Here is a 72,089-nt window from a genome sequence, read left to right as displayed (position 1 = left end):
TATAGATTAAAAAATCTATTTATAAATTTAAAATATATAATGAATATCAGTTATAATTTTTAAAAAGAAAAATTTATACGATAAGTGTATTAGTAAACTCAATTAAAGAAAGTCAATCTAATGGAAATGATAATTGAACAAATCAATCTACTACATTTTGTATTCTATTTATTAAATGTAATTGAACAATTAAGGTGAATTTTAGATACAAATGAACAATTGAATATCGATTAGTGTATAACTTTAATTCAAATTTAAAAAAGAATGAATTATCCAATTTAATCTAAAATTAACATATAATATGTAATTGAATCTAAACACTATTGAATTATTCTATTTTGAAATAAGATTCAATTAAATTGAGTAGTAGTATTAATAAAAATTCTGGAGTGTATCAAATTAATTCATTTACCTTTTATATTTTATTTTTAACTGTGGTTGGACAATTAAGGTAAATTTTATATTCAAATGAATAATTCAAGTGAATCTAAACACTATATATTCAATTGTTCAATTGAATTCTCTAATTACATATAATTAAGTGAATCTAAATATTATTGAATTGCTCAGTTGATTCTATGTTCAGTTAACTCTAAGTTCGACTGAATTGTTTAGTTACATTTTATAATCAAGTGAATCTAAGTACTGTTGAATTGCTCATTGATTCTATGTTCAATTAACTATTTAATTGAATTATATACTTACATCTTATAATCAAGTGATTCGAATCACTATTAAATTGTTCAATTGATACTTGATAGTACTATATTCAATCAACTCAAGTGTAGTTGGATTATTTAGTTAAATCTTATAATCGAGTGAATCTAAACACCATTCAATTGTTTAATTGTTTCTAAGTTCAATTAAACTTTGTTTAGTCGAATATAGCTTCAGTTATATATCAAACTAATGTATATTCGATTGAGTAATTTGATTCCTTAATTTTTTAAATTCATGTATTTGTTTGATTATACAATGATCTTTATTGTTATTTTTTAAATAAAATCTTAATTATTATCGTCATTGCATTATCCACACTTAAGTAAATAGTACCGTCGAGAATATCATTGTCGTTGTGACTTTTTTCCTACTCAAAAGCAGTGTCAAAATACGTGGCTTGAGAATTACAACTTGTCTCAAACAACATGTTTCAATTTGAAATTTTAAGGTAAAATTATAAATTCCATGAATAAAAAGTCTTATATAATCAATGCTTAGCTAAAAGTAATCATATAATTAATCAGTTTATTCTGAAATTATTAAAAGATAAACTGTTGATGTTTTAAGGTCTATTAACATTATTTTTAACTTATGCCATCACTCATGTTTATTTATGTTTAATAAAATAATTGTAAACTATTACAGTATTATACTTTATAGTATTATGTTATTTATAAATGTACATTTTTACATTTACTTATTATTGTAAGCTCTTTAAATTGAAATAATTAAAACAATTTTTTTCAGTAGTTGGGAAGAGAGAATAGTAAGTATGGGCCCAACTCCCAATACATCTTCTTCCTGCTTCTAGTTTCCAATGCTTTACGCCATATATCTTCTCCTCAAATTATGACAAGGGTATACAAGTAAAATCAACAATTACTAAACCATAAATTTTAAGTAAATCTGTTCTTTTTGCTATTAAACCAGTTTATGGCTGGCCATAATGTGGCCACATCGCTTTTCAAAAGAATTTATTGAAACCAACCCCTTGCACACATACACATACACATACACATACACATACACATACACATACACATACACCCGTTTCTACTTTGTGTTGGAAAATGAGTGCTTCCAAATTATGATATGGATTTGGACACGAATGATTTATTGAATATATTCATCTAAGAACCTCGAGACTCTGAGTATATGGATTTGTAGCACTCCTTAGATTAAGAATCACTCCAAGAGTAGGAAAACCTATACCTATTGACTATATGATCGTCAAGAATTTCAGTATATGATTGAATGCCATAAGACATTGCTCAAAGTATCTTAATAAATTACAAACAAGTGAAATATTCAACCAAGACAATTCAACTCATAATGACAAAGTCGATTTTCATTTATGATCAAATGTATCTTAAAGTAACATGATTACAAGTTTCTTTATAGGCTAAAATGGGCTCTTGAGAGTCTCACATCATTAACACGACTTGAGACTCATTGAAAGACTCATACTACCTCAGTCACTGAAAAATAGAAACTTTTGAAATGCCACGGGTTTTAATACACAATTGATAAATTAAGAGAGAATAACTGATAAAGTAAGAGAGGGAAGAAAATGAGTAAAGTATGAAAGAGAAAAGTTGTGGAAATAAAGTTAGTGGATTGTGAGTTTTACTTCCTAAAATAGAAAGTTTCAAAAGTTTTTATTTTTAAGAGACGGAGGTAGTAATAACTTGAAAATAACTTGTGAACCACTAATATCACTCTAGTGCCCCTAAAATCACTTATTTGGCACAAAATGTAATTCAAGATAACTCTTCATGTTTACTACTCATATTTGTTGCTTTGAGTCAAACCTACACGAATTTATTTTTAGGTCACTCCCTAAAAATCATGTGGCTTAGGGCTCGCTCTTATACCACTTCTTAGGATCGTTGATTACATATTAGTTTGATATTGTCCGCATTAGGTCAAACCCACACGTATTTGGTTTTGGGTAATCCTAAAAGGTCTCAAACTAATTGGAGTTGAACAACACTTATATATTACTTTGAACTTCCCTCATTCTCAAATGTGTGATGGATTTGCAATCCCACAAAATCCCCTCAAACTGAAACCACATCAGGAACGCAGCACACACATCGAGTCATTCCAAACAAGACTCTAACCTAAGTCATCCTGCTTAGGACTACCCTAAAGCCCCAAAGTCAGAGAGATTTTAATACCACTTGTTAGAATCATCGACTACACATTAGTTTAATATTATTCACTTTGGGTTAAAGCCACACACCAATTTATTTTTAGGCCATTTCCATAATGTCTCAAACTCTTTGGAGCTACACAATGCTTATATATTGTTTCTAATTTCTCTTATTTACAATGCGGAATGCGTTTGCAACCCTGCAAATGTATGTACTCTTTTTTGTCTTATGAGATTTTCGTAACAAGCGATATAGATGAATAAAATTATGCTCTTTTTTATCAAAACGATTTTTTTAATCCAAACAACGAGTATTGAAAAAATAGCTTATTAAGTTGACTTTGTTTGGAAGTCTCCACCTCCTTTTAGTAATATACTTATATATACTCCCTGCGTCCTATTAAAATATGAAACATTTGGTTTTTGGCACGAAATTTTATGTAGTGTTGTTTTGTGAATTAATGAGAAGAGGGGAAAGTAAGAGAGCGAAAAAAGTAGAGAGAGTGATGTGTTAAATGGTGTAATCGGCATATTGGAGAAGGGAGAAGACAATTGGTTTGTATTGAATGGGATGATTTTCAATTGTATAGAGAACCCCTTTAAATAGGGTGTAGTAGCCAATGTACATGGTAAGATTATTAATACACAATATTCTCTCAATCATCTCAATATTCTCTCAATCACCTAATTGTGCTATTGATTCTAATTGCAATCTGTTGCAATCTTTCCTTTCTAACACTCCCCCTCAAATTGAGTGGTGGGGTCTCCAATACTCAATTTGCGAAGGGCATCTTCAAAGGCTCTCGTATTGACCGCCTTTGTCAACATGTCCGCCAGCTGATCTTCTGAGCGAACAAATGGTAGCTCGACAACTCCCCTTTCAATGTTCTCTTTGATAAAATGTCTGTCCACTTCGACATGTTTGGTTCGATCATGTTGAACCGGATTTTCTGAAATACTTATGGCGGCCTTGTTATCACAGTATAGTCGGCACTCCTTTCTTGGAGAGAGACCAAGTTCTTTCATCAACCTTCTTAGCCACATTATCTCAGTTAGTCCACTTTTGATACCACGAAATTCGGCCTCGGCACTAGAAAGCGCCACCACTTTCTGTTTTTTACTCCTCCAAGTTACTAAGTTACCCCCAACAAAGGTAAAATACCCTGCGGTTGACCTCCTATCATTCGGATTCCCGGCCCAATCAGCATCCGTGTATCCATGAATTTCAAGGTTCCCATTTTTTGAAAATAACACTCCATGTCCTGTTGTCCCCTTCAGATATCGACAAATTCTAAGAGCTGCCTCCATATGGTCTATCTGTGGTTTATGCATGAACTGACTCACAACCCCTACGGCGTAGGCGATGTCTGGCCTAGTATGCGATAGGTAGATGAGCTTCCCAACCAGTCGCTGATATCGACCTCGATCGGTCAACTCTGCTTTATCATTAATCTGCAATCCGTGATTAACTACTATGGGCGTATCTGCCGGTTTACACTCTAGAAGTCCTGTTTCTGCAAGAATGTCCAGAATATATTTTCTCTGTCTCAAAAAGATCCCCCTCTGTGATCTCAACACCTCGATCCCAAGGAAGAACTTAAGATCCCCTAAATCCTTCATCTCGAACTCCTGAAACAGGTTCCTTTTCAAGTTCTCAATCTCTTCCAAGTCGTCACCTGTGATAATCATGTCATCGACATATATGATTAAGCAAGTGATTTTATCTCCTCTCTTTTTTAGAAACAGAGTATGATCAGAGTTACTCTGTTTGTATCCATAACTAATCATTGCCCCGGTGAACTTCCCAAACCATACTCTCGGGGACTGTTTCAACCCATATAAAGTCTTCTTCAGCCTACATCCTTCTCCTATCCCGAAGTCTGCTGCGAATCCTGGAGGGGCCTCCATATACACTTCTTCTTCCTTTTTTAGCTCACCATGAAGAAATGCATTCGTCACATCAAATTGATGCAGTGGCCAATCTTTATTTGCTGCCACAGACAATAAGACTCTAATTGTATTCATCTTGGCAACTGGAGAGAAAGTCTCCGAATAATCTACCCCATATGTCTGGGTATAGCCCTTTGTGACTAGCCGTGCTTTGTACCTCTCAATTGAGCCATCTGGTCTCCTCTTGATAGTGAAGACCCATCGACATCCTACCGGCCGCTTCCCCTTGGGTAAGATGCACGTTTCCCAAGTATTGTTTCGGATCAGTGCATCTATCTCCTTTTGCATTGCCTCCCTCCAGTGCTTATGTCGCATAACCTCTTCCCATGACTGTGGAATCTCTTCCTCCTCATACAGTGCCTTCTCAAATGCTTGAGCCATTTCTGACAGATGACTCGTAACTAGGCAAGCCACAGAGTAGCGGGCCTTCCTGTTAATCCTCTCCGGGGTGTATCTCTTTGGCGGAACTCCCCTGTTGGCTCGGTGGGGAAGAATGTACCCTCCTGTGTCGGGATCAATTCCTTCGACTTCTTCTGCCCCGCTGATTTCCTCATTCGTGTTCACCACCAGTGGGCCTGTTTCTTCCTCTATACTTCCATTATTAGTAGTAATGGAAATCTGAGGAGCAGGGTTATCGAAACTTACATTGGATAGCCTTAACGGGGAAGTAGGTGGTTGTGTGACACCTTCAGTAATGGAATGTCCTACTTCAGAGACTTGCTCAGCGGTACCGCTTACTGCCGCTTCGGTTAGGCCCGCTTCAGGATTACTCGGCGTTGGCATTGGCGCTGATATCCAACTTAGCGGGTCCTTACTACTATTCTCCCCCTGACTGCTAAGGTGGGTATAAAAGTACTCGGTTTCAAGGAAATTGCAGTTCATTGTGATAAACATTCGGTTGGTTTTAGGATCGAAGCACCTATACCCCTTTTGGTTTACCCCGTATCCCACAAATACACACTTAATTGCACAAGGAGAAAGTTTGGTTCGTTCATGTTTTGGGGTATGGACAAACACGGAGCACCCAAAAACTCGTGGTTCAAGAGTTAATGGTGGAGGGATTTTAGTGAAGGAGGATAGGGCTTGGAGTGGTGTTTGGTATTTGAGGATACTTGTGGGTAGTCTGTTTAAAAGGTAGGCCGAGGTGGCAATAGCTTCTGGCCAGAACTGGTTTGGGGCTTTTGATTCGATGAGCATAGAGCGAGTCATTTCAAGGAGGGAACGGTTTTTTCTTTCGGCTACACCATTTTGTTCGGGGGTATAGGCACAACTGGTTTGATGAATCAACTCATTTTCTTGGAAAAATTGTTTCATGGCCGAATTAACGAATTCCCTTCCGTTATCTGACCTTAGAATTTTTATAGAGTGTTGGTACTGGGTTTTAATGAGGGTGAAAAAATGTGCAAAATGAGTATAGACCTCAGATTTTTGTTTCATGAAATATACCCAAGTCATCCGAGTGCAGTCATCTACAAAAATTAAATAGTATCTAAGATCCTGCCCTCCAATAAAAGGTGCGGGCCCCCAAACATCAGAGTGGATTAAGGAAAAAGGGAAATCAACACGAGTATTATTCAAAGGATAAGAGGTTCGGTGGCTTTTGGCCAAAAAACAGGTTTCACAATACTCATCATACTTAGAAACAAAATTAGGAAACAATAGTTTTAAGTAACCGATAGAGGGATGTCCTAAGCGTCGATGCCAAAGCCAAGCTTTCCTATCAGTAGACCCGTGAGTTAGCATGGCGGTCCCTTTTTGAGCTATCTCGTCCACATAGTACAATCCATCGCGTTCAGTGCCACGTCCAATTATTTCCCCGGTTCGGATATCCTGCAAGAGACAGAAATGAGGTTGCATCAATAAGGTACAATTTAATTCCTTCGTGACATGGCTAATAGACAACAATTTATGAGACATTGAAGGAATGTAAAGGCAGTTGGATAATTGAAGGGTAGGTGATATTTTCACAGTTCCCGCCCCCTCAACTTTTGTAAATTCCCCATTAGCTGTCTGAATATGAGATTTCTGGGATTTTTGAATCCCTGTAAGATCTGATGCATCATAAGTTATCGTATCAGTTGCCCCACAATCAAATATCCATCTATCATTTTTCTCATATCCACTAGACACTTGACACGCAATTCCGTAATTCCTGAGGGGCTGAAATTGGTTTTTGCTTAAGATTGGGGTATTTATGGAATTTTCGGAAGAGTGGGGTAATTTCTGAAATTTATTAGTGGCATGGGGTAGCTTTCGGAATTTAACAGGAATATGGGGTAAGTTTTGTAATTTAACAACAGTGGGGGTCTCTCTTATCAAAGAGACCCCTTTACCTGAAGCCCTAGCTCGTTCCGCCTCCAGATCGTCTTCTCCACATAGCTCCTCACTCCATTCATGGATCACACTCCCGCTCCTTCCGGCGACCAAATTCGCCGTCCCGATCCTATTCGTCGGTTGGGTAACGGCGGGGTCGGCTGAAATTGTTGGCTGGATGGCTCCTCCGATGTCGCGGCCTCCGTCTCCCCCGAGTGCTGCGGCGGCATGCCCACCGCGGTTCCAGGGTGCCCGCGACGGCGGTGGCGGTTTACCATGCTTCTCCTCCCACCAATCGGGATATCCGATGAGTTCGAAGCACGAATCTTTCGTATGCTTCTTCCGTTTGCAATACGAACAAACTAGCTTCGATTTGTCCTCCTCATCACCTCGGTTTGTTTGCTTTCTGCCATTACCGCTGCGATTACCACCCCGCGAGCCGCCGGTGTGGTTTTGCCACCCTCGCACGGCGAGGCCTGCCCCGATTCCATCGGTTGCTGCTCCACCACTGTTCGCCGCCTGCAATACCCGGAGACGCGTCTCCTCCTGCTGGACCAGGTTATATGCGAAGTCTACTGAGGGAAGTGGATTTAATTTCAGTATTTCTCTCTTGGTTGATTCATACTTGCTATCAATGGCGTAGACAAATTGGCATAATCTCTGATCTTGTATGAATTTGTTGTGGATTTCAATGTCCTCTGGGTATTTCATTGGATTGCTCTGCCTTTGATCAATGGAGATCCATATTTCTTGCAACTTGCTCCATATTTCGTCTAATGAGCTGCTCCCCTGTCTTAGTGTACTCGCTTTGAACTGGAGATCATACACCTGAATTCGGTCTCCTCCGCTCCCATATGTGACGGCCAACGCATCCCAGATGTGCTTGGCCGTCGGATGTTGTGAAATTCGACCGACTAGTCGAGATTCGATGTTTTGGGTCAGCCATGTAAACACACAGTGGTCTGCCTGCTGCCACTGCGTGAAGGCTGGATCGGTTCGTGGTGGGGGGGTTGGAACTCCGGTCACGTGAGATATCATCCCCCGACCACTTATTGCCGCCTTCATGAGTACGGACCAGAGAGCGTAATTCTCTCCGTTGAGTTTGTCCCCGCCGATGTGGAGGGGCTGTGTGTCTATTCTGTAAGACACAACAGGAGTTTCTGGGGGGTTGTTTTGGTTTGGGTTCATCGCAAAACTATTGCGCATGAAATTGGTGAATTGTCGGGCAAATTCGTCCGTCATGGACTTATTGGTAGTTTCTGTTAGTTTCTGATCTTCTTCGTCTGACATATTTGCTGGTACAGGTACAGGTACGGGAAAAGTAAAAAGTAACACGGGAAAGGGCCGAGAAGGGTATCAAGGACGATGATGATACCTTTTCTGAGTCCAGACCCGCTCTGATACCATGTTAAATGGTGTAATCGGCATATTGGAGAAGGGAGAAGACAATTGGTTTGTATTGAATGGGATGATTTTCAATTGTATAGAGAACCCCTTTAAATAGGGTGTAGTAGCCAATGTACATGGTAAGATTATTAATACACAATATTCTCTCAATCATCTCAATATTCTCTCAATCACCTAATTGTGCTATTGATTCTAATTGCAATCTGTTGCAATCTTTCCTTTCTAACATGATGTTTTCATTTTTAGAAATGTGTTATTTTTAATGGGACAACCCAAAAAAGAAAATATTTTATTTTTAATAGGACATATGTATTATTGATCGGTTAGATCCTCTGCTGAGCAAATTTGTACAACAAATACTGTTCCTAATACAGTAATAAAAAACATAATTTCTTCCTAGCCCATTTTTTATACATTTAGAAGTATAGTACTAATTTGGTCCTAAACATATGACCGATTTACGATTTTGGTCAAGAACATTAACTTTTTGAAATTCAAGTCCGAAACATACGAAAATGCTATCTATTACATCCTTTTTTACGGTTTCCGTCATTTTTTACGGTCAACCATGATTTAGCCCAATTTTGACCTGATTAGACTTAATCTGAGATTATTAGTTGGTTATGTTAATTATTTTGCTAAATAATTCAATTTTTTTAAATATTTTGAATATGAAACATCAAACCCCAATTTTCACTAAGTGTGGGTTTTGGAACATCAAACGTCAATCTCTCTCTTTTCAATCTTCTCTCTCGTCATTCTCTCTTTTCTATCTTCTCTCTCGTCACTCTCTAAGAAGAAGAACCCTGGTTCCGATTCTGACCAAGAAGCCCGATTCCGGCCGATTCCGACAGATTATTGTTGGTTGCCATGAGTTGGAAGTCGCCGTACCCAAACGACCATTCTATCGAAGGTCTCGTCGACGTGAAACAAGCATATGCGAGGAAGAGGAAGGTCTCGACTACTGGTAGTTCTGAGACGAGCGATTCACATCCGCCTGACACCGAACAAGGACCGCCGTCGGCTGCATCGGGATTTGTGGGTTATAACCATATGATAAGGCTAATTTAATGCATAGGTCTAGGGGTTGAATTAATACAATTATAGGGTCTAACACATGTTTTAAGCCAGGTGTGCAGAAGAATTCGCCAGGTCGAGGAACAAAGAAGATGAATTACAAGGACCATGCAAATACGGCGAATAAGTGAGCAAATTCGGAGGAAAATGACTAGACGGAGACTAGACGGAGGGATCGTGAAACTGAAGGGCAGAATGGAGATTTCTGCGAAAGTTTCTAGAAGATCCTAGCGCATCTATATAAGGAAGAGAGCATGCAATGCTCAGTAGGACTTTTGGCACTTAGGCCTCTGGTTCTTAGCTCACACACTTCTGCATACTTAGGGAATTTTCAGAGTTTCGAAGGGGGTTGAGTTTGCCGTCACTGTTGCTTTCAAATTCTCGACATTTGTGGTGTAATACCGTCCTTGCAGAGGGCGAAGAAACAATTTCCCGTTTTTATTTTAGTGATTGCTGAAGATTTCACCGAGCTTCGCCGTTCGAAGCTCGGCTCTGTTTTCGGTTAAATTTCCGTGGTTTATGCAATTTCTATTTTCCATATTTGAGCTGCTGTTGAGTTTTGGTTATGGATGTTCATTATTTTGAGTTTGTTGTGATTACTGAGTTGGATGTTTGAGTTTCGTGTTGGTTGCTGAGTTTGGGTGGAATCGTTGGATTTATGCCTAGCTTTCGTGTTTTCATTTCATTTCGCCTAGTATACGTAGATCTATTTTATTTCCGGTTGCTTGCAAGTTTCCGACGTCCGAATTTTTTTACATTTTATTCGAATCCCGGTATGTGCTCTGTTTTCTTCATCTTCGTGTTTAATCAGCTAAAGTTAAGCATGTCATTGTTAGTTAGGTTTTTAGTTTGTTAGTTGCAGCTTTTCTTCCGTACTTGATATTTCTGGAAGTTGGTCCCCACTTCTATTTGCATTCTGTTTAGCTATAGTTGGTAATTGTTTGCTTGGTCTAGGAAGTAAGTTTAAAATTATATAGATCTAAGGATGTTCGATATCTGCATGCTGTTTACAGTTTACTAGGTCTAGTGTTTAATTTCGTGCTTAGGTCTAGAAGTAGTTATATCTCAACCCAAGTTTGCATGGCAGCAGCCGTTTTCTAACAAAAAATTCTCTAGATGCTTTCTTACGTGTCCATCTTCGTGGGATCGACCCCTTGCTTCTCTATACTAGTCTATAGTATAACGGGTTGAGGGATCTTTGAAACGCGAAAGTTTGTGTGTCCATCGACAGAGTCTCCCGCGTCGCCTTGAGTTCCTAGACCTAGTGTTTAGTGGATTCATTGGACTTGGCAGCTCGATCTAGAAGTTTATTATACACACACTCACACTAACGACAAGTGTGCTTCAAATGGCGCCGTTACCGGGGATGGAAAGCGTAATTTGTGATTGTGTTTAAAGAATTTTGGTGTACATAGTTCTTAATTTTTCTTTCTTTTCCTTTATTTTCAGTTTATGAGCAAAGACTCGTGGTTTGGACACTGTGGTGACTCATCTGAGTGGAGGAACGAGCAGTTTATTTGGCAAGTCAAGAACACAGCATCTACGGTCACCACCAGATCGGGTTTATCAACAGGAGATCCATTTCTGTTTGGTTCAGAAAGCGACGAGAGTTGGAGTTCGTCAGGAAGGGAGGATCCCAAATCATCTTCAGAGACAGATACAGAAGATGCAGAAATAAGAGACATGGCACACGTGGTCGATCCAGATCCGGAGATTGGTTCGCTCATGGCCCATCTAGATGGTGAGCCAGCCCAAGCTATAGTGTTGAATCTGCGCCAGAGGGCCATTGAGATCAAGACGAATGTGCTCGGCTTTCTGCCAACATTCTCTGGGCGTAGGAATGAGTGCCCGTACGAGTTCTTAAATGAATTCAACAAATTGTGTAGCATTCAGAAGAGGCCAAATGATGCAACGGAGGAGGACTATCGCCTGCGCGGTTCCTTTTACCTTGAAGGGTGAAGCCAACACGTGGTTATTGAGGTTACCCCCAGATTCTATTCGCACATGGAGGGACTTTAAATTGGAGTTCCTAGATTATTTCTTTCCCTCCAACAAGACAAATGCTCTGAAGAAGGAGATAGTGGAGTGCAAGCAGGATTACGATGAGTCGTTGAGCCAATATTGGTCGCGATTCAAGGGTTTGCTGGACGCCTGCCCCGAATCACAGAATGATCGAGGCAGAGATTTATTATTTTTCTATGAAGGAGCAAACCCCGAGTCGAAGGATTTGATGAACTCCTCGAGCGGGGGAAATTTTACGAAGAAGAGGGGTAGCGAGGCAAGAGAGAATCTGGGAAAGTTGATAGAGGCTAAAAAGGCATACGACAGCCCGAGGAATGTTATGAGGAGAGGATCAGCCAATGCCCTGAGGGAGCAGGATGACGAGAGAGTCGAGGCAAGAATAGATAGGCTCGAGAAAGCATTGTTGAATGCAATAGAGAAAACCACTCCGCCAGCTGCACAAGTGAAGGATAAATCTCCATGTCCAGGAGAAATTCCAACACAACAGTATTATGATCCTCACGTAGGAGATTACCAGGCCCAAGCTAATGCGATGGGAAGTTGGAACCTAGATGGGAGTTGGAACCCCGGAAGAGAGAGGGATGCACCGTGGAGAAACCATCCCAATTTTAGATGGTCTGACAACGATCCGAACCAGCCACCTCCACAACAGAACACTTAGTTGATGCATCAACCTCATTCTAATTGGGGGAACAAGAATCAGAATCAGGGAAACTCTTAAGTGCCGCCACATCAAAGGAATTACACTGGGAATTATCAAAATCCCCAACCTACCTACCCGGGGAATCAAGGGCCGGGAAATCAGTATAACAACAATTCAGGAGGTCAAGGAAACTTCCGCCAGAATCAAGGAAGTGGTCCACATCTGGGTCCAGGACCAAGTGCAGGACAGTCTAATCCTAAACCACCAAGGAATCTAGATGATATGGTACATGATTTAGTCAGTTCTCAACAGAATATGCAGAACAACTTCCAGTCCAACAATGACGTGGTGCATAAGCTCCAGGATGCTCAATTAGAACAGAAGGCAGCAATGGATATGTGGGCAAAGCAAATGTCCCAGATCGCTACAACCTTGAGCGAGATGTGAGGAAATGAAGGGAAGATCCCTGCCTCAGTAAGGCCGCCAGACAGAGCTAACATCAGTCAGATCACTTTACGATCTGGGCGAAGATATGAAGGTCCAGCGATGAGGAAGGAAGAAGAAACGCCTTCCGTGAAGGACAATGTAAGGAAGGATCTAACTCCTGAGTCCAAGAATTTGGAAGCAAGGGGTTTTAGGAATATAGATGACCTTCAGGAAGGTGATTTGGATAAACCTTTACCAAGTATGGCTGAGCCATTTTTCCTAGACCCAGAGCCGGAAGTAGAGAATGAGGTGGCGAGAAAAGGAACGGATGAGTTTTCAGCTGGAGGTTCTACGGGTGCAGAGAAACAAATGAAACTGTTCCCACATCGAGGGGAAGCTAGGAAAAAGAAGGAAGAACCGGTAGACTTCATGGACATTTTTGGGAAGTTGGAGATTAATTTGCCGTTCGTACAAGCCTTGAAGTTACCAGTATTTAGCAAGTTCATTAAGGAATTTATAGCTGGGAAGACAAGACCTAGTGGGAAGATCCTGATAGGCGAGAACGTATCCGCAGTGATTCAAAAACGAAGGATGCCTTCAAAATGTACTGACCTAGGTATGTTCACCTTACCCATTTCCATTGGTGATGTACAAATTGAGCATGCAATGTGTGATTTAGGGGCATCAATAAATGTGTTACCGCTTTCCATTTGCAAGAAACTGGTAGGAGTAAGTATGGTAGATACGAAAGTGGTAATCCAGCTAGCGGATAGGTCGTGTATTTGCCCTGAAGGAGTGCTTGAGAATGTGATAGTTAGAGTGCAAGATTTCTTGTACCCAGCTGATTTTCATGTGATAAAGATGAGTGACAATGAGTCTGCTGAGTCTAGTGGTGTACTTCTAGGGAGGCCTTTTCTCCATATAGCCAAGACCATAATTGATGTTTTTGATGGAACTATATGCCTCGACTACAATGGGGGAAAATATACCTTTAGCATCGATGAAGCAATGAAAAAACCTCTTGATGTAAAAAATTTGCATGCTATCGATGTTATTAACCCCCTGGTCCAGGAATATCTTGAGACAGAATTGATACAGGAACAGATTGAAAATTCGGAGATGAGTTACTCTATCGACAGAGAAGTGGCTGGATGGTGTGAAGCAATGAACACAAGTGAATAATCAGATGAAGAGCTGGCTAAAGTAATCTTGGAATTCTGTAAAAATCCAGGAGTAGCTAAGTCAAGGAAGACACCCCATGTGGCGAGCATGGAGACTTCTTCTAGGTCAGGGAAAGAAATGATATCCGATGGAACAGAGAAAAATCCCTTGCCCCAGGAGGCAAGTACCCTGAAGAAAGAACTGAAAGTGCTCCCACCAGGCCTCAAGTATGCTTATCTAGAAGAGAATGAGACTTTTCCCGTTATCATCAACAACAACTTGACCAAAGAACAGGAGGTGGAATTGCTGAATGTGATCAGAAGAAACAAGAAGGCTATAGGATGGACTCTCTCCGACCTAGTGGGAATCAGTCCTGATCTTTGTATGCACCACATTAGGCTTGAGGAAGGTACGAAGGCATGTAGAGATCCACAACGCAAGCTAAATCCGAATATGAGAGAGGAAGTTTTGAAGGAAGTTTTGAAGCTGCTTTTGCTGGGAATCATTTACTCCATACCCGACAGCGAATGGGTTAGTCCAGTCCATATGGTACCTAAAAAGTCAGGAATACAGGTTGTCAAGAATGACAAGAACGAGCTGGTGCCCATTCGACTAGTTACTGGGTGGAGGATGTGCATCGATTATAGAAAGTTGAATGAAGCGACAAGGAAAGATCATTTTCCCTTACCTTTTATTGATCAGATGCTGGAGAAATTGCCAGGCAAGCAATATTTCTGTTTCCTTGACGGGTACAATGGATACTTTCAAATCTCCATGGATCCCGAGGACCAAGAGAAGACTACATTTACGTGTCCCTTCGGAACGTATGCTTATAGAAGGATGCCGTTAGGGTTGTGTAATGCACCGGACACTTTTCAACGGTGCATGATGAGTATCTTCTCGGATTTATTGGAGGATTGCATCGAGATTTTCATGGATGATTTCACCGTGTATGGGAATTCTTTTGACTCCTGTCTAGCAAGTTTGGATATAGTGTTGAGGAGGTGCCAGGAAAAGCATTTGGTTCTAAATTTTAAAAAATGCCACTTTATGGTCCCTGAAGGAATTGTCCTAGGGCATGTAGTTTCAGAGAGGGGTATACAGGTAGACCAAGTGAAGGTTGATGTGATCTCAAAATTACCTTACCCGACGAATCAAAAAGAAGTTAGAGGATTCCTAGGTCATGCGGGTTTCTACAGAAGATTCATTAAGGATTTTGCTAGGATTGCCCAACCACTCACCCATTTGTTACATAATGAAGTTGACTTCGTTTTCGACGAGGGGTGCAAGGAAGCTTTTCAGCTACTAAAGGATAAACTAGTCTCTGCCCCTATTATCAGGGCGCCTGACTGGAGTTTACCATTTAAAATAATGTGTGACGCGAGCGATTACGCAGTGGGGGCAGTGCTAGGTCAAAGGATTGATGGGAAAAGCTATGTGATTTTTTATGCATAAAAAACACTCAATCAGGCCCAGAAGAATTATGACACCACAGAGAAAGAAATGCTGGCGGTAGTATACTCGTTTGAGAAGTTTCGCCCGTACTTGCTGGGGTCGAGGGTGATAGTCTTCACTGACCATGCAGCTATCAAGTACTTGCTGACGAAGAAAGAATCCAAGCCAAGATTAATCCGTTGGGTGTTGCTATTGCGGGAATTTGATTGGGAAGTCAGAGACAAAAATGGGACAGAAAACAAAGTAGCTGATCACTTGAGCAAGATTTTCCAAGGAGAGACAGATGAAGCTATACCTGATGCATTCCAGGAGGAGCATTTGTACTGTATAGGAACATTTCCTGGACCCATCTGTTGGGAAATGGTGATGGCAACAACAGGTCCAGGAGATTCTGAGAAAGGAAAATGACATCTAAACGCTGAACCTTGGTTCGCAGACCTAGCAAACTACTTGGTCACTGAGAGGTACCAAGCTCTCAATCAATCACCCGGGCACAGAAGATGAAACTGAAAAGCGAAGCCAAGTATTATTTTTGGGACGACCCATATCTATGGAGAATGGGAGTCGACCAAGTAATTAGGAGGTGTATTCCAGAATGGGAGCAGAAAGATGTGCTTAATCATTGCCATGCCCTAGCGTGTGGAGGTTACTTTGGACTGAGGAAAACAGCAAGGAAGGTGTTAGATAGTGGATTTTATTGGCCTACGTTACACAATGATGCCTTCGAATTCTGTCAAAACTGTGAAAGATGCCAACATACGAGAGGAATTTCGAAGAGAGATGAAAAGCCGCAATTCCCAGTAATTGTTTGCGAGATTTTCTACGTTTGGGGAATGGATTTTATGGGTCCATTTCCATCTTCATATGGGAATACTTATATACTTGTGGCTGTAGATTATGTCTCGAAGTGGATAGAAGCAAAGGCCACCACGTCTTGTGAGGCCAAAGAAGTGGCCAAGTTCCTTAGAGCCAACATCTTCAATAGATACGGAGTGTCACGTGCAATTATTTCTGACCAAGGGACGCACTTCTGTAACAGGACAATAGAGGCTCTGATGAGGAAATACGGGGTCCACCATAGGCTTTCTACCCCGTATCATCCTTAGTCTAATGGACAGGCCGAGATCTCCAACAGGGAGATAAAGGCGATATTGGAGAAGACGGTGAATCCGTCAAGGAAGGACTGGAGTAAGAGGCTAGGAGATGCATTGTGGGCCTACCAGACAGCATACAAAACGCCTATCGGAATGTCACCCTACAGATTGGTTTTTGTCAATATGTGCCATCTGCCCGTAGGAGTGGAGCATAGAGCATACTGGGCGGTCAAGGAAATTAACATGAACCCTCAAGCTTGTAAGGAAGAGAGGAAACTGCAGCTTCAGGAGCTGGAGGAACTAAGGCTTGAGTCTTATGAATCTGCGATGTGGTATAAGGAGAAAACTAAGCTTTGGCATGACAAAAATCTCCAGGTCAAGGAACTACAAGTGAGGCAGAAAGTTCTCCTGTTTCAATCCAGGCTCAAGCTGATGCCAGGGAAACTGAAGTCCAAATGGGTTGGGCCTTACACTATCGTGAGTCTTCGAGCAAACGGAGCTGTGGAGATCCAGGGAAGTGCCTTAAACTCTACTCTTTTTCTTGTTAATGGTCATCGGGTGAAGATTTTTAGGGATAATTCTGAGTTGTGTGTAGTGGAGGAAGTGCCACTACGCGCACTCCCTATTATCGCTTAATTGGTCTGGGGGGAATACTCTCGATGAATTCCTGGGTCAGGTAAATTGGAATGTTTCTTTTCTTATCTTTTCACTGAACCAAGGAATCTAGAGAGTGCTCAATCGAAAGTGTAAATATTCAGCTGTTTTTGTAAAAGAAAAAAATACCAAACAAAGAGAAAAAAAAATTAATCTTCAAAAAATATTTTCGAATCACCAGACTCCTTAGGGAAATTGTTTTGTCACGTTTTGAATCCTCCACCTGGGAGTCTGGCGTTTCATTTTCGTTTGTTTTTGCCTAAGTGTGGTATCGCGGAGAGTAGCATTTACATGGGGCAGAGAAACTTAGGTTGGGAGGGAAGTGGTACAGTTTTTGAAATTCAAGTATTACTTTATGGGAAGGCGAACGGTTGCTTACATCACGCCTGCAACCGTCTGCAAAACCGTACGCGCCCTTACCCATTTTTACTTTTTTTCGTCCCATACGGTTATTTCTTCTTAAAGCAAATTCTCTCTCTCACAAAATAAAAAATCCCTAATTCTTCTCTCTCGCGATACCTAACATTCACTAACCCTAACCCGTAAATTCTTTCAAAGTTTTTGAGGAATTTTCAGATTCAGGCAATGGAGAACACATCAAATGCAGGAAGCACCGCCGGATCTGCCGATCCCAACGCAGCGACTTTCATGGCAGAACTGATGCAGAAATTTGGCGGTCCGGAGGAGGCAATGAAAGCTTTCGCCCTGCTCACGAAAATGATGGGGAAGGCCACGCCCGCCGCATCGACATCCACCACGACCACCGCACCACAACCGCCGCAAGTTCCAGAGGATACGATTTCTCGACCATCTACCATACATGCAGAAGTCAACCCGTTTACTGGCGAACCGGAAAAAGAAGTCATGGTGGGCGAAGAGCAGGAACAAGGGGCAGATCTAGTTGCGGAGATGGAACAGATGACGGTTGTTGAGGGGGAAACCCTTGTTGTTTCTGCTGTTGGTGATCTTGAGGGGGAAACCCCTGTTGTTTCTGCTGTAGGTGATCTTGAGGGGGAAACCCCTGTTGTTTCTGCTGTTGGTGATCTTGAGGGGGAGACCCCTATTATTTCTGGTGAAGTTTTGGAGGGGGAAACCCCGACTGATAAGGTTGAGGGGGAGACCCCTGTTTTTTTGTGGTGAAGTTTTTGAGGGGGCCCTGTTGGTGAGTTGGAGGGGGCGACCCCTGGTATTTGTGAAGAATTTGTTGGGGGGAGAACCCCGGAAAGGATGGCGGGCAGCGATGCCCTAATTTCTGAGAAGGAAGTTGCTGAGGGGGAACCCCTATTTATATTGAGGGGGCAACCCCTGGGTTATCTGGGGAGGCAGATGCCCCCATTACTGAAGAAGTACAAGAACCCGTTGAGGACGAGGTTAATCTCATTGTGGATCTGACAGATATCCCGGAGGGGACGGATTCGCCGTTGGACAGACGGGAATCCAGGAGACAAGCTCGCTGGAGCTTGTTGGACGAAATTGATAACTCCGACCAGCAAACTGCAAGGGAAGTGCTGGGTCCAGCAACCACAGCAGCTGAGAAGGGACTCCTAGACCTGGCGAAGAGGAGAGTGCCGAGGAGGAACGCCGTCTGGCGGCCGAGCGGAATAGGAAGGGAAAGCAAGCCGTTGCTTCCAGGGTCAAGAAGGTTAAGCCTACCACAAGAAGCAAGTCTGAGGCAGCTTCGCTCCCAGCCCCAACTAGAGTTCCCTTCACCAAGGAACCTACCGGCCCTCCTCCGTCTAGTGAATCTGAAGAGGAGCAGGAGGAAGAACTAAATTTCGACACTGCGGGGGTATGGATTACGAAGGGCTTTCTTGACGCGATGCGGAAGTTTGATGACCCCAAACAGGCGGTGACCTACAAAGAACGGAGTGGCCCGGGTAAGCTCGCTAAGTCTGGTAAACGATATGATCCTGAGGAGTTAAAAGAGATAGGTTCTGATGAAGAATTCCGGCAGTTCATTGATGTCATCGGTTTCGATTGGTTGTTGAAGCACAGTTCTGTGGAGGACCCGATGACGCTGGCACGTGAGTTCTATTCTACATTCCGTTTGAAATCAACCACTGACTTGGACGCCGATTCCATCACCTTCCGTCTATTCACCGAAGAGCATGAAATGAGTATCTGCGAATGGTCCCTCCGAATGGGACTGTTTACGCGTACGGAGGATGATGAGGGGCTATGGAATGATCGGGTGGTTGGAGCGCTGAAATTTACGCCTGGGTTCAAACCGCAATCAGCTTAGGAGTTCATCACCCACCCGAAGGTGGGACAGTTTAAGACAAGTATTTCAAAGGGGTTTCATATAGAGAATCACATACTTTGGTTTGCTCAGACCTTTATCAGCTACAATCTCATGGGGACTGCCAACTCGGCCTTGACAACGACGGATTTATACTTCACTTGGTGTATGTCTAAGGGAGTACGGGTGTATTTAGGCTACTGGTTATCCCAGGCTTGCCATCAAATGACCGCCAACCCTTCCTGACACATGTACACGTGTCACCTTTTAGGGGCTTATCTTCAGCGAAACACGATAATGAAGATCGCCAAATCGGCCCCTGAGGTGGTTATGTGTGAGCCTCCCGAAATCTTCAACGTTGACTATTTTTTTAACAAGGGGTTGTTGTACATGCTCGGGAAGGAGGTGTGTTTCTACGAAGTCAGCCGAGTGGAACCCCAGGTCAAGCGAGAACCGGAAGTTGTGGAGTCTACAGCCAAGATTGAAGTTGAGGAGATGAGAAAGGAAGTGGGATGGATGAGGTCAGAAATCAGGATGGTCATAGAAGAGATGGTGGCCCTACGGGGTCGTATGACTGAATTGGTGGGGAAGTCGTCGGCTCACAGCGGTCAGATGAAGGAGGCTGTCGAGTTAATGCTGATGATGTCAAAATGGATGAAGGAGAACTTCTCCGAGCCCCAGGCGAAATTGCCTACTGGACCCAGCACGGTGTCCACCCAGCCAGGGCAAGGAAGTGCACCTCCCCAGCATCCTTCGCCCGCGTCTAAACCCCTGCTAGCCCCGTCGGCATCAAAGACCCTGATTGTGAAGAGGACATTTACCAAACAACCGAGTGAGGACGTGACAGAGAAGCCGAATTCGCCGACAAGGAAGAAAGCAAATGTGACCTGACCCTACGTACCGCCCAAGTCTGGCTCTCGCGGGGGCCAGACTCCGAATTGAATCCCCCATGAACAAGTAACTTTTACTTTTCTATTTTTCCTTTCTTCTTTCTTTTCGTTTATATATGTTCTTTTTCTCAGCATGCCATATTTTGTATATATTTGCCTGTGATTATGTCTTCTTCCACTTAGCCCAATTTTTGGTCTAAGTGTGAGAAGTTTGTGTTTCTTTTCTGGCATGTTTTGGTTGTTTTTCTGTTGTACTTTCTCCCACTTAGCCCGGTGCTCAGTCTAAGTGTGAGAAGTGTGTTTGTTTTCACGTTTGTTGTACCTGATGTTTTTTTTATGTTTTGTTGTGTTTTGTTTGTTCTTCCCTGTTTTCCCCCTTCACTGGAATTGCTTGGGGACAAGCTTGAGTGAAGTGGGAGGGGGAGGGAGTCGTATAGTTGTGTTCTTATGTGATTAGGTGTCTTTAGTTCAGGTTTAGTTTCTTTATGTGTGACGCATGAGCCAGTGAATATAATAAGGCAAGATCCCCTTAGTGAGAGCAATTGAAGATATGATGCATATCAACTTTGAGGCCTTTTTCCTTAATAAGCTGAATTCGGTTTGAATGAAGTAAGGACGATAGATGATGCCTTAGATGACCTAGTTGTGAAGCCCCACCATAAATATGAGTTATAAGCCTATACATTGTGAGCTAACTTGTATAAAAGTGGCCACCACTTGATGGTTAGGGAGAAGAGTCGTAAGGAGAAAAAAAAATAAAAATTGGGTTCTGGAGGTATAAGCTGGACGAAGTCCAGAAAATGAGGTATAAACTGGACGAAGTCCAGGAAAAGGAGGTATAAGCTGGACGAAGTCCAGAGTAAAAATTAAATAAACAGAATTCAGAGGTATAAGCTGGACGAAGTCCAGGGGAAAATATAAAAGGGGGGAATTAAGGGCAGGAATCAATAGTAATCTGACCCAGGAATTTAAAGAGAAAGGGGAATTATAGGAATGAGAAACTCTCATAACCCGACGCATCAGTGGTGTAACCTTGACTTAAGAGTGATTCGATCCTAACATCCCTGGTGAGGAATGAGTGATCGAGTGAATCCAACAAGTGGGAAATCAATAGGCTATCTTGACGAACTGACAGACCGATTAGGTAGAAGAAGGAAAAGGGAGGATTTGGAGATTGTAGACGAATCAGATAGACCTTAAACTTGTGGGGGACGACTGCTTAAAAGTTGAAGCTAGTTCATGCCTTTGTGTTTTCTCTGTGTTTTCTTTAAAAGTTTGTTTTCTCTTTGTGAGTCAGTAGTATGTCTAGGTCTAGTAGTTTGTGTTTTGTTCGTGTCTTGTTTGTAGAATCGTTCATGGGAACTATGCATTGAAATTCGCCTTATATCTTTTTTCTTGTCTTTCATGCTTGAGGACAAGCACGGTTTAAGTGTGAGCAGTTTGATAAGGCTAATTTAATGCATAGGTCTAGAGGTTGAATTAATACAATTATAGGGTCTAACACATGTTTTAAGCCAGGTGTGCAGAAGAATTCACAAGGTCGAGGAACAAAGAAAATGAATTACAAGGACCATGCAAATACAGCGAATAAGTGAGCAAATTCGGAGGAAAATGACTAGACGGAGGGATCGTGAAACTGAAGGGCAGAATGGAGATTTCTGCGAAGGTTTCTAGAAGATCCTACCGCATCTATATAAGAAAGAGAGTTTCGAAGGGGGTTGCATTTGCCGTCACTGGCACTTAGACGGAGGGATCGGAGGAAAATGACTAGAAGGAGATTTGGCACTTAGGCCTCTGGTTCTTAGCTCACACACTTCTGCATACTTAGGGGATTTTCAGAGTTTCGAAGGGGGTTGCATTTGCCGTCACTGTTGCTTTCAAATTCTCAACATTTGTGGTGTAATACCGTCCTTGCAGAGGGCGAAGAAACAATTTCCCATTTTTATTTTAGTGATTGCTGAAGATTTCACCGAGCTTCGCCGTTCGAAGCTCGGCTCTATTTTCGGTTAAATTTCTGTGGTTTATGCAATTTCTATTTTCCGTATTTGAGCTGCAGTTGAGTTTTGGTTATGGATGTTCATTATTTTGAGCTTGTTGTGATTATTGAGTTGGATGTTTGAGTTTCGTGTTGGTTGCTGAGTTTGGGTGGAATGGTTGGATTCTGGTGTTGATCGAAGTAGATCTGGGTGAATCGAGAACTATGGAGTTGATTTTGGTTGTTGTTGGGTTCGGTTTGCTTGGATCCGGAGTGGATTGAGTTTCCGACGTTGGATCTGAAGAGTGATTGAGATTTATGCCTAGCTTTCGTGTTTTCATTTCATTTCGCCTAGTATACGTAGATCTGTTTTATTTCCGGTTGTTTGCAAGTTTCCGACGTCCGAATTTTTTTAAATTTTGTTCGAATCCCAGTATGTGCTCTGTTTTCTTCATCTTCGTGTTTGATTCAGCTAAAGTTAAGCATGTCATTGTTAGTTAGGTTCTTAGTTTGTTAGTTGCAGCTTTTCTTCCGTACTTGATATTTCTGAAAATTGGTCCCCACTTCTATTTGCGTTCTGTTTAGCTATAGTTGGTAATTGTTTGCTTGGTCTGGGAAGTAAGTTTAAAATTACATAGATCTAAGGATGTTCAATGTCTGCATGTTGTTTACAGTTTACTAGGTCTAGTGTTTAATTTAGTGCTTAGGTCTAGAAGTAGTTATATCTCAACCAAAGTTTGCGTGGCAGCAGCCGTTTTCTAACCAAAAATCTCTAGATGCTTTCTTACGTGTCCATCTTCGTGGGATCGACCCCTTGCTTCTCTATACTAGTCTATAGTATAGAGGGTTGAGGGATCTTTGAAACGCGAGAGTTTGTGTGTCCATCGACAGAGTCTCCCGCGTCGCCTTGAGTTCCTAGACCTAGTGTATAGTGGATTCATTGGACTTGGCAGCTCGATCTAGAAGTTTATTATACACACACTCACACTAACGACAAGCTTGCTTCACCCTAGCTCTGACACAGATGTCCATTCTTCTTTGAAAATGAACCCTAGTTATTCAGTCGGTGACCGTCGAGCTTCCCCAGAAAGCGACCCCAATTTTGAGAGTAGAAAGAAGGCCCGATATCCCTGCCAGTTTCACCAGAAGCCGCCACTCCATCTAGTTCATCCTACTGAACGGAGACGGCCTTCGCCTCAAATTCCAGCTCCTCCTCCTCCTCCACCTGAAAATCTAGTTCCTGAATTTGATTCAGAAGTTAATGTTGTTTGAAAATTGTTTGAAATTCGTTTTATTTTTTTGGGGTAAAGTTCAAAATCTGTTATGGATTTCATGTTTGTTTACTAGGGTTTGCATTTATTGGTTGTGGTGTATTGAATATGGTGTTGTCTTTATTAAGTGGTCCCATTGAATATGATTTGAGTATATGCCAATGATTTTGAGAATTTTTAGGGTTTGGTGTTATGCAGAAAGGGTTTATTTGTCTGCATTCAATTGTGACTTGTAAAGGGTGTTATGTGGACTTTGGGTATTGGGGAACCAGACGACAGGGACCATTTTTCTTGTCTGTAAATGTTTAGGACTAAACTAATACCTTTAGCATAAATATGAGACCAATATGTTATCTTATAATGTATAGCTACGATGACTGATATCTTTATACATGTATGCATACAGATGAGACCTTCATTACAAGATAGCATTACAATGGTGTCCTTGAGGAAAGGTTTGGGAAGAACTATGTCAATGGTGAGCTTCAGTATGTTCACAGATGCGATCCAGACAGATGGTCCAAGCTCGAGGTTGATGATGTCTTGGAGAAACTAGGAGTTGATGTGACTAGGTTAGAGTACTATTATCGGATTCCAAGGATGAGCTTCGAGGATGGAATGGTGCAACGTTTTGACAACAAGTCTGTAATCGAGATGGCAAAGCTAGGGGTCAGTGTTGGGGAGATAGATGTGTACATAATTCACCCGAGGGGTATGGAGATTGATTCAGTTGAGGAGCCTGTTATTTAGTTAACACAATTGACTATTAGTCAGTTACATGAAAAAATTCTAAGTCCGGTTAGAGAATGTAAAGATGGTTTAACCGCAAGTGAAGACGATGAGAGTGAAGAGGATGGTAATGCTAAGGGGTCTGGTGGTGATATTGATGCTGGGGGGTCTGGTGATGGTGATGATGGGGGATCTAGTGATGGTGATGATGAGGGATCTGATGAAGGTGAGGGTGAAGGTGAGGGTGAGGGTGAGGGTGAGGGTGAAGGATCTGATGAAGGTGAGGATGAGGGAGTCGGTGTAGATGATTGGTAAGTACAAAGTTCAGCTAGTGATTATGAGTTGGATATGGAAAGTGAGAAGAAGTCTGAAGAAGAGAGAGTTGTGAGTAAGGGGAAGGGGAAAAAAGAAAGGTTGTGGGAGTTGGAAAGGGGAGAGGAAATGCAAGGGGGATGGAAAGGGTTAGAGAGTTGGAAATGAAAAGGGAAAAGGGAAAGCTGATGGTGAGGAAAGTGCTGTTGTGAAGGGAAAAAGAAAGGGAAAGGCCAAGGGAAAATGTAAGGCTGGTGTTGATGCTGATGTTGATGACGACAACACGGGGCAGCCTGCATTTGTAGACAGTGATTATGATCTAAGTGATAAGGAAGAGGACAACATCATGACGGCTTAAGTTGAGGGATGGAAGAACGTGGTGAATTCCATGAGAGTCCTTGGTGATTTAGACGATGGTGGAGAAAATAACAATTTTCGCAGTGACTCACATAGCTCGGGTGTGAGTGAGGATGACTTGGCGGATGAAAGTGACTGTGATGTCGTCAAAACTGTAAGCAGAAGATACAAGCCTGCAACGGATCTAAATGATCCAAGGTTGGAAGTAGGGCTGCGGTTCAATACGAAGGAAGATTTTACAGAACTTATTCGTCCTCAAGATGTCAAATTGGGTAAGAAATTAAGGCTCAAGAAGAATGACAAAATACGTTGTGTTGTTCGCTGCAAAGGGTTGTTCCGAAGTAAGAAAATTAAAGCAGAATGTCCTTGGTCGGTTACCTCATCCTATAGGAGTGGGCTTGGCTGTTGGCAGATTTCAGCTCTGCGTGATACACACAAGTGTGTGGGTGCTTTTTACAACCACTATTGTACTAATGCCAAGTACTTGTCAAAACTATTCAAGGAGGATATGAGGGTATTCCCCGGGATGACGTTGACACACTCATAGTTTAGGATGGTTTTAGAGGTGATTAACCCATGTTTTTGGTGAATTGAGGTGTTTATTATAGGTTTTTACCCATTTAGTCATCAAACAGATGAAGTAATGAGTTTGTTGGAGTTTTGAAGTGAAAACAGGTTAAAATGGGCAAACGGAGCGAGCGAGACTGACTCTAGAAAGAAGACCCGACCGAGTCTTTTCCATTGCACTGAAAACCTGGCCGGGTGTTTTGAGCAGAGAGGCGGGGTCTAGAGAGAAGACCCGGCCGGGTGTTTCTCCACTTACGGATCACCCTGCCGGGTGTTTTATACGGGTAACCGTTTGATTCTAATTTTCATTCCGAGTATAAAAGGCTATTTCACACATTTTGAGCGGGATCTTCCGAAAACTTCCCAAAACTGCAAGATCAAGAGAGAATAAAAGAAGAAGAGGACACTTCCCAACATCAATTCAATCTTAGGGAGTTCTTGTATCCATTTCCATCATGTTTTCCTTTGTTTCTTTTATATTTTGTGTTGTTGGTATGAATAGCTAAACTTTTATTAGGGATGTAGTGAAGTTGTATGAATCTATGGGGTGAACTTTGAATTATGTTTATCTATCTCTTGTGCGGTTTTGTTGATTGTTGGTCTCTTATTATCCAATTGCTTAGTGCCAATTTGATACATCATGCCTAATTATAGCCACTGAGAAATGCTTGATTAGATTGTTTGATAATCAACAACTACAAGTGTTTTATGTGATCGAGAGATGCATAGCTAGAGAGAGGGCATGGGTCCGTAGAATTAGGGAGTCGGATTTGAAGTGTTGAGATGAGACTCCATCATTAAAGTCCGATCAACGTGTTAGATGCACCCGAGAGGGGGTCTATCCAATTGTCCCGACCTTCCTAACCATGCATGAGTCCTCATAGATGAGCATAATCCCTAGGTGACACCATTGATCCATATCAGCGGATCCATATCCCTACTTTTCCTATTTTGTGTGAAAACCTTTCTGTATTTGCTTTATTTGGTTATTTAGTTTAAATAGTGTTAATTGTCATCTTTAGATAACAAAAACCAAAACCCTTTCATTAGTCTAAATATTGTTTGAAATTGCATCATAGTATTCATTCGAGCACTTAGTCTTCGAGGATCGATAATTTCAACTTGCCACGTGCTACATAACTCGTACACTTGCGGGTGACGCATTTGATTGCTAAATTAGCATGAGTCAACGGTTGCTCAATTTGTGGAGAAGGTGCATTGGGAGTTGAAGATAACCATTTCTGTGGGAAAGGCGAAGCGTGCAATGGCACGTGCGAGAAGGCTGATCGAGGGTGATACAATCAAGCAGTACAAGAGGCTGCATGATTATAGGGCAGAGACTTTGAGGACAAATCTAGGGAGCACCGTTGTTCTAGCAACTAGGCGCCTGTCGGATGGTTCAATGGAATCTACATAGCTTATGAAGCTTGTAAAACTTCCTTCAAGCAGCACTGCAGGCGCATCATAGGATTGGATGGTTGCCACCTCAAAGGACAAGGGAAGGGCATACTGCTCACTGCCATTGCATTGGACCCGAACAATCAGATCTTTCCCGTCGCATATGGTGTTGTAGCCATTGAGAACACTGATACTTGGAGCTGGTTTTTGAATTTGTTGGTAAAGGATTTGGAAATCAAGGATTCGAGCAAGTGGATATTCATCTCTGACAGACAGAAGGTACAAATGTAAATTGTAAATTCTAGTCAGTTAACTATTAGCTAATGTTTTTTCTTCATCATGGGTAGGGCATTATCAATGCCGTCCGAAGCTGCTGCCGTAATGCCGAACACCACTTCTGTGTGTGGCATATGCACAACAACTTCAAGAAGGTTTTCCCGTCTCCTAAGCTGAAAGACAAAATTTGGGAAGCAGCCCGTGCAACAAACGTATACGCCTTCGACAAGGTCATGGATGAGGTGAAAGATCTGAACATGGCTGCTCACACGTGGCTGACCGCGCACACTGCGAAGGAGAGTTGGAGTCGAGCTTTCTTTGGTTTTGAGGCTAAGTGTGACATTCCAGTCAACAACATTTCAGAATGTTACAACAGAGTCAGCTTGTTTGCACGGGAGAAGCCCTTGCATAGCATGCTGGAATGTATTCGCATGTATTTGATGGACAGGTTCACCTCCCGGCGGAAGATGGCGGCGAAGTTGGAGGATTGTGTCGGGCCCAAGATAAGGAAGAAACTTGAGAAAATAAAGGAAAAGATTGGAGATTGTATGGTGACAGAGGCTGGTGAATGGGTGTATCAGGTGAACACCAAATTCAATGAGCAGTTCGTGGTCGATATACGGGATCAGAGTTGCAGCTGTAGGCGTTGGATGTTAACCGGGTTACCGTGCCAACACACAATTGCTGCTATTGAGATGACGGTCGAGGATGTGGACTCCTTTGTAGCTAAATGCTACTCAACGAAGACTTTGCAATTGGTGTATGCGCATATCATCTACCCGGTATATGGACCAGATATGTGGCCGAGGACCCCCCATCCCGATATCGTTCCACCAGACTTTACGTGTTTACCCAGTAAATAAAGGAAAAGATTGGAGATTGTATGGTGAGAGAGGCTGGTGAATGGGTGTATCAGGTGAACACCAAATTCAATGAGCAGTTCGTGGTTGATATACGGGATCAGAATTGCAGCTGTAGGTGTTGGATGTTGACCGAGTTACCGTGGCAACACGCAATTGCTGCTATTGAGATGACGATCGAGGATGTGGACTCCTTTGTAGGTAAATGCCACTCAATGGAGACTTTGCAATTGGTGTATGCGCTTATCATCTACCCGGTACATGGACCAGATATGTGGCCGAGGACCCCCCATCCCGATATCATTCCACCAGACTTTACGCGATTGCCCGGACGTCCGAATGGAGCAAGGCAAAAAACGGCTGAAGAACTATCTGAAAGAAGCAAAGCCAAAACAAAGGCAACAAAGATAGTCCGTCGAGTTGTCACAGTCCGAGATAAGGAGGATGGTGGCCAGAGAATGTTGAGGAAGGGACTGATGTCGGAGTACAAGTGTCGGCTTTGTGGTGAAAAAGGACACAACAAAAGGAGATGTCCCAAGGCATTCAATTGGGAAAACCAAAAGGTATAACTTCTTTTTTGAACTATTTTCATTTAACTGTAAACCATAAACATTGACACTTCTTTTCTAAACTATTTGTAGGGCCAACGGTTAGGAGGAAGCGTAATTGTGATGAAGAACAACCAACTTGTGTTGTGTAGGTTTTTATGCTCCTACGTTCAAGACGTCTACCCCTTGAGCCGATCAATTTAGAGATAGAAGCTGCCAATAGAAGAAGAGCAAGAGCTCAACCTCTAGTTGAGCCAATGGAAAATCCACATGGAAACAACGGAGGCCCACCTCCACCTCCTCCGAATCAAGATCAAATCATTATACAACTGCAACAAGAAATGGTGGAGATGAGAAGGGAAAGAGAGTAGGAAAGGAGGCGAGAGGCACCGGTTAGAGATGCATTTAGGAACGTCAATATCCTAATTCCACCGTATGATACAAGGGTGAATGCTAACACTTTTGAGTTGAAGACGAGATTGATTCAATTTGTGGAGCAACGTGTTTTCTCGGGAAGGCCCACGGAGGATCCTAATATGCACTTAGCTAAATTATTGGATATTGCCAATACAACTAAGCTTAATGGGGTTCCCGACGATACAATCTAGCTTAGGCTATTCCCATTCTAATTGTCGGGATATGCTAGAGATTGGTTTGATAACCTTGAGTCGGGCTCGGTTACAAGTTGGGACGACTTAGCCACAAGTTTTTGGATCGGTTCTTCCCTCTAAGCTCCACTCTCAACCTTCAAGCGGATATCTTCCACTTTAAAATGAAGGGTCAAGAGTCTATGTTCGAGGCTTGGGAGAGATTCAACACCTTGTTAAAGAAATGCCCCAACCATGGACTATCTCCGGGCCATCAAGTGAGCCTCTTCTACAATGGATGTTCGGATTTTATCAAAAGTCAATTAGACTTTGGCTCGGGAGGATCATTCTTGGACAAGGAGGTCGATGAGTGCAAGAAGATGCTTCAAAGGCTTGCCTATACTAGCAAGGGTTGGAGCTCGGGCCGAGATAGTTCAATGCCGGTAGCTTCGGTTGTGAATTCAGATGCATTCAATCTTCTCAACCAACAAGTGATGTTGTTGAATCAAAAGGTGGATGACCTTAATTTGGGGGTGGCACATATGGGAGAGCCTTTACATACCATGGAAGATGTCAATTATGTGCATCAAGGAGGGAATCAAAGGAACTACTCCAACTATCGCCCTAACAATGGGGGTGGTAATTATCAAGGCTATCGCGCACCATTCAATGCACATCCAAACCTTGCTTATGGCAATCCTAACAATGTTATCCAACCACCTCCACCTCCACCTCCTTGTTTTCCTACATCTAGTGGGCCAACAAGTGGGGTCGCTAATATTCCCACCTCTTCTAAATCTTCAGGTGATGATGTTACCCATGAGCTTCTAAAAGCTCTCATGGAGAAGACCGATGGGATCATGACACACTCTACTATGAGGAATGATAAAGTTGAGACATCGGTAGTGGAGGTCAATACAAGATTGGGGGCCTTAGAGCACCAAGTAAGTCAAATTTCCCAAGCCGTCTGGCAAATACATCAACCGGGGCAATTTCCAAGTACTACAATTCCAAACCCGGAGGATTGCAAGGCTATCTACTTGAGGAGTGGGACTAGCTATGAGAGGCCTCCTATGCCCGAGGTGGAAGCTAAGGAAGTGCCAGAATAGGAGATAGAGGTGGAGTCACCTAATATACCATCCGAGGTTCAATCCGAGACAATTGTTCTACCTAAGCTAGAGGAAGTCAAAATTCCTTTCCCTCAAGTGGTGCAGAAGAAGAAGTTAGATGAGAAGTTTGCAAAATTCCTTGAGATCTTTAAGAGGGTGCACCTCAATATTCCTCTTATTGAGGCTCTCCAACAAATGCCCGGCTATCTCAAGTTTTTGAAGGAGATTATGTCCAAGAAGAAGAAGTTGGTTGATTATGAAACTGTGAGCTTGACCGAGAATTGTAGTGTAGTCATCCAACAAAAGATGCCGGCAAAGATGAAGGATCCGGGGAGCTTCAATATTTCTTGTGTGATCGGGAATGATAGGCAAACCAAGGCCTTATGTGATTTGGGGGCAAGCATAAATCTCATGCCCCTAAGTTTCTTCCGGAAATTGAAATTTGGTGTCTTGAAGCCGACCACCATCACCCTTCAAATGGCGGATAAATCCATCAAGTTCCCTAATGGAGTCCTCGAGAATGTCTTAGTGAGGGTGAATGATTTTATCTTCCCCGTGGACTTTGTTGTCTTGGATATGAAGGAAGATCCAAATGTCCCTCTCATCCTTGGAAGACCCTTCCTTGCAACCGGGAAAGCACTAATTGATGTCACTAAGGGAGAACTCACCCTTAAGCATGGAAACAAGACGGCCATCCTCTCTATGTTGGACAAGATGAAACGACATGAAATGGAAGAATCCAAGAGAGTGGAAGAGGTGCCCTTGAAAGTTGAAGATTGCAAGATGATACAAGTGACACATGAGAAAGCTAAGGATGATGAGGTTGAGAAACTTTTGGAGGGGATATCTATCCCCAAATGGTTGTTTACACTTGAGAATGAACAAGGTGTGGGGGAGAAAAAGAAGAAGGTGGCCAAATTGGCAAATGGAGGATCTAAAAGAAGTGTTGTTGGGAAAGATGCGAAGCCCAATTGGTGGAAGAAGCGGCTATACAAGCTCTATTTGACCGCTAAAGCAAAGACGGCCCCCGATGATATTATCCGAGTGAGATTGGAAAATAAGTGCTAAACTTGAAGACCGTCGGGCAAACGACGTTAAACAATTGCGCTATGAGGGAGACAACCCCTAGTAGGTACAATTTTATTTGAGTCAATGTTTTTTTTTGTTTTTTTAGTGTGTTGGAACAGGAAAATAGGTTTTGATGGGTGAAAAACGGCGTGAAAGAAAAAAATGGGTTGGAGTCCAGAGAAGAAACCCGGCCGAGTGTTTTCCATATCACAAAAAACCCGGTATGGTGTTTTAAAGAAGCAGTCGGGGTCCAGAATGAAAACCCGGCCGGGTGTTTTCCACTTTACAAATCACCCGGTCAGGTGTTTTGAACATTCATATATACACCTACACTCAGAACACCCGACTGAAAAACCCGGCGCCCCTTTCTCGCAAAACCCTCGCCTCCACAAACCGATTTTCCTGTGGTTTCCTCTCAATTCCTCCCTTCCAATCTCACTTCTACACTCTAATCTCTCTTCTCTCTTTCTTCTACACATTTTGACCGATTAATCGGTGAATTTTGGTGAGCACAAGGCAAAACCTAATTTTTAATTTCCACTTCAATTAAACCCCAAAGGTATGAATTTTTCCCTCTTATCTTCTTGACCCATGGATTATTGTTGACTGTTGTGGGGTTTTGAGGATTAGTTTGAATTTGTTGTAGAATTGCTAGAATTGGGTGAGAATTCATGAGTTGCTTGCATAATGTGAAGTTGGATGTGTTGATAGTTTGCCTTTGTTGAACATTTGAGCTTATTTGTTTCATGTTGATGAAGAGTGCATTTGTGGAAAGATAAATCATGGGAAGAATGGTGTAGTTGTGTGTAATTTTGGTTTGAATTGTTGATACTTGTGATTTATTGGACTTTGGGAGAGAATTTGGCTGCAAGCATGAGGATTAATGATGAATTTGTACATCTTTTGAGCTTAAATTGTGATGTTGTGCTTGGTTTCTTTTGTTATATGATTTGATTGTTGGTATATAAGCACATGATGGGGGTGATGCTTACACTTAGTTGTACTCCATATGCTACCTTGTGAATATTGATTCAAATGGCAAGTTTTTGGTTACACTATAAGATAATGCTTTGCATTTGTAGGTACAGTGATGGTCCTTACAGCAGCTGGATGTTCGGTCAATCTAAGAACTGCAGAGGAGCGGGCCACTTGGAAGGTCCTGGCCAAACAAGATTATAAGGTTGCGAAGCAACCTTGTCGGGCCCTTCTACACAACCTAGGCTTACTTCAGTACTTTGTTGAGCTGTGCAACGTGGGGGAACTTAATAGGATGTTCACGATAGAGATCGTTTCCCACCACCGTTTGACTCTGGAGTTCTTGACCACGTTGGTGGTGGTGATGCGGGGGAGAGCTATTGTGGCCATCAAGTTCCGCCTAAGGAACACGGAATATGAGCTACCAATGGGGGAGTTAAAGGAGATCTATGGGATTACATCGGATGAATCTGATATGCCAAGGGAGTTCAAGAATGGGAGATTCTGGAACGACATCGCCTTGGAGACTGAGAGGTTCAAGGCCGCTCGGGCCAAGAGCTCTATGATCCGGAATCCAGTTCTCCGCTTGATAAAAAAGGCTTGCAACAACCATCCCTTCGCGCGGACTGAAACAGGAAGTGTCCAAAAAGATGAACTATTCTTGCTATGGTGCCTCGTACATGGACGGTCGATGAACATGGTCCACTACATTGTGAAGAACATGGAGCAGGCATCAAAGAGGAGCTCGGGTACTATATGTTGCGGTGTTGTGGTGGGCTCCATTGCGCGCCACTTGAGCATGAACACAAGGGGATTTGAGCCAGATCTAGGGTCCACGGTTATGGATATTGAAGCACTCCGATGATCACATGATCTTGGAGTAGAGTATAGGGGCCGATCCTTTTTCTTGCAAAGGTTGAAAGATCACTTCCCTCTTCCGAACCCCGTCAACACGTACATCAACGGGCTCGTGGATAAGAGAAATTGGCAGATGAACTCCCCAATCCACCAAGCCATCACAGCCCGATATCCAAACAGGAGATTTGATCAGGTTGATCCGGATGAGTATGAAGAATTTGATCGTGTGGAGTTTCCTGAGGCTCCCGAGTTGATGATAGGGCATGCGGGTGAGGATGAAGATGAAGATGAGGATGAAGAGATTCTGCCACGTGGTGATGATGGAGCCAGGACAAGCACTCGGAGGATACGAAACTGCCAAGAGCGAGAAGATGAGGACTACGGCTCGATCAATGAGAGAATGGCACGGATGGAGCTTCGCCAGGAGGAATATTGGGCCCGGAATGAATCGCGGTTGAACCAATTTGAGACTAACTGGACCCAATTCACTGAAATCAACAATGCGCAATGGGCCAACATCAACGCCCGATTCGATGAATTCTGTGGCCAGTGGCAGCATCCGCATCCTCCTCCGCAATGAAGGTCCATGGGAGATCCACTCTCTTTCAAACTTATCCTAGCTTTGCTTGGAATAAGTTTGGGTGGTGTCTAGTGGATTCCCTCTTTTACCTCTCTCTCTCTTTCTCATACTCTTTATTTATGTTGCCATGTTTCCTTGTTCCACTAGTTTTTGTGTTTTTGTTTTCTTTTTAGTTTTGTTTTTCTTGTTTTCTTTTGTGTTGAATAATTTCCCTTGGGTAGGATGATAGTGGGGTGAAAAAAAATGGAAGTTTGAACGAGTGTGAGACATGTTGGAGGAGTTGCCAATGATGATTTTGTGCAAAAATTTTCAAATTTTCGAAAACCTTGTTGATATGGCTGAGTAACATGTGACTTTTCATTTCAAATTGCCTAAAGTGAATTGCATGGTGCCTTGTCTTTTGCCAAAATGACCTTGTGAGAATTGAGCCTATATTGTTCGTAAATGTGTGTTTTATCTCAAGCATGTCACATGTTTCCAGAATTTGCTCGCGATCTCCTTGAGTCTATATAGTGGTTATAGAGATAAGGGAGAATGTTAGGCCATCCTTGTTAGCCATATCTTACTTTTACCCGTTACGGTGTTAATAATCCTTGCTAGCCCACTTTGAGCCAATGAACCTTTTTCTTTGACAAACCAAAGGGTTGGATTTATTGTGTGCTTTTATGAAAAATCAAAAGGAAATGGAAGTTTGAAGGGGAATTAGTAAATGAAATAGAAGCTTATTGAGGTAGAAAAGCATGAAAAAAATAAGAAAAAAAAGGAAAAAAAAAGAAAAGAAAAGAAAAATGAAAGTGAGAAATAGTGAATAATTGGCTTCTATTGAAAAAGGTGTCTTGAAGGTTGAAAAAGAGGTGAAGAACAAAAGTGGAATGTTGATAGATGAGAAGAGTCGAGGCAAGCCTGGAACTATTTAAGATTGGGGAAGAAAGTTGGTGAAGTTGAACAAGTTAGTGTTGGGAATTAAAGTCACTTTAGCCAAAAATTACCTCACCTATCCAAAAAGCCTACATTACAACCTATAGAAAAGACCTTTCGGACCTTGGATCTTTAATCACACCGTAGTAGAGGAGAGTGTAGATTTCGAGCAAGCCTATGGTAAAATATGCATGCTTTGATGATTTGAGAGTTATGTCATGAGCTTATACACTTTGAAAGTGAGTGAAATTTCTAAAATGCACATTGCATTTTCTCCTTGTGAGGGCAAATTGGCAAGGTTGAGTACGTGATAGTAACTTGAGGCTATATTTCATACTACTTTACATGTGTACGAAGCCATTGATACTTGTTCTGTTTTATTTGTACTGAGGCAATGATGACACTCCACATTCCTACATGAGTTTGTAAGTCTTGCTTTTTTCTTCTTGTTCGAGGACAAACAAGTGTTTAAGTTTGGGGGAGTTGACACACTCATAGTTTAGGATGGTTTTAAAGGTGATTAACCCATGTTTTTGGTGAATTGAGGTGTTTATTATAGGTTTTCACCCATTTAGTCATCAAATAGATGAAGTAATGAGTTTGTTGGAGTTTTGAAGTGAAAACAGGTTAAAATGGGCAAAACGGAGCCAGCGAGGCTGACTCCAGAAAGAAGACCCGACCGAGTGTTTTCCATTGCACGGAAAACCCGGCCGGGTGTTTTGAGCAGAGAGGCGGGGTCTAGAGAGAAGACCCGGCCGGGTGTTTCTCCACTTACGGATCACCCTGCCGGGTGTTTTATACGGGTAACCGTTTGATTCTAATTTTCATTCCGAGTATAAAAGGCTATTTCACACATTTTGAGCGGGATCTTCCGAAAACTTCCCAAAACTGCAAGATCAAGAGAGAATAAAAGAAGAAGAGGACACTTCCCAACATCAATTCAATCTTAGGGAGTTCTTGTATCCATTTCCATCATGTTTTCCTTTGTTTCTTTTATATTTTGTGTTGTTGGTATGAATAGCTAAACTTTTATTAGGGATGTAGTGAAGTTGTATGAATCTATGGGGTGAACTTTGAATTATGTTTATCTATCTCTTGTGCGGTTTTGTTGATTGTTGGTCTCTTATTATCCAATTGCTTAGTGCCAATTTGATACATCATGCCTAATTAAAGCCACTGAGAAATGCTTGATTAGATTGTTTGATAATCAACAACTCCAAGTGTTTTATGTGATCGAGAGATGCATAGCTAGAGAGAGGGCCTGGGTCCGTAGAATTAGGGAGTTGGATTTGAAGTGTTGGGAGGAGACTCCATCATTAAAGTCCGATCAACGTGTTAGATGCACCCGAGAGGGGGTCTATCCAATTGTCCCGACCTTCCTAACCATGCATGAGTCCTAATAGATGAGCATAACCCCTAGGTGACACCATTGATTCCTATCAACGGATCCATATCCCTATTTTTCCTATTTTGTGTGAAAATATTTCCGTATTTGCTTTATTTGGTTATTTAGTTTAAATAGTGTTAATTGTCATCTTTAGATAACAAAAATCAAAACCCTTTCATTAGTCTAAATAGTGTTTGAAATTGCATCATAGTATTCATTCTAGCACTTAGTCTTCGAGGATCGATAATTTCAACTTGCCACGTGCTACATAACTCGTACACTTGCGGGTGACGCTTTTGATTGCTAAATTAGCATGAGTCAACGGTTGCTCAATTTGTGGAGAAGGTGCATTGGGAGTTGAAGATAACCATTTCTGTGGGAAAGGAGAAGCGTGCAATGGCACGTGCGAGAAGGCTGATCGAGGGTGATACAATCAAGCAGTACAAGAGGCTGCATGATTATAGAGCAGAGACTTTGAGGACAAATCTAGGGAGCACCGTTGTTCTAGCAACTAGGCGTCTGTCGGATGGTTCAATGGAATCTACATAGTTTATGAAGCTTGTAAAACTTCCTTCAAGCTGCACTGCAGGCGCATCATAGGATTGGATGGTTGCCACCTCAAAGGACAAGAGAAGGGCATACTGCTCACTGCCATTGCATTGGACCCGAACGATCAGATCTTTCCCGTCGCATATGGTGTTATAGCCATTGAGAACACTGATACTTGGAGCTGGTTTTTGAATTTCTTGGTAAAGGATTTGGAAATCAAGGATTCGAGCAAGTGGACATTCATCTCTGACAGACAGAAGGTACAAATGTAAATTGTAAATTCTAGTCAGTTAACTATTAGCTATTGTTTTTTCTTCACTTCTGTGTGTGGCATATGCACAACAACTTCAGGAAGGTTTTCCCGTCTCCTAAGCTGAAAGACAAAATTTGGGAAGCAGCTCGTGCAACAAACGTATACGCCTTCGACAATGTCATGGATGAGGTGAAAGATCTAAACATGGCTGCACACATGTGGCTGACCGTGCACACTGCGAAAGAGAGTTGGAGTAGAGCTTTGTTCGGTTTTGAGGCTAAGTGTGACATTCTAGTCAACAATATTTCAGAATGTTACAACAGAGTCATCTTGTTTGCACGGGAGAAGCCCTTGTATAGCATGCTGGAATGTATTCGCATGTATTTGATGGTCAGGTTCACCTCCCGGTGGAAGATGGCTGCAAACTTGGAGGATTGTGTCGGGCCCAAGATAAGGAAGAAACTTGAGAAAATAAAGGAAAAGATTGGAGATTGTATGGTGAGAGAGGCTGGTGAATGGGTGTATCAGGTGAACACCAAATTCAATGAGCAGTTCGTGGTCGATATACGGGATCAGAGTTGCAGCTGTAGGCGTTGGATGTTAACCGGGTTACCGTGACAACACGCAATTGCTGCTATTGAGATGACGGTCGAGGATGTGTACTCCTTTGTAGCTAAATGCTACTCAACGAAGACTTTGCAATTGGTGTATGCGCCTATCATCTACCCGGTACATGGACCAGATACGTGGCCGAGGACCCCCCATCCCCGATATCGTTCCACCAGACTTTACGCGATTGCCCGGTAAATAAAGGAAAAGATTGGAGATTGTATGGTGAGAGAGGCCGGTGAATGGGTGTATCAGGTGAACACCAAATTCAATGAGCAGTTCGTGGTTGATATACGGGATCAGAGTTGCAGCTGTAGGCGTTGGATGTTGACCGAGTTACCGTGGCAACACGCAATTGCTGCTATTGAGATGACGACCGAGGATGTGGACTCCTTTATAGCTAAATGCCACTCAACGGAGACTTTGCAATTGGTGTATGCGCCTATCATCTACCCGGTACATGGACCAGATATGTGGCCGAGGACCCCCAATCCCGATATCATTCCACTAGACATTACGTGATTGCCCGGACGTCCGAAGGGAGCAAGGCAAAAACGGCTGAAAAACTATCTGAAAGAAGCAAAGCCAAAACAAAGGCAACAAAGATAGTCCGTCGAGTTGTCACAGTCCGAGATAAGGAGGATGGTGGCCAGAGAATGTTGAGGAAGGGACTGATGTCGGAGTACAAGTGTCGGCTTTGTGGTGAAAAAGGACACTACAAAAGGCGATGTCCCAAGGCATTCAATTGGGAAAACCGAAAGGTATAACTTCTTTTTTGAACTATTTTCATTTAACTGTAAACCATAAACATTGACACTTCTTTTCTAAACTATTTGTAGGGCCAACGGTTAGGAAGAAGCGTAATCGTGATGAAGAACAACCGACTTGTACGTTGTGCCACCAACCCGGCCACAATAGGGCAACTTGTTCAAGTGCGGTTACAGATATGTTTGCAGAACCCGGCTCCTCAAATGTTGCAGCCTCCTCTGTCCCCCCGAACTCCTCTGTCCCTCCGAAGAAGTAAACACCTTGATGGAAGGGTGTTTGATGTTGGCATGTTGTGTAACAAATACAATGCATACTTGCTTATTTTTGTGGTTTGATGGTTTTTGGGTGTTGTTGGTGTTAAGGTAGATGCAGTACCTTATGACAATATTTCTTTGTGGATGTAATTCGACACTATATGTGGTGGTGTTTGAGTTTTGTTGGTGTTAGGATTGATGTTAGGATACATTACCTTATGACAATGTCTTTTTGATCGTCTAAATGTACAGGACCAATTCGAAGTAGAAAATGAATATGAAGGACCACTTTTATATTGTATTTTGTTGTCCATTTAATGGTTCAATTTGATGTCAGTTTATTGACATAGTCGACGAAGAAACAACCACATACGAAGAAGCAATCACATAATGTATGAAACCAACATCAACTACAAAATTTATAGCTTGTAAGTCTGCAATGAGTGTGCTTAAATGTTCAGGACCAAATGGAAGTAAATAATTTATATGAAGGACTAATTTGTCTTGTATTTTAGGGTTGTCTAATTATTGAATCAGTTTGATTTCTGCCGATTTTTCTAAGAAGAATAAGAAGGATTCACTTCAAAATTCAAATAGGAACAAAAAATTAGGGTTTTCAAACACTCCATCAAACCATCAAATTACCTGAACATACAAATAAGTGTTACAACAACAACAAAACAAATACCAAAGCGCAAAACATTCACTAATTTCTAAATTTTATCCTTAATTTCGGTTAGATTCAATGCCAAATCTTCAAAATCGGCACCACCGAATGCGGTTGACGAAGAACAGGCTCGTGCTTCGACATCACGATTTGGCTCGCACCACGTGAAGAAACTGCATTCTTTCCTCTCACATACAAAGTAAAGCTTCCCCCTCGACGGTTTGCCTTGGCCGGTGACAATACGGAGAGCCGCCGTCTTCATACAGTAGCAGAAAGTGTTGCTAAATCGGAGGTCTCCGAAGTCACGAACGCAGTCGCTGTCGACGGCTGTACGTCGAACGCCCCATGTTCGAAGGTGTTTGGTTGTTGCAGGGATGGGGAAAAAAATTAGGGTTCGTGGGGGGAAGAAGGAGCGGGAAAAAGAAGAGAAGAATTTTTTTTTAAAATTAACTCCTATATAAGAGAGGAAAATTACAAATAAACTCCTATATTATAGATAAGAGGAAATTACAGGAAATTACAACGGATGTCAAGAGGGCTCGAACTCGGCACCTCATGCAATAATGTCTAAGCTCCTTGCCGCTAGGACAAAGGCTCTGGACAAAGAAGAGAAGAAATTTGAAATGAAATGAAGTGTTGGAGTTTCTTGATTATATTACCCAATTTTCAATTGTAATTCAACATTTAAAATGTAAAATCCGGAATTTTTTTTAAAAATTAGCTACAGTAATTAAAATCAGCTAATCGGGTCAAAATTGACCTAATTGACAGTTGACCGTCAAGAATTGACGAAAACCGTCAACAAATGATGTAAAAGATAGCATTTTCGTATGTTTTGGACTTGAATTTCAAAATGTGAATGTTCTGGACCAAAATCGTAAATCGGTCATATGTTTAGGACCGAATTAGTACTTTACTCTACATTTAGTGTAGATATATTGATGTATGGAGGTATGAATGGAAATCTATTACAACAATATACCTATCATGTAACTTGATTTTAATTCAAATAAAAATGAACGATGAGAATGAAGTACTCCCCCCGTCCCATATAAATAGTCCATATCCATTTATGACAACACTTTTCTTCTTCTCTTTTACTTTATTGTTAATGAATCCTACCATCCACTACACAATTTCAACTACTTTTTCTTCTTCCCTCTTACTTTACCAAATTATACATTAAAACCCGTGTCAACCCTAAAGGGCCTATTTCTATGGGACAGGGGAGTACTTTATTCCCTAATACTACATCTTTACAACTTACAAGCACCATAAATCGCAACGTGACAATATAACTTTATCCAACATAAGCTTCAAGAGTTTACACTTCTACTATAGTTCACATAGATGTATTAAAATATACTGTGTAAGACTCATCTATCAAGCTAAACAACGGCGATAGTATAAAGTTTCTTCTCACCCCTTTTGCAATGAAGCTAATCGGATGATACTTGCTTATTCCATCTTGCAATACAAAGCTTGACGCTTGTTGAAATTCGATATCTGATGCACCAGAGCGACATTTTAGTTTCACACTTGCTCCAGAATCACTTGAAAGCTCTCTATAGACAAAACAGCCTTTTGGGGTTTTGGACTCCAGCGATATCGTCCCATCCTTTCCGTCTAATCCAGCAACCAAACGGAATACAGACGCTTGTTTTTCCATGGATGAGGAATTAGACACCGAAAGACTCTTACCTTCCCCATTGTGCAGCACAAACTTACCTGGAAAATGAAACAATTCTAACATGACTGACTTGCCTATGAGGTCTATTGATGCTGGAGATCTTTCAGAATTCGAGTTCTTGACAACGAGTCTAAATGTAGCTCTGAGAGCAGCATCAGTCCCAACTTCAGGAGACTTTTCCATTTTAATAAGTTCATCAGATTCTGATACGACAAAGGTAGAATTCCTGAATTCTTGCGCGAGAGTAATGAGTTGAGAGTTGTAATCAGCAGGAACTGGAGTGATTGATTCTGAAAGTGAAGTACGTATTATTTTAATGTCCCAATCACCATTTGAAAATCCGGCAAGAAGGTAGGGGCCGTAGAGGAAAGCCTGAAGAGAAGCATAATTCGGCCTATCATCTGCAATAAGTGAACTTGTTGATTGCCTGGAAAGAGGAACATAGTGAAGATTTTAATTGAGAAACTAAAGAGCATACCTTGAATAGCCTCGGTTCTTAGGCTCAAAGGCAGGCGAAGTTCAATTTTGTCTCCAAGAAGCCAACTTTTACGGATGGACAAGAAATTACCTGCACGAATGAATGAAAAACAATCAGTTTTTCACTTTCTTTCCTCTCCCTTTCTATCATAATGGGAGAAATAAGAAACAATTTAGCAGACAGACCGATCAGCTCGAACACACATTAGAATAATGCTAATTACAAGCCAATTGGAATTTACCTGATGCTGGCACAGACAAATTTTGACCATTTAATGATGCCTCTGAGCCAGCTGAAGATGTCCACGAGGGAATCCTCAAGTTGAGTGTTGATGGTGTTACTTCTGCTTGCTGCATTACGCAGAATTCGGGAGGAGATTACAGAAATATCAATGGTTATGCATTGTTCCCAGAAAGAGCACAGAGAGAGCTGAAAATCTACTGACGGAATATGAATGGAGAAAAGCTGCTTATATTTCTCAACCAAGAAAGACAATTAAACCCCATGATGGACAAATATATGCACAAAAAGGAGTTTTAGGTATTAGTTCCATCTGCAAGCCCTGTGTAGAAGCCTCAGCTATACCTCCATATACAGAATTACTTTGTTTTGTCATTTTGAAGAGGAAACAAATTATAGCTTTGTGAAACCATTGTAGACTAGGCTACAATAAGATTTAACAACAGAATAAAGGACGAAACCAATAAGTAGCAGGCAAGTGATTGATTCATATACCGTCTTTGAAGATATAGAAACTGTTACTTCGAGCCTTTGATCCCACGAAACCACAGGTTCTACTCTTTGACTCAGTCTGACTTGGCCAGATCTCCAATAAAGTGTGCTAGGTATATATTGTATGATGTACAGTCCCTTTTCTTCTCCCGCCTCTTCAAAGTATATTGAGTCTCCTAATTTCGAGAATGATTCGATTCCTGTAAGTGAGAATAGAGAAAATTGGAGAAATAAACGACATGATCCTTAATCTGATATAATAACAGCTGAAAACACAAAATTCATTACGAGTTGAACAAGTCCTAGCAACTGAAATTTATTAAATTGCTAACAGCTTAACAATTTTGTCGACAAGTAAACATTTCTTTATTATAGTTTGGGATCATCCAGATAAATGCCCAACATGGATAATGGATGCCAGAAAAGTTATTTTTACCAGTCCCATAACAGCACCAGAAGGAATCGAACTTTGTTCCCCATCCATGGTAGCTTTGAGCCTTGGACCCACCAGGATGTAAGGGATACATGTAGATCATAACTCCAGGATCTTTGCCTCTTTGGATGCCTAAGACACCATTTGTCAGGGCCTTTTCATAATAATCTGCATATACAACTTTTTTGGTCCACATAAAGAGGTGACGAGAAACCTATGGAGGCAAAGAGAAAAAACCAAGATCATTGATCATATCAAACAATACTCGACAACTTGTGACACCAATTTAGAAAGTAAATGGTTTTATTCAGGTGTCTAAAATATATAGCACATATAGTATGCCGTGGTGAATCTACTGCCTTAGGGAAAAAAACAATGATACAAAACACACCTTCAGCATGTTATAAGTTGTACAAGATTCTTGATTCTCAGTTTTGAGTGTGTTGGCCAATCGTTTTGGATCAGACCTACAAACTAAATTAAGTCATACCACACATAACAAGAGAATAAACAATATTACTAGGTGTGATCAAAATAACCAGAAGAATGATTTTTAACACTGGTTACCTTTAGAATTATTAAATGAAAATAAATTCCTGGAAAGCTTAAGTTTTACCAAAATTCATCAGCTGATGTTCCTCCTGTAGCATAGCTGTGAGATGAGTTGACAATATCCATGAAGTACATTCCTATTTCCTGAAAGACATGTAGACAACAAGTTATCTTTATGTTACCAAAAGTAAACTTACAGTGATGACTTTAGGTATCAGCAGGAAAGGAGTTCCATCAACAGGAAACAAAGGTATTGACTTTTTGATGTTCACAGAACACCATAACACGGCATGAATCTGATCTTCAACGTATGACCCCTCATGGCATGTAGAATATCTACTTTCAATATTTTAGACACAACACAAGTTTGTGCTTTCTGTGTTGAGCATTTATGAAAATCATTTCTATATCCTAATAACTGATCTGATGATGATTTCCCTACACCGAATAATTCAGTTAACACGCAGGAGAGTACGCGCAATACAATAGACGAGGCAAATTGACTCCTAACTTAAGTACCTATTAGAAATCGGCCACTCACCCCTTAAAAGGACTTATATGGCCTTATAAGGGGGAGGGTTATCCATACTTATATAGAGGAGCTAGGATCATCACCAAGTCGATGTGGGACAAGAATTAAGAGTTTCAACAGTACCCATCAACATTGCTAGTAAATCCAATGTGGAATCACACAATTGAATTGACCCCCCTTGAGAAACAAATTCCACGGATGGCTCACACCCTAGGGAGCCTTCACAGTGACCCAGGTAGGCCAGTATGGCTTGGTTCTTCTTGCCGAGCAGCCCTCTCCCCAGCCCTCTTTCATACCCCATCTAGATCCGGCAGGTCAGACCAAATTGTTTGAGTAAAAGAGAACAAACACCACTGGAAAAAATGAAATTTTGAAACACTGTTTTAAAGTGATTGTATTTTGTTCAACTTTTACCCTTTCAGTGCTACGATGTAAGTTTTCCTTTGCCCATGCACACTTATAGCCAGATTCTACTGAAGAAGGGCATTCCACTTTCTTTATCACTACATCAAAGTGGGATGAGATATATGTTGTGCGCATGCCCTTTTGACCATGAACTCAGTTCCCAATCACTTGCAACTCAATAAGACACTACAGTCTTACCTTATAAAGTGGGTCGCCAGTAATTTCATATCGCCTTTGAGACCCAACAACAATCGGAATATGTGTATTGGAATGGAAGCCAGATATATCATCAGCCTGCCAATGGATGTTACTAATCAGTTTAAAAGCAACACGACCCAATGACCAAGGTAAAACAATGAAAATTAAGGTGTAAGACATGAGATTCAGACTGATGCATCTGTTCACAATCTCCTTTCTAAGACAAGCCAAGTCATTAGCCTATCTGGAACAAGACTGGTTTGATATTCCCAACAGGTTGAAATATCTCTCTCTGAAACCATGTATGATAAAAGAAGAGTATTTACCTTCATTGCTAGCAATCCCAGAAAGCATGGTTTGTCAAACAGGTGAGCTAATGCTAAATGTTTTTGGTCACCCTGCAAATTCATATTTTTTTTTATCAAGGCAGGTTGCCTAAACATATTACAAAAATAATTCTTACTAGAATTATTGCAACATAATTCAGTTCTTCTTTGACTTATCCATTTTTTACACATAAAAATAACCATACACATTCCTGTGTTAATATTCTTTCAGTGAATTGAATCACAATAAGAACACGATCAAATTGTCCCGTATGAACAGAATCATCATTGAGCTTCTTGTTACTTCCAGTACAATCATGTTAAACTGGAAGATTGTATTGCTCCTTCATATACTATATCTTTGGTTTTATACTTTTTTTTTATTGCAAATACTACCAAATGAGTTAGGTATTCATTAAATATTTACTTCTAAATAATAAAAGAGAAGCTGATAATTTTTTGAGTGAAACAGTTTAGATTTCCATGTGATGAATTCTTACTGATATTGAGTATAGCCTGTAAAGAACATCATTCATGCCACCCGTTTCTTCGTTTAGTGATAACCAGTGCCTTTCAATAGTGTACTCTTTTATTACTTGTTGCACACGGTTGTAGAAGTAATCAACCATCCATTTCATCATTTGTAATGCTTGGGCGCTATCAGCCATTGTGTACTGATCCAATAGACCGGCCAATATCTGCAAAAACCTTGAGAGAATAAGATCTGGAGCCACATTACAGAACATTAACATTGCACATAGAAGCTTGTACCTTGTGGATTGTATAATATGGAGCCCAAACTTCTTGCAGAGTTTCGAATCGGTCAAACAACTCAGATGGAAAAGCCGAGAGATAACCTGTTCCAATCTTATTTTGGCAGTCTGATAGAGCAGAAACCACTGAGGACATTTTTTTCCGAAGATCGCCATTATGTGTGCTAGCCCACATTAGGGCAGAGGCACTCAAATAATGTCCTTCAATAAGTAAAAAGAGTAAGTCTCCTACATCGAAAATTTTCGAAAGCCTAAAAACTAGAGGCCATGCACTATTTCATGTCAACAATAGCTATTAATTTTAGAAATCAATTTATTCATTAGTAAATACTGTGTCTTGTAATGTCAGATCAGACTGCAGAGGGTAAAGCATACAATTAATAACACGAATTTCATGCATAACTTAGATGCTTACTCAATTTCACAATTCTCATAAATGGTAGTAAAATCAAATAAAGACACCAATGATGATGCTTACTCAATTTCACAATTCTCATAAATGGTAGTAAAATCAAATAAAGACACCAATGATGATGGTTACACAAAGATCCCAAAAAAATTAAATTGTATCATAGGAAGAAATATGGAATGAAAACCATATGATTCATTTCCTTGATCTCAAACATATATTCATAATAAACCTAAACCACCTCATTTCATGTATACTAAAGAGAAGAAACACAGTATCAACTCTAAATATGCTTCCAAATTTGTGCATTGCAATAAGCAAAACATCCAAATATCTCACATAAATCGAAACCAACAACACACCAAGTCAAACTTGCAGCTAAATGAAACCAACCTACAAAATGGCCCCTGAGCTCGACATCTGGAGCCTCCCAACCACCGTATGATTTGCCAGGAGCCTCTAAACCCGCAGTCCTCCGAAAACTCCACACCAGTCTGTCAACATCCAGCATCAACAAATACTCCAAATTAGTCTGCTGAGCCACACCATGAATCGATTTAGGCTCCAATCTGACATCATGTAACGAAATTTCCCTAAAAAATCCACCTCCGTTCCCCCTCCCCCTCTCACCACCGCCATTCTTCATTCTCGTATACACTGCATTCCAGCTAATCTCACCGCCGTCTAAAAGCATTTTCCTCGGAATCAAGTCCGACCACGTTTGATCATCGGTGGGAATCAAATGTAAATCAGCAACATTCTGTTTCTCCCGTGACGAATTGCTCGATAAAAACCGTTGATAGCGAGCAGTGTGTGATAACACACCGCTGTTAGTGCAGAGCTTATGGCTCAGAGCCAAACCGAAAAACAGAGAAAATACAATCAGACCTCGCAACATTTTCACAAATTCAGCAATAAATTAAACCTGCACACCACAATAAATCATAGCGGAAAATGATTAATTAGAGGGGAAATACAGCAGAACGTCTTCTGCCGGAAGATGAATAAGAGCTACCACTAACACTCAAATCCAGTGATCAAATGGAAGCTTAACTAAATGGATATAAAGTCAAACATCGAGATGTGATACTGCTAAATATCAGGAAAAAAAATATTCGCTTACATATGAAAATCGCAATACCAACGATTACCGGCGACAGAGAAGCCAAAGAGAAATTAGCGCGTGTGTTGAAAAGTCGTTAGCGACTGCTTAGTGACAAAACAGCTGAGTATTCCCTATATATATATATAACCTGTTTTAGTTTCCTTGTTTATTTCAGGTGATTTTTCGTTATAGATAAAGTCATAAAACTTTTTTTTTATTTCAGCTGATTTTAACTTTTAGTGCCACTCGTTAATCGTTATAGATAGTCATAAAACTTTTTTAACAGTCCTGAACTATGGATTAATATTAATTTTGGTCTATAATGTTTAAAACATCATTTTAGGTTCTTTAATTTCAATTTAATACTGTTTAAATTATATTTTTACTATTTATAATTTTTTAAGTGAAAATACTCTAAAAGCCATGAAGGACATTTCAGTCAATTTACTATTTCTTCTTCATTTAATATAGAAAGAACAATTTTTTGTCTATGAACTATAAGTTAGTATCAATTTCGGTTCGTAAAATTTAAAAATATATTCTGAAGTCTTTTATTGGATTTAATATCTTCTGAACTATTTTTCACTATTTGGAATTTGGATGTATTTTTTGGGCAAAACTAGTCCTTGAAGGACATTTCAGTTTATTTTATATGTGCACATATGCTATAGTTTCATAAACTGAACGATTTCGTGCAACGCAGTTTGAAAGATCTTGGTTGATTCCTCGTTAGTGCTAAAAGGGTCAATAATAGATAGGGATGACAGCATTTGAACCTGTGACATTTTGTACCCATAATAGACGTGCCACCACCATCCCTTCAATTGTTTATTCTTAAATAATCTTAAATTTTTTGTATAAATTTAAGATAAAATTAGGAAAACAACATAAATAGACAAGTGAGAATGCATAGGAAAACAACACAAATATACTAGAGTAAAAGTTTATATAAAATGGAAAACCATAATTTCACACAAAGGCAGAGGCGCCAGCCATCTGCGCTACACTATTGTGAAAAAAAGTAAATATGAATGGTTAATATGAATGATTTGAGTCTAACAAGATTTAGTTGAAGAAATTTAGACACGTGAATTTACACTATAGAAAGAGAAAAAGGTTAAAAATGTGAATATGAGTATTCACTATTGATTAATGTTCAATCTATTCTCATGAAACTTTAGAGAAATAGAATTTATTTCAACTCATCCCTAAATCAATAATTTATCAAGAATGTATATTGAAGTAGACTGTGTAAGATTCATCCATAAGGCTAAGTAAAGGAGAAAGAAGGAAATTCCTGTTCATCCCTTTTGCCACAAAACTAATAGGATGATACTCATTGAATCCATTTCTAAGAGTGAAGCTTGCAGCCTCTTTGAATCCATCATCATCTGATGATGATCCTGAGCTGATGCAGCTGAGCTTGATGCTGCTCTTGTCACTACCGCTGCATACGTAGCAGCCTTTCCGATCCTCAGACTCCATCGACACGCTTGCATCCTTCCCATCGAGCCCCTTAACTAGGCGAAAAACCTCTCCATCGGCCTCAGCTGAGTGGGATACTACTCCTAGGGGCTTCCCGTCTCCATGATGCGCGACGGCCGAGCCAGGGAGATCAAACGGCTCTAGCACGACCGACTTGTCAATAGCATCCCACGGCCCTGTGGGGTCTTCATGAGCATCCGCGTCTTTTAAAATGAGGCGAAAAGTTGAGCTCACAGCAGCGTCTGTCCCTGCCTCAGGCACGCTCGCCATCTTTAACGTGTTGTTTGTGTTTGAGACGAAGAGTATCGCTGCCTCGGGTCCTTGGGACAGAGATATCAGCTGAGAGTTGTACTTGGATGATGGGAGTGGAGTTAGCCACTCTGAAAATGTAGTGGCTGATTTTGCATTGATGTCCCAGTCTCTCTGAGTGAGGCCGGCAAGGAGGTAGGGGCCGTAGAATATTGCCTGAAGCGACGCGTATTCTTGCCTGTCATCTAAATACCACCAAGAATCCTTGTTAGCAATGACATAATGGTGGATGTCAAAACTATGGTTGGTGTGTATATTTGTGTATACCTTTGATTGCCTCCGTCCGAAGACTTATGGGAAGTTCGATAGTAATACTATCGCCGTGACTCCAGCTTCTCGAGACTGATAGGAAACTGCCTGCATTCAGCAATGAAAAAGAAAAAAATTGCTTTAGTTGTTAAGTATATAGCTGTTGGAGCCTAAATGAACCTCACCAGGAGATGGTAGGGGCAGATTTTGGCCGTTGAGTGTCGCCTTTGCGCCTTTAGTATATGTCCAGAGAGGTATTCTGAAGTTCAAAGTAGATGTCCCGCTTGCTGTTTGCTGCAAAAACAAGTGAAATGAGGCCTGGTTTTTCAGTCGAAATTCGACTAACAATGCAACGTTTTCTTGCCTACGTTCCTTGTCATCAGAAACGTTGACGTAGGGGTGAGATATGGTTACCTCTTTTGACGAGGTGAACGTAAATGAGATCTGAAGGCGTGGGTCCCACGAAGCGATTTGCTCTACTTGCTGGTTCAGGATGATGTTTCCAGATTTCCAGTTTAGAGAGCTACTAATGTATTGTATTATGTAAAGAGTTGGAGTGTTTCCACCCTCCTCAAAGTATATTGAATCTCCCAGTTTTGAGAATGATTCAATTCCTATTGCCAGGAAAGAACATGATGAAAAGTTGGTAAAATACATCAAGCTTCACATCACAAGAAAAGGTTTTTGTACCTGTGCCGTAGCAGCACCAGAAAGAGTCGAATTTCGTTCCCCACTTGTGGTAGGAGTGGGCCTTGGAAGTACCAGGGCCTAAGGGCAGCATGTAGATCATGACACCAGGCTCAGTCCCTCTTTGGATGCTCAACACACCGTTTGTTAGAGCCCGCTCGTAGTAATCTGTGTACGCCATCTCCTTTGTCCATCTGAACAGGTTCCGCGAAACCTGAACATTCCCACAATCACCATTTACTCACCTATATACATCACACCACTAAATAGAGAACACACCTTCAGCATGTTATACGTCGTGCAAGATTCCTCATTCTCCGTCTGCAACGTGCCAGCTAGACGCTTCGGATCAGACCTACATAGAATCGGATCAGGCTGTTTGTCATCTTAGTTAGGGACACAATAAAGGAGCATTCAATCTACGGTACTTGGATTTCTGATTTCCGTACCAGAACTCTGACACAGACGTTCCTCCCGTGGCGTATGTATGAGAGGAGTTGACAGTATCCATGAAGAATGTTCCTATTTCCTGACAGACACTAGTTATTGAAAACCTCACTGTTTTTTAAGGTACAATACAATAGCGTTGTGTCCAAATTTTGTGTAATACTACCTTGTATAACGGATCGCCTGTGAGTTCATACCGCATTTGAGATCCAACAACCACCGGAATGTGAGTGTTGGCATGAAAACCGGACAAGCTATCGGCCTAAATAGATAACAAGACTGAAAAATTAAAGCATCAAGAACATGATGACTAAACATACACATTAATCATAAAAATGGATTGTTACCTTAATAGCTAGCATTCCTAGAAAGCATGGCTTATCAAACAGATGGCCTAATGTCAAGTGCTTCTGATCACCCTGCAAAACACCATAACCCGAAAATGAATGTTTCCCGTGTACACACACGATCCTTTACAAAAGTGAATTAAGCTAACCGTGATGCTGTACAATCTGTAAAGAGCGTCGTTCATGCCTCCAGTTTCTTCATTCAACGATGTCCAGTGCCTCTCGATCGTGTACTTGGCTATCACGTTCTGCACACGGTTGTAGAAGTAATCCACCATCCATATACTCATCTTCAATGCTTGTTCGTTTCCTGCCAAACTGTACTGATCCAAAAGCCCTGCCAATATCTACCAAATTCTCATCTATCAATCTCAATTACACAACACTTTGCAAAACTCAAAACACGAAACTCGCACAAGACAAGTAGAGATGACGCCAGACCTTGTGGATGGTGTAATAGGGCGCCCAAACGGGCTTTATCGCCTCAAAACGGTCAAAAAACTCCGAGGGGAAAGCTGAAAGATAGCCGGTTCCCATCTTCTGCTGACATGCTGATAGAGCTGAAACTACCGCATTCATCTTCTGTTTGAGGCTCTCGTTGTGCGTACTCGCCCACATTTGCGCACACGCGCTCAAATAGTGCCCTTCAATCAATCAATCAATTCCTTATATACATATTATTGATATTCAAATCAAGCAAAACAGATTACTCTGTTTATGAATGAGGCCTACCGACAAAGTGGCCGCGAAGCTCCATGTCCGGGGACTCCCAGCCGCCATAGGGGCTGCCGGGAGCATCCAACGCTGCAGTCTTGCGAAAGCTCCATACGAGCCTATCGACATCCAAGATGAGCAAGTAGTCTAGATTAGTCTGCTGAGCCCTCCCATGCATGGATTTCGGGTCCAATCTGACATCATGCAACGACACCTCACTCAGCAGGCCTGTGGCTCCCCCCGAGTTCTTGATTTTCCGATACACGACGCCCCAGCTGTGCTCGTCCTCCTCCTGCAGCATCTTCCTCGGAAACAAGCTCGACCACACGGAATCATCCGTGGGCGTGACATGGTGCGAGAGCATCTCGTGCTTCCACGTCTCGTTCTTCGAAGTCAGCAGTTGGTATCTCAGAGTGTGAGATTGTGTTGGAATGTTGGTGCACTCTTTGCACAAAATGTATCCACATATTTGCAAGATCAACAACACTTCAAGAAGAATTAAATAAATCTTCATTTCCTATTTTCATGTAGTGTGAAGTGAGGATCAAAGATCTATGGATAAAATGAGCAAATTCAACAAGAAATGAAATCCATAGCCATAGAAGCAAAGCAATGACTAGAAATAAAGATTAATGCACACCTACAACATATAAAGATATTTATTATACATACTTATTAAAGTGAAACAAGTGGTACGAGATTAATACCGTGAAGCAACTCTACTTGCAATCTTATGCATAATTTGAGAGAGGTGGAATTGCTCTATAAGAATCAACGGATGGGATGTCATTTTCTTCAAGGGTATATTTTACAATAATCAGCCATGAATTCTTTGAAATAAATTCTCATCTATTCTGAACTTGTACGTTTCTCAACTAATATTTATTTTTTATATTATATCCTTTGAGTTATGGTTTCACTCGAAGAAATCCCAATGTGATTTGAGACTAGGGTTGTTTTGATAGACTTATTAAAGTCCAACTTGTTTATCACAAATATAAAGTGTTTTGGTGACATTCTAGATATGGTACATCATGAATTGCTTTCAAACTTTCATAAATTATCGAAAATAAGGTTCTATTCTCATACTGTCAATAATATGAGAACTGAGAACCATATCAGTTTACTTTATTAATATTGGTTGACATAAAAAAACATATTCATTGTATATTTATTATCAGTTCGTTGAATTATGAATATCATTAGAGCATCCACAACCGTGCTCTTGCCAGCGGCACGGTTGTGGGCCCGGGCGGTACTATTCATGCCTGCTCTCTGGCAAGAGCACAACACCCACAACTGTGCTCTTCCGCAAGGACGAGCACAATTAATATAAAATTCAATTACACAAAAACATTTTCATAATACTAAAATTCATTAAAAAAACCACAATAAAAATAACAAATTACAAATAAAATAAAAAGACATAATTAAAATCCTAAAAATTAAAAATTACATAATTAAAATACTAAAAATTAAAAATTACATAATTAAACTCCTAAAAATTAAAAATTACATAATTATTGGCTAATATAACCCGAGGAAGACTACGCATCCGGCGGCACCAACCCCAATTGTTTTTGGAGACCCAATATCATGGACTCGTGCGTTTGAAGTTGCGTGGGGGTCATAGTTGACCTATCGGCCATATTGAGTTGGGCCAAAAGGGCCCACAACGAGTTGTTCGGGGGTGGAGGTGGAACATAGGGTGCGGGTTCGGGAGCAGGGGCAGATGGAGTCGCGGCGCGACGTCGTTCGGCCGCCGCCTTCTTCCTACCTTGCGGTCGGCGTCGGGAACCGCTTGGTTGGGCATCGGGGCTACCCAAGTTAGCTTCGGCGAGTTGGCTAGCCACTTCTTCGCCGGCGTCGGATAGGGATGCCGACCGTGAGCGTTTGGAGGAGCCGCTAGAGGAGGATGTTATGCCTCCCTTATACTTCGGGTGCGTCCGCGTCTCCTGCCAAACGTTAAGATATTTGAACGACTTACCGTTCATGGATTGGTAGGTGCTCAGCGAGGCGGTGATGATGTCGACCTCGCTTCGGCCGCTCCCGGCATTCCGGGACTCCTGGATGAAATAGCCGTTGAACTTGCCAATTTCTTCGTTGGCTCGGCCGATGCAGTTGCGCACCATACTCTCGTTGCGCTCGATCGTTCCCGGCGGCCGGTGTGCATTGTACCGGCTAGAGACGCGCCACCAAAAGTGATCGCCGGATTGGTTCGTTCCAACCACCGCATCTTCGGAGATTTCCAAGTACGCCTTGAACAATCTTTCCATCTCCGCCGGTGAGTACGGTGTGCGGACACCGGCGCGAGATGGAGGATTCGGCATTTGGGAAGGGGCGCGAGGCCTAGGCTCCGGTGTCCACCCGTAGCGCCCATCGGAGGCACCTTGATCGTCGATTGGGTATGGCCGGTAGCCACTCGGAACGCCTGAATCTTGGGTGAGAGGAGGGGCCGAATATTCCGTTTCCGGACTATGAAACGGTTGCGAACCGAACCATTCGGGGTTCCAACCGTGAGAGCCGCTTGGGTTGTCGTCGTTACCGGACATAGTGGTGTTGTAGGGTGTGAGAGGAAGATGAAAATGGATATGAGAGATTGATGATGAGAATTGTGTAGTGAAAGTGTGAATTTTTTGGAGTGAAATTGGGGGTATTTATAGATGAAAGTGTGTATTTTTGGGGGTAAAAAAATAAAAAAAAAATTAAAAAGTGGGGAAAAACGGTTATAAACGGATATAATTTTTTGGGGAAGTGAAAAAAATTTTTTTTTATTTTTTATCAATTTTTTTAATAAAAATCCGATTTTTTTAAAAAAAAAATAAAAAAATGTTTTGAAACCAACGGCTATGCCGTTGGCGAATGGGAGACCGCCACGTGTGCGTCCACTGGCACGGACGTGCTCGATACATCGAGCAGCGCCGTGCCAGCGGCGCGGTTGCAGCGGTGGCGGTCCTTCGCCTTGCCGCTGGCACGGACGGCGGTGGCGCCAACCGCCACCGCTGCGGATGCTCTTAGGATTTTGTAATATTGAAAATGATATGTGATGTGATGTCAATTCATATTCATCTATTAGTGAACTGATATTGTTCTTTGTTCTCATTATAATGTTTTTATCATTTTATCACAAGGTATATAGATAGCATCTTATAAATGAGCCCATGGGAAAAGATTTTAGCCGTTTTAACATCCAAATTTCACTTATAATTTACAAGCTATTAGGAGATTACATAGATTGCATATCAGTACAAATTTCCACAAAATAAAAGTAATGGCATAGCATAAAACTATGTAAGAATCTTTTGTTTTTTAATTTAAAATAAAGAGGAGATGCATTTTCCACTTTATTGTACTCAAGCCCAAGAGCATCCCCATCCGTGCTCTTGCTAACGAGAACGGATGTGGGCCCGGACCCACTTTTACTCCCTGCTCTTAGGCAAGAGCACAACACCAACATCTGTGCTCTTCCGCAAGGATAAGCTCAAGGGTCCCACCATTCTATTATTCAATTTAAATAAAAACATTTCAACAAAATTAAAATGCATTAAAAATATTCATAATACTATTACAAATTACAAAAAAATTAAAAATTACATAATTAAAATCCTAAAAATTAAAAATTACATAATTAAATTCATAAAATTAAAAAAACCCACTACTCGTGGCCGAATTTCGTCCAAATGTGTTTGATTAGGTCTTCTTGTAGCTCAATGTGGGCTCGGGTATCGTCATTGTGTTCATTGTTTCGATCCTCTCGCCCACCGTCGTATGCACACCTCGGCGTGGGGGAGACCTCCCGATTGAGCTTCATTAATGAGATTGGTGAAATCCATTTGAGACGGTTTGAGTGAGAGAGGAAGATGTAGATAAGTTGTATGAAAAAATATGAATGAGAGATGAATGGGAGATGATTTTATGTGAAAAATGGATGATAAATGTGTGTATTTATAGATGATTTTGGAAATAAAAAAAATAAAAAATAAATCAAAAAATTTCCAGAAAAACGGTAAAAATGACCATATTTTTGGGAATCTGAAATATAATTCTTTTTTAATTTTGGTATTATTTTCGATTTAAAAAAATTAAAAAATAAATGAATTTCCAACGGAAATGACGTTGGCCAATCAGAACGCGCAACGTCAGCTACTCGCTGGCACGGACGTGCTGGATGCATCGAGCAGCGCCGCGCCAGCGGCAAGAGCGCAGCGACGAGCAGGCGGTGCCGTGCCGCTGGCACGGACGGACGGACGGACTGACGGGTATCCACTCACCCTAGCTGGCCTAATGATAATAACAGCTATGACAGGGAAAGACTATCTTACATGTCAACTATTCACCAGACGAAATCATTATCTGAATTAAAATTATTTTTAATATAAATGAAAAATATATGTATAAAATAAATTGGTATACCAACAGACTATTTAAATTGAAAGTGAGGGATATCTAATTGGCGTATTAGACAGGATATTTTTTAAGCATTAATTATTGTGATTTTTATGTGGGCATACATTATTTCTCTGGTGGAGAGCCTCTGATGAATATATTTGGATTTTTGTGGAAATATAATGCAGAAAAGTGTTGGGATTTTAAATGAAGAGATTTATATAAAAGTGGTGGGATTGAATTTCAACCGTATGGTTAGAAAGCCAATGGATTGGCATAGTTTTCTGAGACTGAGAGGCGACAGCAGAATATATTGTTTGCATGCTTACTTTTTTATGCTATCTTGTGACGATATTTCCTCCCGTGACTCCAACCATTTGTTCTCTTCTTCCCATTCCGAATCCACGCAGTTAGCTAACGACAACAGTAGGCAATAGTGGTCAAACCAGGATTTTATCTGGTCAGGGTCAGCCAGTGAGTTTCGGGCCAACCCTATTAGAGTTGCGGGTTAATCGGATGCGGGCTAAAAGTTCAGCCCTAATCCTGAAAGCTCGGGTTTTGGGCCAACCCAACAGGTTAATCAGGTTGCTACCGATAAAATTAAGATGTCAAATCTAATAAATAATGATGATAACTAGTTATATTTATAAAATGTAAATTTTTAATTATGATAGATTTGTGATATATGTTTAAACTCAAACATAAACATGTTTAAATACTCATTCCATTCCATAGTAGTAGAGTCATTTCATCTTGCACACTTGTTTTGAAAAAATGATACTAATAAATAGTTAAAGTGGAGAAAAAAAGTAAAGTAAAAAAAATAATAATGTAGACAAGAGTTTTCTCTACATTATTCTCTCTCTTACTTTACTCTTTATTCAATTGAACTATTTATTATCATTTTTTCAAAACGAGTGCAGAAAATTAAATGACCCAACTACTGTGGAAATGAGGGAGTACTAATATTTGAGATTTGTGCATCATGAAATAAAAACATATTTTTGAGAAATTTTAAAATATGTTTTAGAAATATAAATATTTTTTAGTGAATTTTAAGTTTTCTAATTTATTTTATCTATTATTATATTAATAAAAATTTAATATATATTTTATATATTTAAATATAATTGAAAGTTACTTTTTTAGTTATCTATATTATAAAAATAATCGATGAAGTGTTAATTAGGAGTCAAGCAAATAGAACAATAGAAATTTTATCGGATTTTTGGGTTTGACCTTAACGGGTTGCGGGTTAATCGAGTGAAGGCTAATCGGGTTGTAATTTTAGCAGGCTAGAACTTTCCAACCATAATCCTATACATTTGGTGGGCTATTCGGACAAGCCCACAGGTTGCAGGTAGACATAAACAAACCGAACTGAACCGGCAGTTAACCGCCGATTCGTAACCCAGAACTGTAACCAGCGTGGCAATTCGAACCTCCCGACGGTTCGGTTCAGGTTCAAGAATTTGAGAAATCGGAACCGCCAGTTCGAACCAGCGGTTCAACGGTTCAAGTAGGTTTTCCGGCTAGGTCCTAGGCTTTTCAGGTGTAGTGTAGTAGAAAAGTGGTTAGAAACCGCCGGTTTTACATCAAAAACCGACGGTTTTGGTCAAAAACCATGGACTGAACAGCCAGTTCCAGCGGTAAACCGAGCGAATTTTCAATTTTCAATTTTTTTTAAATCTGATTTTCCCAATTTTTCTCCTAATTCTTGTAAATACCTCATTCCCTATCATTTCTACTCACCTCATTCTTGTATTGACAATGATTTCTCTTCACATTCTTATACTTTAATTTCGAGATGTCTTCTTCTTGTGATGAGGACATTCATCCCCCTCCTCCACTCGTACCACAAAGCAGTAAAAAGTCTAAGTTATCTTCAACTATGTCTATATTTGTTAAACATTACAAGAAGGTCTCAATAGTGTCTTGTTGGGTTAGGGCTCCCAACACGTGGAAAAAAGACCCATATGGTATTAGCCCATTTATATACTTAAATAGGTCAATGGACAACTTATAAATAACTACCAAGAGTGTAGGAGCCGCCATATTTTGAGAGAGAGAGAGAGAGCAAAAAAATGTGTAGAAGGAAAGAAGGGAGAAAAGAGTTATATTGCGCTCCTATCATATTCTTACATTTGGGAAGGTTTGTTTATCCGTTGCGCCTCAAAATCAGGCCATTCCCCCAACATGTCTAGTAGTGCTAATCCACTACCTCAAGAGATGACATCGGAGTTCAATGCATGTTGTAACTACTGCAACAAAGGCTAAAAATTTAATTATGGTGGGGGATATCGTACTCTCATCCGTCATATAAAGACAATTCAGGTAAGTCAGGTAAAAGAACTACGTGGACTTTAATTCCCTAATGCAATTGAGCATTGAGGATATGCAGGCACATCAACTTAAATTTTAAATTTAAGTTGAGATCAAGTCATTTTTCCTTTATTTCTTTTTTTCATTTGTTTCTACTCTAAAATATACAAATACAATTAAAAATGGAACTTCTAATGGGAACTGAAGGGAATAATAATCAAGGTCTCTAGACATTTATAATATAATGTGATACAAAAAAATCTCCTATAGTTAAGGAAACATATCAAATCTAAATAAACTAATAAAATCAAATCCTAACTAATACTCCCTCCATTCCATGTTAATTGAGTCATTTTTCTATTTTGGGAAGTTCCAATATAATTGAGTCATTTCTATTTTTGGGAAAAAAATAATCATCATCTCTTACTTTATTCTTTCTTACTTTATTCACCATCCACTTAACATATTATTCTTAATCTTCGTGCTGAAAAGAAGTGTCTCAGTTAACAAGAAACGGATGGAGTATTCTAGATTCATGGAGACAAATTACATGAGATGTATCAACTATTTATATAAACTCCTCAGCTGAAATACACCTTATCTTCTAAGTGGAAATAAGAAAAACTACTTTCGTCTATGTCGAATTTCAAATCAGAACCACTTTTATAAGAATTACTCCCTCGTCCACCAATACAGGGGCAAGTTTGATCGGGTACAAATTTTAGGAAATGAAGTGGATATGGTTACTGGAAAGTGGTTCCTACTTATATACTCTATCTGTCCCGCAATAGGAGTCATATTTAATTATGACACGGATATTAAGAAATGTAAAGAAAAGTGAGTTGAATAAATTAGTGGAATATATGTCTCACTTATATGTATTAGTTTTATAATAAAATGTGAGTGGAATAAGTTGCTAGGATATGAGCCTACTTACCATTTATGGTAAAAGTAAAATAAAACTTTTATTGTGGGATGAACCAAAATAACAAAATAAGACTCTTATTGTAGAACGTAAGGAGTATAATTAATTTTATAATAAAATATGAATGGAATAAAGTTAGTGAAATGTTCGGCCAATTGCCAAATGTTATAAAAATCAAATGAAGCTTTTATTGGTGGACCGACGAAAATAGCTAAATGGGATGGTTGCAATGATGATAGCGGTAGGGTGAAATTTTTGAATGCCGGTCTCGAGGAATTCTTTCCATGATCAATCTGGATTTGAACTTTGATAGTCGTGAAACCATTTCGACGCCGGGTGATCATATCCGCAAGAATAGCTGCATAGTGTCAGGAGACTCGAGATAATCAAAATATTATTAAACATCTATAGTCCAATTTATGACATTAACATCGAGGGGAACAAGCAATATCCATGATTTCGAAATGAAAGCACCCATTGATACATGCTCCATCCGTCTCATATTACTTGAAGCGCTTAATTTAGGCATGAGATTTAAGATAATGAGTAAGAGAGGGAAAAATGAGTAAAGTAGAAGAGAGAATAAAGCAATTGAAATTAGGTGTGTTTTTAGCCATAAAAAGAAATGAGTGGAGTAATTTGAGACCGTCCAAAATGGAATACGAGTTATGTAACATGGGATGGATGGAGTATTAATTAGGGATCAATACGTACAAGAGAAATAATTAGAAAAGGAGAGAAGGAGCAGTTTTGAGAGATATTGATTTCTCGAATAGGGAGAAACCGTAAAGAAGAGAATGATAAAAATATATTTTATTATTTCACGTATATTTATAATATGTGTGGTATATAAAAATCTCCTATAAGTGGACAAACAAATCGAATCTAAACAAACGTACTGCATCAAATCCTAACAACTAATATTCTAGATTCATTGAGAAAATTGGATGAGGTGGAGCAAATATTCGTATAAGGCAACGACTCGGAAACAACTTGAACATGTGTAGTAGAGAGTTGTGTACGAGATATGGATATGGGTAATAGAAATTAAAGATATAGTGACTACCTTAGACTCGAAATAATTAAATAGTAGTAATAGATTTTTTTTATATTAAAGAGCATAGTTGAAATTGATTTTACTAATATTATATTTTTTAATTAATGGGATTAAAGAGCCCAATCACTTACATGGGAGTGTATCGATGGCTGTCGTGTGGCACTCCGCGAGGTACATGAAGGCTGAATGTGAGCCGTCTGATTGGAGTTGTGCTTCTTATGTGAGATATATCTCACACCGACGCTTAACTCTCTCTAGCACATTCATTCCTTCACTCTCTCTTTCTATCTATGCTCTCACTATTATCTAAAGAGGAAACTGCCTCAAAAGTTCCTAACTTTTTGGGTTGTGACACCACATACCCTTAACAAAAAAAATAGCACTGGAAGACCCTAACGTTAAATATAATCACGAATAAAGTTTTTTTAGCCACTTTTCGGACGAAAATGCCCAAATAGCTTGAAGGGCATTTTTGGCGATCCCTATATTCGCTGACAATGAGTTCTGTCAGCAACTTCTTATATGATTTCCTAATAAGTTATGGTACTTTATACGTGATTAAAATTTTGTCAATATTTGTACTGTTAAAAGTTCTTATATCCTTCTATTTCTAGTTAGTGGTAACAATATACTATTTATATCATGTAGGAAATTCATTGAGAAAAAATAAAAAATATAGAAAAGTGAAGTTATTTATGCAATAAATCCGAATCAATAATATACAGAATAAAAAATATTTCACATTTAATTAAATGATGCAGTAATTATTTTCTTGAAACACTTATATTTAAAATATTATTTCATTATATATCATCGAACTAATTTGTTATGATTGATATTTCATTGAAAAATTTAATTTAGCTCAAACTGAAATTTTAAACATCATATGAACATTCAATCTTTAGTTATAAATTTCACATAGTTTCTTTTCATTCATGATAAAATTGAAACATGAGTAATATTTTAAAAAACAAAAATACGGAAAAAATACCAAAAAATACCAGAAAATGAGTTTTATAAGGAACTAAGGGTCTCATTTTATTATTTTCATATTAATTAATGCAGATAATGATAAATCTATATATTATAAAAAAAATAGAAAGTGTAAATAATTACAGAATTTTAATTACGTATGAAGTACCATAACTTATTAGAAAATCACATAAAAAGTTGTTGACAGAAATGTGGCAGAAATCACATGTCAGCAATATAATGGAGTGACAAAAATGCCCTTCTAGGGCCTGGGGGTGTTTTGTTCCGAAAAAATATGATTTGTGATTATATTTAACGTTAGGGTCCTCTGGCGCTATTTTTTTTATTAGGGGTCTGTGGTGTCACAACCCAAAAAGTTATGGACTTTTGAGGCAGTTCACTCTTATCTAAAACTGTCTCTCTCTCTCTCTCACATCGGTAATTGGTTTCGATCATCTTCTCTGATCGTTCATTCTCTTCTATTCGTTAGATCTGATCAAAGAATCTGTAGCAGAGGCAACACATGTGTTGTCTTCTGAAGTCCAATGCCTGGTTGAACTGTCGTGTTCTACCTTCTAAGTTGGAGGAGATACCTTCAGTCATTCTAGCGAGATTCGAGATATTCTTGTGTTCTTGAGTGTTCTTTTGCGTTCTTAAGAGTGTGGTGTGATCTCGTGTTGAGTTGATTGTGGCAAGTGGTAGTCTGTGAAACCCTAGGGTTTCTAGTTCGAGTATGACTAAGGTCTTAGGTTTGTGACTCTCGGTTGAGATTGTGGAGGTCCTTGGCCGGTGCAGTTGCTATACAACCTTAGCTAGTATTCCTTCAATCTTTTGGTTTAGTTTCTTTTGTCATCACTTTGTTATAGTTCTGTAGGGATCCGATGTTTCTTAGATTACAGACATTTTTACTTAGTGTACAGGTGATATTTTGGATGTCTTGGACTTGCATCGGTTGAGTTTCAAGTGTAGCTAGGGTTCTTGGGATCCTTCTTACTAGAATTACAAGAGATAAACAATACCGGGCGTAATACAACCCAAGAAGAAAGAACTGAAAACTGAAAATTACACGAAAATCAAAACTGTCGAAGGAAATTAAACTTAGCCGAGTCGAGGAGGCCTCTTTTCGCAAGACGAGATACGCCCGGGTAGTGCTCTCGGTTTGACGTGTCGTCCCCAAAGATAAAACGGCTACGTCTCTGTTGAAGCAGCACCGCAATCAACAGAGCTCTGGCAAATTGGAAGAGAAGAGGGCAGAAAGACAATGCAGAGAGAGTACGATGCTTGTTCGTATGTTCGTATGTTGTTCTATATACTAATGCAAGGAATGACTAGCCTATTTATAGGCTTGGTCCACTGCGGGGATCAACTCAGCCTTGATGGCTGTCATCATGGCGGGCCTGTAACCACCGGCCGTTACGAGTTTGAAAGCTGGAGTGGTCGACGTTGAATCTAGACGATGTACACGCCCTAGTTCAACCGTCACATGGGGACTTCGTGTGACATCCCTAACCCGAAACATACATCATTTTGCATCATTGCATATTTTATTCCGTATTTCAAAATAAATAATGAATATATTATGTATAATATAAATTTGTTTAGTATATTAAATCATTGAATTAAAGTAGTTGTGTGTGCATGGGATTTAAAGTAGTAGTATATATATATAAATAAGTATGTGTCCAATAGCGATGTGTGCATATGGCTACGTATAGCCATGCACAACTAATTATAGTTATAAATTAGTATGTGTAATAATGTGTGTGTGTTTAATAGTATGTGTAATATTATGGGAGCGAGACACAACACATATATAGAGATGATAAAAACTTCACAAGTGTAATACGTGTCGTGTATACACATCAATATTTTTGCTTAGTCTGAGGTCGGTTTAATTTTAAAAATTTCCACCGATCCTATAAATATATATATGCCTATTTCAGTGAAGGAAAAAAAAGAGAGGAAGGGAATTATCGAGGGTTAGTTGTAAAAAAAATCGAAATAAAGAATCAGTAGAAAAACAAAAGAGTAGCAATATAAAAAAAACAGTTGAAGAAAAGGAAAATTATTCAAGAGATGGAGGGTCGTGGATTGGAAGTCAAAGCTTTTTGTATGTATAAATCACACTTTTAATTTTACATGTTTTATTTGCTTCTTTGCTAGGTGTTAAACAAAATGAATGATTTGATTATATGATTGGATCCAATATGATTATGTGTTATTTGATATAGATGGTGTAATATGATATGGATATGTTATTGGTGCAAATGATATGTTAATGATACTGATTATGTGAATCATTGGATTAAAGAGGATATGTGACAGTCTTGTACTGGATCTGAAATTTTAGAGGGACCTATGAGTCCAAATACAGAGGGGCCTTCGGGTCAAATACAGAGGGACCTATGAGTCCAAATACAGAGGGACCTATGAGTCCAATTACAGAGAGACCTTCGGGTCATAGAGGAATCCCGGGCAGATACTAGGCTTGACTGTTATAGAATAATAAACTGAATAGAGTGGCATATGCATATGAATATGAGCTGGTTTGTTTTTAAATTATGTTATATATTGTTTCTGATTATATGTATTGATAAAAGAATATGCTTGATGTTTGTATCATGTGAGATTAAAGGTGGAAATTTATATATACTGAGTTGTGGCTCATATAAACCACTAAATTTTTCAGGAATAAAATAGCAGTAAAGTTTTGACTGACATGGGTCATAGGAACTCCACGTGTTATCAGGTTCGGCGGCTGACGCATATTGTCAACCTTCTCCTCCTCATCATTTTGCATGTAGATAAATGTATAGTATATAGACTAGTGAGAGGGTTCCACTACTTTACATGATATTTTGAAATATGTATCGGATAAGTGTTGGTTTGAACTTATATAATATGGGTGTTCTATGAATTAGACACGTGTATTGATTGCTTTTATGATATGGGATTTATTTATTATAAGAGTATACGTCAGAGGGGTTGAGGTGCCACGGTTTAGGTGGTATCAGAGCAGGGATTAGGATCCCGCTGGGACATTGCATCCATACATTGCATATGATACGTATTGGTTATAAGTTGCATTTGCATTTGAATTATCAGGAACATGGATATTCCTGAATCATCAATTAATTATAGAAACATCTCATATACATATTGCATCATATGGTGATTTCCAGTAAATACATGGACCAATGATGAGTCAAAGAGGTAGAAACATTAAATAGCACCGAAAAATGGAACTGTTGACTTTATGAGACTACTGATCCGACCGAGGCCAAGATATGGTTGAAAATGATAGAGAACATGTGTTCAATCAGATGAGTTGTATGTTAGAAGAACGTTTTGATTATACAGTGTCTCTTCTTTGAAGCAATATTTACTATTGGTGAGAAACAGTCCCACAAGCTATTATACAATCTTTGGTACTATGTTCAGACGATTTTCCTAGAGAATTTAATGATAAATATATGCAAGAAGTGTATTGTGATGATGAAGTAAAGAGAGATTCTGTCTTTAAACAAGAACTATGTTTGTTGTTGATTATGAGCTGGCATTGTTTCAGTATACACGGTTTATCTAGACTGCGTGGTGCAGGTTAATTCAGTTGAGCTGCCAGTGGATATTGATTCCCTTGTTCATACACAAATTTGATATTATCATGAGTATAAATTGGTTGTCACTTCATCGAACTAAGGCATCTTGTCATGTTAAAGAAATGGTAATATAATCATCGAGACGAGATTGAGTGATATTTAATGGTATCGATAAATTGCAACTTGTCTTATATTAGCTACATCGGCTTTTCGATTTATTCAAAGTGGAGATTTTCCTAGATTAGCACCTGATCAAGAGACAAAATCCACTATTGAATTACTACCAGGTACTGCATCTATTTCAATTCATCCTTATCAAATGTCTTGATTAGAGTTTCAAGAGTTGAATAAATAGTTACAAGAGTTGTCAGACAAGAGATATGTATGACTCAATGTTTTACTTTGGAGAGCACCAATATTATTTTTGAAGAAGAAAGACGACACACTGCGACATTATATACACTATTGGAAGTCGAATCAAGTGACTGTGAAGAATAAATATCTATTACCGAGAATAGAAGAATTATTTGATCAATTTTAAGGTATGCAACTGTTTTCGAGTACTGATTTTCGATCAAGATACCATCAGTTGAAGATAGCTAAAGAGAATATTGCAGAAACACCATTTTAAACTCAGTACGACCATTATGAGTTTTGGTTATGCCTTTCAAATTAACTATTGCACCTACAATTATTTATAGTATTGATGAACAGAGTCTCTCAACCATTCCTATATCACTTAGTGATTATTTTTATTGACTTACTAGTATATTTCACGAAGTACAGATGAGCATGTTAATCACTTGCAGTCGGTATTACAAGCTTTGCGAGATATACAGGTTATTGCAAGGTTGGGTAAGTGTGAGTCTAGCTAGATCATATGGTATTATTGGGACACATGGTATTAGGTTGAAGAATAGAAATGGATATACAGAATATTGAAGTATTTGTCAACTGAAAAGGATTCTCGATTATGGTTGAATTGATAAAGAAGTTATTACGGAAGAGTTCTCCTCTTATATGGAGTGAAGCATGTCAAAACAGTTTTGATGAGTTGAAGCATTGATTGACTATGTTGTCTATATTGGTTATTTCCACAGGTATATGATATTATGTTATTTACAGTAATGCACTGCAACGTGGATTTGGTTTTCTTCTATTAAAAAATGGAAAGTTTATTACTTATGCTTCAAGGATAATCACGAGTACACGAAGCTTCTTATTCTATTTCTGATCTGGATTTAGCAGTGTTGTGTTCCTTCGAAGATTTGGCATCCTTATCTGCATGGAGAGACTTTTTGAATTTCGGCCGATCATAACACATTGAAATATTTGACGAGTTAGAAGGAGTTGAATATGAGACATTGTATAGCAAAAAATGTAGAAGTTCAATATATAGAGATTCTAGAAATGTCAGAGATTATTCGAGAAACTGTCCAAGATTGACATTATTAAAAGAAGATTGAAAGCGACATGAGATAGACCGAAGAGTTATAAAGGTAAGTTGAGTCCTCGTTATATTGGGCCATATGATATTGTCGAAAGAGTTGGACCGTTAGCGTACAAGTTAGCATTACCTCCAGAGTTAGAAAAAATTCATAATGTTTTCCACGTCAGTATGCTTCGACGTTATCGATCTGGTTTGTCACATGTTCTGAGAGATCCTGATATACAGATTTCTGAGAATCTGAGTAACATAGAGGAACTAGTTAATATTGTAGACCGACAGGTTAAACAATTACGAAGAAAAGAGACCCCAATGGTTAAAGTTAGTTGGCGGAATCACAGAGTTTAAGAGGCTACTTGGGAAACTGAAGAAAAAATGAGAAAGAACTATCCACATCTGTTTACGGGTTAGTGATTTTATTGGATGCATTAGCTCAGGGGGAAAGCGAATTTTGCGGACAAAATTCTTTAAGAGGGGAAGAATTGTGACATCCCTAATCCGAAACGTACATCATTTTGCATCATTGCATATTTTATTCCGTATTTCAAAATAAATAATGAATATATTATGTATAATATAAATTTGTTTAGTATATTAAATCATTGAATTAAAGTAGTTGTGTGTGCATGGGATTTAAAGTAGTAGTATATATATATATAAATAAGTATGTGTCCAATAGCAATGTGTGTATATGGCTACGTATAGCCATGCACAACTAATTATAGTTATAAATTAGTATGTGTAATAATGTGTGTGTGTGTGTTTAATAGTATGTGTAATATTATGGGAGTGAGACACAACACATATATAGAGATGATAAAAACTTCACAAGTGTAATGCTAAGAAATACGTGTCGTGTATGCACATCAATATTTTTGATTAGTCTGAGGTCGGTTTAATTTTAAAAATTTCCACCGATCCTATAAATATATATATGCCTATTTCAGTGAAGGAAAAAAAAAGAGAGGAAGTGAATTATCGAGGGTTAGTTGTAAAAAAAATCGAAATAAAGAATCAGTAGAAAAAGAAAAGAGTAGCAATATAAAAAAAAACAGTTGAAGAAAAGGAAAATTATTCAAGGGATGGAAGGCCGTGGATTGGAAGTCAAAGCTTTCTGTATGTATAAATCACACTTTTAATTTTACATGTTTTATTTACTTCTTTGCTAGGTGTTAAACAAAATGAATGATTTGATTATATGATGTGATCCAATATGATTATGTGTTATTTGATATAGATGGTGGAATATGATATGGATATGTTATTGGTGCAAATGATATGTTTATGATACTGATTATGTGAATCATTGGATTAAAGAGGATATGTGACAGTCTTGTACTGGATCTGAAATTTTAGAGGGACCTATGAGTCCAAATACAGAGGGGCCTTCGGGTCAAATACAGAGGGACCTATGAGTCCAAATACAGAGGGACCTATGAGTCCAATTACAGAGAGACCTTTGGTCATAGAGGAATCCCGGGCAGATACCAGGCTTGACTGTTACAGAATAATAAACTGAATAGAGTGGCATATGCATATGAATATGAGCTGGTTTGTTTTTAAATTATGTTATATATTGTTTCTGATTATATGTATTGATAAAAGAATATGCTTGATGTTTGTATCATGTGAGATTAAAGGTGGAAATTTATATATACTGAGTTATGGCTCATATAAACCACTAAATTTTTCAGGAATAAAATAGCAGTAAAGTTTTGACTGACATGGGTCATAGGAACTCCACGTGTTATCAGGTTCGGCGGCTGACGCATATTGGCAACCTTCTCCTCCTCATCATTTTGCATGTAGATAAATGTATAGTATATAGACTAGTGAGAGGGTTCCACTACTTTACATGATATTTTGAAATATGTATCGGATAAGTGTTGGTTTGAACTTATATAATATGGGTGTTCTATGAATTAGACACGTGTATTGATTGCTTTTATGATAAGGTATTTATTTATTATAAGAGTATACGTCAGAGGGGTTGAGGTGCCACACTTCGTGACTTGATCTAGACACTGATCAAGCCATCGCTCAAGGCGCAGCAGGCCAAGTTGATCAGGCTGCTGATCAAGGCGCATGTGGTCCAAAACATTAAGTCTGGATCCAGGGACAAGCCAAAGAACCAAGTCCAAGTCCAAGTCCAAGTCCAAGGGCACGGGTGCGGCTCGGCGCGCATGTGGGCTCTTTCACCCATCTTAGTCCACGATAATTACTAAGTGTAATTAGTCACTTAATAAATACACATTTAAAGATGTGTCTCATCTCCTATATGGGATAATTAACACTAGTTAATTACTCCCTACACTTTCAACTCATAGCTTTATCAAAAGCTACAATGTGACCAACTTTTATCCATTATTTCTCACTCACCGGGAATTGGATTTGAGAAAGTGAATATACTACGGTCATCTACGCGGAACGTAGATTGACACTATATCATTTAATTTTCCAAAATTAAATGTCTCGTCACATTTATTATTAATCAAACTTCATTGTCCGGACATCTTAAATTCAAGATTCCAACAAGGGTTCCATCTTATCCTTTACTGATAGTGATATTTTTTTTTGTCTGTGGTCGATTGTCTTGAGAGATTGATCATCTCTCTATGCTCAAGATAAAAAATAAAAAATAAAAATAGGTAAATAGTGAATCTAGAATCTCTCTTATCCCTACATGCTTTGACCTAGTTGACAACTCATAGAAGAAGTAAATGTAATACTATATGCATCATTCAAACAAAAAAGTTAAAAATTTGGTGAGTCTATTATTTAATTTTTGTAAATTTATACAAAGAGTTACCACACTTGTGTTAAACATGGAGTAATAAAAAGGGAATGTTGTCTCTTTATCATAAAATGCTGTCTCTTTATCATAAAATTGATTTAAATTAGGTATTCTTATTTATGGTTAGAATTAACTTTTACTCAACTCTAATGATTATTCAGAGATATTAAACAGAAGTTGCAATGTAGATAAATATGGATAACTTAGAAGCAAATAAAGTACAACACGGTTTCACTTTTTTAACAATTTCATATTTTATTACCAGAAAACAAATAAAGAAAATATGGAACTACAAGGCTACAAGTATATAATTATGTATGCACCCGAAAGAGTATTGCCCCAACAGATAATCTAGTACTAGCTACTATCTGGACAATGACATACAGTTAGTTAAAGTAGAGGAATGTCGACTTACCTAACTAGTGAGCTAGTTGTCTTTGCAACTGATTTTTCTGTGACTTACAAATTGAATTCGGCTTAGTTTAGTTATATGCTAAAGGTTATTTGCATGTAAACATACAAACTTTCAACATATTTCATTTTTTTCAAAATTTTTATTTTTTAATGTAAATATATATGTGTTTTTTAATTTTTCCAAAAAATCATTTTTATTTATATTGAAGCTGACGTGTAGGTCAAAAGTGCCTACGTGGCAAACATCAGCGAATATTGAAGCTAAAAAATATACGAACTTTCAAGATTTTCCAGAATTTCCCCCGAATTTTGAGATTTTCTCGAAAACCCCCTAAACTATGAAATTTTTCTGGCTTTTTTTCCTAATGATTGATTTTTTCTAAATCGGTTAGTGTCCAACACTTTTAAAATTTATGCATGAATACTAATTTATATTTATCAAAATTTATGAAGAGTGATTTTTATAAAATCCCATCATTTAAATAAAAAAAATTCTAGATATCATAATAAAATATGGGTATATGCAAATTTCTACATAATTATTTAAATCATGTAATTAAAGTATTAGCATATAAAAATGAAAACAATGATTGTTCTAACCAAATGCAATTTGAAACACAAATATCTTAATTCACAACATCTCTTAAAATTTATTATTTCAAGACAATAGCAATTCAATATAATTGAAAAAATTATTGATTAAAACTAAAAAATTACAATTTAGAAAAAGGGTAAAATTATTAATATTATTTTGATTGAAATTATTCACTGGAAAAAAATAGAAAATCTCATTGTTCATGTATTTGAATTAGAAAAAATGGAAGTTTAGGAAAAAAATTTAGAAAATGTCAAAAGTACATGTATTTACATAAAATATAAAAGTTTAGAAAAATTAAAAAATATTGAAAGTTTGTCTATTGTATATTTATAGACAAATAACCCTATTCTAAGCTATTGTTATTTTTATTGAAAGAAATGTTCAAGATTATGAAAAATATATCACGATCTAATAAATTTTATCAAAGATGTCATCAGTTATATGTTTAACAGCAAAATATATAACCTAAAAATAGATAATGAAATGCAAGTTGTTGATGCAAATGATGATGAATCTTATTGATTAATTAATGAAAGTTGTACTTTCAAAATACGTAAGCTGCTAACCTAAGATTTGTTGCTTGTGGGTAACTCCAGTCTTCATCCTAACACATGATCATTTTTTTATAAAAAAAATATTGAAAATGTGCAATAAAAATATAAAATTCACACCTCTAGTTCGTGCGAGTGTATGCGTGAATCTAAATTGAGTTTTATTTTGGCGAATTTTAGCAGGGAACTTTCACGGGCCTCGTTATTGATTTCGAATTGTAAACTATGGCGGCCCATTTTGGAGTATCCATCCTGATTTTCAACTAAGTCGTAATTATATGCACATTCATAACAAAAATATGGGACGACACCATCCTTTATTTCATAAAATTAATTATAAACAGTTTTATAACTGCATGAAACAATTCAATAAAAGTATATTATAAATTTAATTTTATAATTATAGACACCATCCTTTCTTTCATAAAATTAATTATAACAGTTTTATAGGATGTGGGAAGGGCATGATGATGTAGCAAGAAGAGTTTCTGGCTAAGCTATTATTAATCCACTCTTATTATGGATGCCCATACATTTAGGATGTGGGAAGGGCATGATTAATTAATTTTTTTTTGAAAAAAAGAAGAATGAAATGGAATGGAAAGGTTAGCTAAATGGAAGGAATGAAAAGGATTGGTGATTTCTCAAGAAGAAAAATACCAAGTAAATGAATGGAATGGAGGTAGGAATGTCATTTCATTCTCCCATTTCACTCCACCAATTTTTTACACTCACAATCTAATATAAAATCAATACTTTAAATAGGTCACAATTGGATCCGACACGCGTTTTAAGAAATGTAATAAATAGTGGGCTGAAAAAGTTAGTGACATGTGAGTCATACTTTTATACTTTAGTTTTATAATAAAATGTGAGTGAGAATGAGTTAGTGAAATGTGAGGTTCACTAAAAAATAGTAAAAGTAAAAGGTGACAAATTTTAGGGACGAGCGAAAATAGAAATAAGTGACAAATTTTTAGGGATAGAGGGAATAATAAATACTCCCTCCGTCCTCTATTAATTGACACCGGTTGACTTGGCACGACCCGCACGAGTTTTAAGAAATGTAGAGGAAAGTGGGTGGAAAAAAGTTAATGGAATGTAGATCATACTTTTACGTTTCGATTTTATAATAAAATGTGAGTGATTGGAATGTGTGGTCCATTACCAAATGTAGTATTCCCTCCGTCCCAACTAACTTGATTCAAAACTTTTGGGCACAGAGATTAAGAAATTGTGTTAAAAAGTACTCCATCCGTTTCTTCATAGTTGAGGCAAAACTTTTCGGCACGGAGTTTAAGAAAAGAATGTTGACTGTGTTAAATAAATAAATAAAAAAGTAAGAGAAAAAATAGAGAGAATAAAGTAGAAAGTGAATAAAGTAGAGAGAATAAAGTAAGAGAGAGTAAAGTAAGAAAGAAAAAAAAGTTACTATATAGGGAAATGACTCAACTATGAGGAAACTTCCCAAAATGGAAAAATGATTCAACTATGGAGAAACGGAGGGAGTATGAGAGATGAATAAAATATGAAAGATAAGGCCATCCACAACGCTGTTCCTATACCGTTCCTAAACCGTTCCTTAAACCACTATTTGAGGGCCCCACTGTACTTTTTTACTCCATTCCTTAACTAAGGAACGGAACCTGCAACCCTCGTTCCTTAACCGTTCCTTAACCGTTCCTTAACCGTTCCTTAAATTACTATTCATTCAATTTCATTTTTTTTTAATTTCAACTCAATTCAATTAAAAAAACAAACACATTTTATTAAAAAACACACAACATTAAAACAAAGTTACAACTTAAACTTAAAAAAATAAAAAGCACACAATTAAAATCATAAAAAAATAAAAGTACACAATTTTAATAATTTCATCCGCCAAAGTTTGCCCAAATGTGCTCAATTAGATCATGTTGGAGTTGGGTGTGGGCGCTAGAGTCGCGTGTCCTTGCACGAATAGATAACCGTTCTTGTATAGACGGATGCGCTCCACTTCGAGGCGGACTACTTGCGGTTGAGCTTCCGGGGGATTCGGGGTCGAACCAATTTCCCGCCTCGGGTCCTTCGTC

The 72,089-nt window shown here is 39.4% G+C and overlaps 4 protein-coding genes across 4 annotated transcripts; 2 read left to right on the top strand and 2 right to left on the bottom strand.

Annotated features, from left to right (window-relative positions):
* The first annotated feature begins 29,271 nt into the window (after positions 1-29,271).
* Positions 29,272-30,195, top strand: LOC121764155. Its single transcript, XM_042160216.1, has one exon. It carries the CDS (start codon positions 29,272-29,274, stop codon positions 30,193-30,195), a length of 924 nt encoding a protein of 307 aa, XP_042016150.1.
* Positions 30,196-30,390: 195 nt separating this feature from the next.
* On the top strand, positions 30,391-31,263 carry LOC121764153. The gene has a single exon (XM_042160215.1). The coding sequence runs from the start codon at positions 30,391-30,393 to the stop codon at positions 31,261-31,263; it is 873 nt and encodes a 290-aa protein (XP_042016149.1).
* A 9,093-nt stretch (positions 31,264-40,356) lies between these two features.
* On the bottom strand, positions 40,357-46,845 carry LOC121765746. Its single transcript, XM_042161957.1, has 13 exons — positions 46,733-46,845; positions 46,003-46,534; positions 45,199-45,401; positions 44,928-45,125; positions 44,428-44,499; positions 44,102-44,197; positions 43,031-43,110; positions 42,806-42,881; positions 42,418-42,628; positions 41,985-42,181; positions 41,491-41,599; positions 41,250-41,339; positions 40,357-41,172 (listed from the first exon to the last, which is right to left on the bottom strand). Exons 2-13 carry the CDS (start codon positions 46,505-46,507, stop codon positions 40,424-40,426), a joined length of 2,586 nt encoding a protein of 861 aa, XP_042017891.1. The 5' UTR covers positions 46,508-46,534; positions 46,733-46,845; the 3' UTR covers positions 40,357-40,423.
* Positions 46,846-47,831: 986 nt separating this feature from the next.
* On the bottom strand, positions 47,832-51,799 carry LOC121763260. Its single transcript, XM_042159236.1, has 13 exons — positions 51,660-51,799; positions 50,971-51,469; positions 50,680-50,882; positions 50,388-50,585; positions 50,239-50,310; positions 50,058-50,153; positions 49,894-49,973; positions 49,724-49,799; positions 49,448-49,658; positions 49,172-49,371; positions 48,943-49,051; positions 48,776-48,865; positions 47,832-48,693 (listed from the first exon to the last, which is right to left on the bottom strand). The coding sequence occupies exons 2-13, from the start codon at positions 51,464-51,466 to the stop codon at positions 47,939-47,941; spliced, it is 2,586 nt and encodes an 861-aa protein (XP_042015170.1). The 5' UTR covers positions 51,467-51,469; positions 51,660-51,799; the 3' UTR covers positions 47,832-47,938.
* Between the last annotated feature and the right edge of the window lie 20,290 nt (positions 51,800-72,089).

The sequence above is a fragment of the Salvia splendens genome, chromosome 14, assembly GCF_004379255.2.
Source record: "Salvia splendens isolate huo1 chromosome 14, SspV2, whole genome shotgun sequence".
Taxonomy (NCBI): Eukaryota; Viridiplantae; Streptophyta; class Magnoliopsida; order Lamiales; family Lamiaceae; genus Salvia; species Salvia splendens.
Note: the sequence above shows the minus strand (reverse complement) of the source record. Positions and strands in the feature narration are given on the sequence as shown.

What these genes read in the sequence shown, in the direction of transcription:
- LOC121764155 (XM_042160216.1), top strand. Translation starts at nt 29,272, where the DNA reads ATGAAGGGTCAAGAGTCTATGTTCGAGGCTTGGGAGAGATTCAACACC.
- LOC121764153 (XM_042160215.1), top strand. Translation starts at nt 30,391, where the DNA reads ATGCCCGGCTATCTCAAGTTTTTGAAGGAGATTATGTCCAAGAAGAAG.
- LOC121765746 (XM_042161957.1), bottom strand. Translation starts at nt 46,507, where the DNA reads ATGTTGCGAGGTCTGATTGTATTTTCTCTGTTTTTCGGTTTGGCTCTG. An exon ending in GCTCAGGGGCCATTTTGTAG is followed by an intron (nt 45,402 to 46,002) that starts GTTGGTTTCATT and finishes TACTTATTGAAG; the next exon opens with GACATTATTTGAGTGCCTCT. An exon ending in TTTCTATATCTTCAAAGACG is followed by an intron (nt 41,600 to 41,984) that starts GTATATGAATCA and finishes TGCGTAATGCAG; the next exon opens with CAAGCAGAAGTAACACCATC.
- LOC121763260 (XM_042159236.1), bottom strand. Translation starts at nt 51,466, where the DNA reads ATGAAGATTTATTTAATTCTTCTTGAAGTGTTGTTGATCTTGCAAATA. An exon ending in GCTTCGCGGCCACTTTGTCG is followed by an intron (nt 50,883 to 50,970) that starts GTAGGCCTCATT and finishes GATTGATTGAAG; the next exon opens with GGCACTATTTGAGCGCGTGT. An exon ending in ACGTCTGTGTCAGAGTTCTG is followed by an intron (nt 49,800 to 49,893) that starts GTACGGAAATCA and finishes GATTCTATGTAG; the next exon opens with GTCTGATCCGAAGCGTCTAG.